At 37.2% G+C, this 71,516-nt stretch overlaps 6 protein-coding genes across 8 annotated transcripts; 3 read left to right on the top strand and 3 right to left on the bottom strand.

Moving 5' to 3' along the window:
* Positions 1-8,262: 8,262 nt before the first annotated feature.
* LOC104233841 (uncharacterized) lies at positions 8,263-9,754 on the top strand. The gene is made up of 4 exons (XM_070148863.1): positions 8,263-8,375; positions 8,469-8,551; positions 8,712-9,322; positions 9,440-9,754. The coding sequence occupies exons 1-4, from the start codon at positions 8,263-8,265 to the stop codon at positions 9,752-9,754; spliced, it is 1,122 nt and encodes a 373-aa protein (XP_070004964.1).
* A 16,947-nt stretch (positions 9,755-26,701) lies between these two features.
* LOC104233840 (uncharacterized) lies at positions 26,702-30,212 on the top strand. Of its 3 annotated transcripts, XM_009787292.2 has the most exons (3): positions 26,702-27,011; positions 27,133-27,145; positions 29,718-30,212. In XM_009787292.2, the coding sequence occupies exons 1-3, from the start codon at positions 26,757-26,759 to the stop codon at positions 29,894-29,896; spliced, it is 447 nt and encodes a 148-aa protein (XP_009785594.1). In that variant the 5' UTR covers positions 26,702-26,756; the 3' UTR covers positions 29,897-30,212. The 3 variants fall into 3 exon arrangements, 1 of the variants encoding a protein (XP_009785594.1); XR_712735.2 differs by lacking the exon at positions 29,718-30,212 and having other exon boundaries at positions 26,885-27,011; positions 27,126-27,185; XR_712734.2 differs by lacking the exon at positions 27,133-27,145 and having other exon boundaries at positions 26,917-27,011; positions 29,718-29,826.
* Positions 30,213-35,762: 5,550 nt separating this feature from the next.
* Positions 35,763-36,365, bottom strand: LOC138871014 (uncharacterized). The gene has a single exon (XM_070148861.1). The coding sequence runs from the start codon at positions 36,363-36,365 to the stop codon at positions 35,763-35,765; it is 603 nt and encodes a 200-aa protein (XP_070004962.1).
* Positions 36,366-45,112: 8,747 nt separating this feature from the next.
* On the top strand, positions 45,113-48,263 carry LOC104219641 (uncharacterized). The gene is made up of 2 exons (XM_009770344.2): positions 45,113-45,959; positions 47,384-48,263. Exons 1-2 carry the CDS (start codon positions 45,406-45,408, stop codon positions 47,604-47,606), a joined length of 777 nt encoding a protein of 258 aa, XP_009768646.1. The 5' UTR covers positions 45,113-45,405; the 3' UTR covers positions 47,607-48,263.
* Positions 48,264-49,148: 885 nt separating this feature from the next.
* Positions 49,149-53,682, bottom strand: LOC104219639 (serine/threonine-protein kinase BSK5-like). Its single transcript, XM_009770342.2, has 10 exons — positions 53,116-53,682; positions 52,809-53,032; positions 52,257-52,392; positions 51,930-52,063; positions 51,718-51,823; positions 50,771-50,856; positions 50,280-50,468; positions 50,035-50,196; positions 49,789-49,902; positions 49,149-49,481 (listed from the first exon to the last, which is right to left on the bottom strand). The coding sequence occupies exons 1-10, from the start codon at positions 53,195-53,197 to the stop codon at positions 49,239-49,241; spliced, it is 1,476 nt and encodes a 491-aa protein (XP_009768644.1). The 5' UTR covers positions 53,198-53,682; the 3' UTR covers positions 49,149-49,238.
* Positions 53,683-59,112: 5,430 nt separating this feature from the next.
* LOC104219638 (uncharacterized) lies at positions 59,113-64,268 on the bottom strand. Its single transcript, XM_009770341.2, has 5 exons — positions 64,169-64,268; positions 63,861-64,025; positions 61,562-61,937; positions 59,631-61,399; positions 59,113-59,536 (listed from the first exon to the last, which is right to left on the bottom strand). The coding sequence occupies exons 3-5, from the start codon at positions 61,905-61,907 to the stop codon at positions 59,375-59,377; spliced, it is 2,277 nt and encodes a 758-aa protein (XP_009768643.1). The 5' UTR covers positions 61,908-61,937; positions 63,861-64,025; positions 64,169-64,268; the 3' UTR covers positions 59,113-59,374.
* Positions 64,269-71,516: the final 7,248 nt, after the last annotated feature.

The following is a 71,516-nucleotide window of genomic DNA, read 5'->3' as shown; positions in this document are numbered from 1 at the left end:
CTCTTTTATTAACTTAATTAATGAAACCAATTTTAATCGAAAGTTGATAGGATGGAAAATTTTATTTGTGACGATACAAGATGATAAATATTTTTGTCTAGACGAAAGCAAATACTATCTACTCGTACAATTCTCCCCCCCCCAACCCCACCTAAGCGCATATTACTTGTGATTCTATTAAGATATAGAAAATGGGAGTTAAAAAATATGTTTATGCCTTTCGGCCAAGTATCCTTGATAGAAAATCACTTGAGAGAAATATATAAATTAGAATTGTAATTTAATGATTATTAATAAAATACGTAAAATTTAAATATATATATATATATATACAAAAAATATATAACTTTTTGTTTATTATTTTGACAGCGACTCCATTCTAGTATCATTTTCTACCTTTAACAATGACCACTTAAATCTCATCAAAAGTTTCCCATTTTCCTGCCTACTTCTCATAGTATCACACATCCCACCCTAAAGAATAAAAGAAAGAAAAAATAGAAAGTGAGAGAAGAGCTTGTGATGACCCAAAAGGATATCACTTGTTTTAAAACAAAATTCTGTGTTCTGAGGTCTTGAAAACCTCATTTAGAGTCACCTCGATTTGCGTGCACAGTCCAGACGCGTAGCCTAAAACTGAACTATGATAATCTGTGAAAAACGATAAGTTTTGATTATAAAATGAGCTAATTTGACTTCGGTCAATATTTTGGGTAAATAGACCTGTACCCGTGATTTGATGGTCCCGGAGGGTCCGTAGAAAAATATGGGACTTAGGCGTATGCCCGGAATCGAATTCCGAGGTCCCAAGCCCGAGAAATAAATTTTTTAAAGGAAATTATTTTCTGGAATTGTATAAAGAAATTTGAAATGAAATTTAATTAGAACATGATGGTATCGGGCCCGTATTTTGGTTCAGGCACCCGGTACAGGTCTTATATATGATTTAAGATATTTCTGTGGAATTTGGTGGAAAACGGATGTCATGTGATGTGATTCGGACTTAAATCGCAAAATTTATATTTAAAGAAGTTTTGGGAAAATTTCATTGATCTCGAGACATAATTTGATGTTCAGGATGTTACTTTGATGATTTGATTACACGAGTAGGTCCATATGATGTTTTTGAGTTAGTATGCACACTTGGTTTGGAGTTCCGAGGGCTCGGGAGAGTTTCGGATAGGTTCGGGATGTTTTAGACTTAAAACCAGAAGTTGCAGGTCTCTGAACCCGCCAGTGGGTCCGCACAAAACCGTGTGCGACCGCGGAAAGGGGCCAGTGCGGTCCGCAGTCGGTTTAGTGCGGTGCGCGGTGGAGGCCTGTGCGGTGCGCGGTGGAGGCCTGTGCGGCCGCAGTCCATTTCATGCGGTCCGCACAGGTCACTGGACTGCAGTAACTCAGGAAGGCCTGTGCGGCCGCAATCCATTTTGTGCGGTCCGCACAGAGGGTCTGAGAGGGGTATAAATAGACGAGATTTTCAGTTATTTTGCATTTTTCAAAAATCCCAAAAATATAAGAGGCGATTTTTCAAACAACCTTTTTTCTCCAAATCAATTGTAAGTCGTTTTTAACTAGTTTTCTTCAATCATTAACATCTTTTAACATGATTTCAACTCAAAATCAATGATTTTCATGGGGGAAATTGGGTGTTTCGGGTAGAACCTAGGTTTTTCAAAAATTGGGGATTTGGACCTCGATTTGAGGTCCGATTTCAAAACAAATCATATATTTGGATTCGTGGGGGAATGTGTAATCGGGTTTTGGTTCGAACCTCGGGTTTTGACCATGTGGGCCTGGGGGCGATTTTTGACTTTTTGGATAAAACTTTAGAAAACTCATTTTCATGCATTCAAATTGATTCATTTAGCATTTATTGATGTAATTAAGTAACTTGTAACTAGATACGAGCGTATTGGCGGTAAAATCGAGGGGTAAAGCTATAATTGAAACTTCAGTTGTGTTCGAGGCATCAAGGTAAGTGTTTGGTCTAACCTTAGCTTGAGGGATTAGGAGTTGTGTCCTATTTGCTATTTGCTTCTTGTCGAGTACGACGTATAGGCATGGTGACGAGTATCTATACGTTGGTGTCAAGCATGTCCGTGGGTCTTATATTGTGATTTTCTTAATTTCGTTGTATTATTCATGCCTTGGTGAAGATTTCTAATTGTTGTATAAAGTTTGTGGAAAGAATTGTAACCTATGAACATTGAGGAGCGTTGGCTCGAGTTGTATAGCGAAATTGTGAAAATATAAGTGACAATTGAACTTTTAGAACATTGGCTCGAGTTATGAAATGAGTTGTGAAAGTATAAGTGATAATCGAACCTCTAGAGCATTGGCTCGAGTTGTGAAGTGAAGTGAATTGTAAAGTAAAATTGAGAAAGAGAAGAGATCATTATGTTGTCACCCTTGCCGGGCTATTGTTGATTTATTTGTTGTTCCCTTGTCGGGATTTAATTATTTAATTGTTGTTCCCTTGTCGGGATTTAATTGTTAATTGTTGTTCCCTTGCCGGAATTTAATTGTTTAATTGTTGTTCCCTTGCCAGGATTTAATTGTTTAATTGTTGTTCCCTTACTGGGATTCTTATTGCGAATTTCCTTTATTTCCTTACCCTATTGTTTGTGATTATTGTTTGGGTGAGGAAGAGAGTTAAAGCACGAAGGGTGATGCCGTGCAATATTTGCTATTGTGAGGAAAGAGTGTAAAGCACGAAGGGTGATGCCGTGTCGTACGATGTACCATTCCGTACCGATTTTCATTGATTATATGGTGAGGAAAGAGAATAAAATCACGAAGGGTGGTGCCGTGCACATCTTTATTATATGATTGATTTGGTGAGGACGAAAGTAAAAGTACGAAGGGTGATGTCGTGTACATTTTTATTATAAAATTGCTTTAGAGAGGACGAGAGTAAAATCACGAAGGGTGATGTCGTGCAAATTGTTGATTTCTTATTCTATATTGATATTCGAGTTATGTGGTTTCTTTCCTTACTTGATGCTTTCTATTGGGAACTGTTGTCTTCCCACAGCATTCTTCCCCTCCCACATTGACGGGTTATTTTTTGCATTTGTTTTCCGCTGTATATACAATTGAACTGCACAGGTTTATTTGGTAGTCTGGTCTTAGCCTCGTCACTACTTCGCCGAGGTTAGGCTAGACACTTACCAGCACATGGGGTCGGTTGTGCTGATACTACACTCTACACTGTGTGCAGATCCAGGAGCAGCTTTCGGACAGTAGTTGAAGGGCTTCCTTCAGTCCACTCGGAGACCCAAGGTAGACCTGCAATCGTCCGCAGGCCCTGGCGTCTCCCTCTATCTCTATTTCCTGTTTCATTTTCTTTTGTTCAGAAACAGTGTATTGTATTTCTTCAGACCTTGTATGTAGTAACTCTTAGACAGTCTGTGACACTGTGACACCAGGTTTTGGGGTATTTGAGGTTTTAACAGTTATAATAAACGTAGCCTTAAGATATATAATTGTTGACTTCCGCTTATTTATTTAAAATTCTACTTCTATCATATTATCGACTTGTGTTTGTTAAAAGAAGCAAATATGAAAGTGTAGCAAGTAGTTAAGGTTTGGGTTGCCTAGCTCCCATTAATAGGCGCCATCACGACTCCCGAGGGTGGAAAATCCGGGTCGTGACAGAGCTCCGCCGCAAGGGCGAAGAAGCAAACTGGATTTCATCTCTCATTGTTGATTCCCTGAGGCCAGGGGCGGAGCTACAGTAGTGGATACGGGTTCATGCGAACCCAGTGAATTTTTAGGGGACCCTATATTTGCATTAAAAAATTCACTGCTTCTATATAAATAAATCACGCCGGACCCAGTAATAAAAGCATTTCGGGTTCAACGATAAGGGCTTTGGCTTTACAGGGAAGACATGTGGGTTCGAGACTCCTTTAAAGTAGTGCGGTTATTCCGTAATTTTTACCATATTTTCTTCTTTTTTTAGAAAAAAAAAAAGCACAAACTAAACAAAGAAAAAAGAAAAAGCTTACTTCCTTTATATTTATCATTTTTCCTTTTTAATAACAAAACATAAACTTTTTCCTTTCTAATTAATAAAACATAAATCAACTTTAAGAAAAATGCATCCCGCTCTAAAATAAAGTAGGCGCCCTTTTCTTCACAACTAGTATTATTATCTGCGCGAATGCGCAAACACTTACCATGTAATATGTTTGAGTTATTTGGATTATATGTAAATAACCTTAAAACTTAAACTTTCTCTATTAAATATAGATAATTATTAGATATTAATTTACTACATGAAAAAAATTAACCATTTCACAAATTTCTTATTTTCTTTTTTGATATCATTCTCGCCGATATCATTGAATCCTAAAATTAGTGGGGAAGCAAAATAATAACTCATATTTATGAAAAAATAATCAAAGGTTGAGACTATGAAGGACTCTTTGGATACGACTTGACTCTTTTACTACTACTTGAACACTTATTTTGTGTGTTGATATCTTTCAACAATTATTTCTATTTTAAAATTCAGTTTCTAAAATATTATTTTTAAATAATAATTTATTTTATAATAATGTAAGTGAAAATATTATCCTTAATTCAAAACTCATTTCAGTCGGCTATCTAAAAATTTAAAAAATTATTTAGCGTGTAAATTATTTTTCTAGTATGACTCCATTTTTATATTTTACATTAACCATATTAAATATCCGAGTTATTTGAATGATATATAAATAACCTTAAAATTTAAACCTTCTAGATAATCGTTAGATATCAATTACGAAACAGTACATGAAAAAGGACTAACATTTTCTCAAATCTCGAAATAATAATTTTATTTTTGCGTCATTCTCATTGGTGTCATTGGAACCTAAAAATAGCTAAAAAGTGAAATAACAACTCGTATTTATGTCAAAGCACAAAGGTTGACACAATATGAATGATTCTTTGGTTACGACATGGCTCTTTTACTACGACTTGAGCTCTTATTTGGTATATTATTATCTTTCAAAAAATATTTCTATTTTGACATTCCAATTTCTAAAACTTTATATATATATATAATGATGCAAGTGAAGATGTATCCTTAATTTAAAATTCACTTTAGTCGACTATCTAAGAATTTAAATGATTCTTTAGCCGGTGAAATTTTATTTCAATATGATGTCATTTTGAGTTTATCGATATCTCTAGCCACAGATTTTGAATTTGGAATACCCTATATACAGAGGTGGATCTAGGATTTATACTTTATGGATTCAATTTGTAAGGTTTTAGCATTGAACTCATTATATCTTTAGAGTTATGGGTTCATATCTACTATTTTTATAATTTTAAGAATTTTTTACATATAAAGTTTTGCTCAACGTGAAAAGTTATGGATTCAATTGAACCTGTTGTCAACACTCTACATCTGCCTCTATATATATATATATATATATATATATATACTAATTTTTTGTTTTTTGAATCATTAAATGTTAAATTAGTTGATTGTGTTAGATAACATTGCATATATTGTCTTGAAATTTCCAAATATTTTTTTCTCGACACCATACTTGGCTTAACCTCAATGCAAACTACTCAAATTACATTTATATTCAAATTCAGATATCATATCAGTTTGTTAGTAATAGTGATTTTTTAAAAAGACACACAATGTAAATTAAAACAATATTCTAAGATATCCTTGTCTTATAATCTATGTATTTGAGTTGAAAAAAATATTATGATATCAACTTTCATTCATACTTAACATAGATGAAACAGAAGAAGAAATTCGTTGTCATCTCTTATTTCTGGTTTTTAGATTTTTCGTACATTTTTTCTATATTTATTTTCTTTTATCTTATTTTTTATGTCTTTTTATTAACAAAAAAAATAATTTATTTTTCTATAAAAGGATGAGTTTAAATAGAAATTGTCTACATAAGAACTTTATTTATATTTTTAGTATTTAGTTGAAATTCTTCCATATTTTTCTTTTGGCTTTATATAATCAACCTAAATAAGTTCTCGCCTTATCACTTAAATTTAAATTTTAAGAGAATGTGTAATTTATATATAATCCATATATAATGTGTGTATAATCGTGTGTTGCAAGTACATCATCTATGGATATTAGCTATAAAAAGTAAATAATAAATCTGGCCAGATATTTATGTAAATATTCCATAAGATTTTGGTTTCTTGATTTTATCCATGATATGACTTCTATTATAATAATTTAAAAACTCTACTAAAATTCAAAAATATCTTATCCTTTTATTTTTAAAATTACATTATATTTTAAAAAACAATCTCATTTTGAAATAATTTGCTTACATTTTAAAAAAAAAATATGTTTCATGTCATACCAGTTTTCTTTTTAAAAATACACTTTGTGTTACACTTGAAAATTGCTATAGAAACTATCAATTAGAAACCAATGTCCCTCTTGTTAAATTTGAGAAAAATAACTTTTCACATAATCTAGCGATTCAAAACTGATATTCTTCAACAAAAAAAATATTAAACCCTTGCAATGCTGGCTTGACTGCAGCTAAATGAAGAGGTTTCAGCTTATATCCTCCAATTCCTAGTAGGTGATAAATTAAAATTAATGATAGCAAACAATTTATTTCATATACCATATAGGAAACTATATTACCAAATATGTTCATAGTTTGCATATTACCCGCCATGCTAATAATATTTCTACAAAATATAGACAATTCATTAAATAAGGAATCATTGTAGCTGTAGGCTTCCTTATTTAGGCGCGCTAAAATTGAAAAATTAAATATTCTTCCAGACATTCTACAACGCAAATCACGCACCTTAATAATTATCGGCTGTTTCGTTTCAAATTTAGCGACTCTATTTTGGCGATACACTGTGTTTCAACCTTTTTTCTGATTTCACAAATCAAAAATGACTAAATCTTCTACAATTCTTCTGCAACAAACGCAATTATGTCCAAAATTCCAATTATGCTAAAACTGAATGGGAATTGGGATAGCTATGGGAGATTTAGAAAATTTCAGGTCGATGGCATTGTAGTCGATGAGGATGCGAGTTATAGTCTATTGATTTCTACAATAGCACAACAATTAATGATCGATACATCCGAAAAAAGTATAGAAATCAAATACATTGTCAACGAGCATTGTCCTCCAATGGAAATTAGGAACGATATAGATGTTCGTGTATACATGGAGACGAAAAAGAAAAACAAAAACTAAGAATCATATCCGCTATGTATAATTGTTCGCTATTTCAATATAGAATTAAGTATCACCAATGAGAACATAGCTGCAGGTTTGTGCTGTTAATTTTTCTATCAAATTCTGGTTGTATGTCAATGTCCTACACTTTATCTATATTTTATCTACAAATAAACTACATGTCAGAGTAAATATCTATATCAGTATGGATTTTCATAATATCTGCAAAATTTCTACATTTATTCTACAATAAAACTACATATCATTTGAAAAATTAATATGAAATATAGAATTTTAATGTTTCTACAAATTATCTACAAAATTTCTACAAACTATTCATAACAGTATTTATCTTTTTTTTCATGCAGGTTCGTCTGGAACACTAAAGTTACTTGATATGCCAACATCTCTCATTATAGAGGAATATGAAAGTATAATAATAACAGATAGTACACCAAGTTTTATTGAAGTAGGACAAGTATACCAAGACAAGCAAACAATTGCAACTGCAATGAAGCATTATTCTATCATGCACAAGTTCCAATTCAGGGTTAAAATGTCTAGTGCTAGAAGGTATGAATATATGAATGGTCAAAGATCATTATTTTTTTAATTTTGTAGTTTATTTGTAATTTTTTACTTCTTCAGTTTTTTCTTGTGATAATGTTTATCAGTATTCTAGATGAATTGTAGTTATGTTGTATATAAATTGTATAATGTGATCGTTTAGGCTAAAACAGTCTTTTTTCTTTTAAAATCTACATTTTAAACCAGTTTTTAAATTGTATTTATTTTGTAGCTACTGGCTGATATGTGTTGGTGAAAACTGTACATGGCACTTCAAGGCAAGTAGCATAAATGATTCTACAATGTTCAAGGTCAGAAATTTCAACAGCCAACACACATGCTCTTTAATGGACAATACATTCATACAACGCAAACCTACTGCCATGGTAGTTTGTAGCATAGTTATTCCAAAATATTTTCATCCTAAGATAATTTACACACCAAAAGACATACAAACTGACATGTTGTCTGAACATGGCGTGAATCTAACCTACATGCAACTATGCAAGCTTGGAGAGCAAAGGAAAATGCTTTACAGTTTTTGAGAGGTCATCTTGCTGACTCCTACAACAAATTGCCTAGTTATTTGTATATTCTGGAGAAGACTTATCCGAGGTATGTAGTTAAATTAAAGAAGACGGACGATGACTGCTTCTTGTATGTATTTGTTGCGATTTGTACGTCAATCAGTGGTTGGAAATATTGTAGGCCAGTTGTAGTAGTTGATGGGACCTTTTTAAAGTCAGCATACAGGGGAATAATGCTAACAGCTAGTACAATGGATGCAGCAGGTATTGAAGTTTTATTGTAGAAATATTGTAGCTTGTATGTTTTTTGTAGTACTTGTAGATTTATTGTAGATATATTGTAAAAAAGTTGTAGTTTATATGTATATGTCTTTTTTGGCATTTTTCCTGCAGCCAATTAATTGCTTTTTATCACATAATGTAGGTACCATATTACCATTGGCATATGTTGTTGTTGATTCAGAAAATGACGCATCATGGAAGTGGTTTTTTAAGCAATTCAAATATGCATATGGTGAAAGACCAAATATGTGTGTTGTTTCGGATCGGAATAAGAGTATCTTGAAGGCAACATCTATTGTTTATCCCGGCATGCCACATTATTCTTGCATGTGGCATATTTGGACAAATATACGGGCAAAGTTCAAGAAGGGACATCTAAAGTTAAGTGAATTGTACTTTGTCACGGCACGGTCATACACGCTTGATGAATTTAATGAAAGGATGTCAAAGATTGAAGAGATTGACCCGCGTGTTAAAGCATACTTATACGATATTGGCTATCATAGATGGTCTCGAGTACATGCTACGGTGAACAGAACTTGGACTATGACATCAAACATTACAGAGACGCTGAATGCTGTAACAAAATATGTAAGAGAGCTGCCGATAGTAGAACTATTAGAGTATATGAGGACCCTTCTTGAACGTTGGACGAAGGAAAAGTTATTGAAAGCAAAGGGTACATTCACATACCTTGGGTTTAAATTCAACAAAGAGTTGGATGACAACATAACATTGTCGCACAAGCTTAGAGTAAGATCTGATCATTTATTGAATCAAATTAATTTATACAGGACAATGTAGATAATTTGTAGATATTTTGAGTTTAACCGTATATGAATTATTTTTTTGTTTGTAATGTAATCGTAGGTGAGGGCTTCAACAGACTACATCCATACAGTACTAGATGGTGTGAGGCGCTATATTGTTTGTCTTGAAAACAAGAGATGTAGTTGTGGGCAATTTCAGCTTGATGAACATCCTTGTCCACATGCGTTGGCTGCGTTAAGACACAGGGATGAGTCTTTTGAACAATATTGTTCTCCTTATTACACAAGGGAGAACCTTTTGCGTACTTATGAAATACCAGTAAATCCCCTGCCTGATGAAACCAAATGGTATGTGCCACAACATATATCTGAAGAAGTAGTAAATCCACCTACAGGAGGGAAAAGGCAGCCATGAAGACCTCAAAAAGAAAGATACATAACATATGATGAAATAAATTCAAAGAAGTACAAGGTTTCACGTGGCAACTGCGGAAGAGAAGGGCATAACAAAAGATCTTGCATAAATGCACCCAAAAAGAAATAAAATTTTATGTAGTTAACAGAATATTTCATAAAAATTGTTGGTGAGTTCAGGATAACAGAATTTGGTGTTTAATTGTTGAGGTTTTTTAAGATCATAATGTAGTTAGTTAGGATTTTTCTGTATTGAGATAATACGTTCATAGAGTGATTTGTTTATGAATGGTTTCTATATATATAATCTACCACTTTTTTACTATCTCTAGCATCCTTAACATATTTGTTAATATTTTTTTGCAATTTATCTACAATACAACTACAAAAAATTACATTAACTAGAATTTACAGAGTAACTACATTATAAATCAGTAGGAAAAGAGTTATATACTAAAATATTGTTGATTAAGTACTGTTTACATTCAACAAATTAATATAAAAGAAAAAAAATATATTATTAAATATTTTCTACAAATTATCTACGAATACAACTACAAAAAACTACAATAGTTGGAGTTGACATAATAACTAGATTATAATTCGGCTAAAAAGAAGTTATATGCTAAAAATAATGTAGATCAGGTATTTTTTACATTCAACAAATTGAATGTAAAAGCAACAAAATGTTTAGTTACTGGTTTTTACACTTTATCTACAAAAAAAAAACAAAATAACTACATATTTTTGCGTTGACAGAATAACTGTATAAAAATTCAGTTGGAAAGGATTTATATGCTAAAATAATAAAGATCAAGTACTATAAAGATTCAACAAGTGAATATAAAACCAACAGAATGTTTCCATTTAAACTACTATACTGGATAAGAAAAAAAAAGTCTACTATAATTGTAGCGCAAGTCTGCTACAATTAAAATACAACAATATTGTTCAAAAACTTGTCTACCATCTTTCGTCTAAACTAGCATCAACTAAACAATTGTACTACATGTTCCATACAAAACATTACAACTACTTCTTCTTCCTATGGACTCTTGTTTTCTCATTCAAAGCTGGTGCACCTTTTCTCCTTGCCAATTTGCCTGTCACCTCACTTTCACTAATTGCCCCATGCTCCTGCTTCTTTCTAGCATAGTCCCAAAGTAGCACTCCATAGTGTCTACGGTGTTGGTCAATATCAGAAAGGTCTTCCACTGGAATTGATAACTCTCCAAGACTAACATACTCTGCAAAGGCAGCAACAAATACACCACAATCGCTGCAAAGATAAAAAAAATGTCAATATTTACCAAACGATTAGAAAAAAAAGGGTTAAATGTATAGAAAGAAAGAAGATTTTTTTTACATTGATCCTTCTTTTTGTTATGGTATCTCTCTGACGATCCACTAAATGTTAAGAGGGTCGGTAACAGCTTTCTTAATGTATGCCTTTGTATTCTTGAAGTTGATGTCTTTACGCTTCCCATAAAAACCGGTGCATGAAAAATACAAAGGGATAATAACAGAAAACTTGTCGACATAAGATTCAACAATAGGGTGATTGCATGAAGAGAATCATAGGCATAAAGTTGCATGTCTGCAATGTCAAAAACAACCAACACCCAGTAGAATGTTTCTACAATGTTGACGGGCATGATGACATAATCAACTTCATCCCATGCAACATTTGCGAGTAGTCTATACCTCAATATATATTCTGCTACAACGACCTGGGGTTTGACAACAGAAAACTTCTAGTCTTGAGGAGAATTTTGGAACTTTTCATAAATTTGATCAATCCTAGTCTTGAAAAAACAATATGTTGTACTAAACTTGGTCTTGTTGTTGGGGCCATACTTGCCTCTTTTCCTCAAGTAATACATTATAACATTAATGTGCTGCAACAAAAATATATTGCATTTATACTACAAGTTATCTTCAAATAATCTACACAAAACTACAAAATAAATACAATTCATCTACAATCAGAATACAAAGCTTTTACAATCAGAGTACAAATTTTATACAAATTATCTACAAAATATCTACAAATCAAATACATTGAATCTTACCGAGCCATTGAGGACTTGTCCGGGGTGTGCCAGGGAAAAGAACCACTCCTTCTTGTCAACCTTTTTCACTCCAAGATTGTAACGACCCGACCCGTCGTTTTGATCTTTTGCACCTTGCTCATCAGTTCTTGGGCATGACTTACCCCTTGTGATGGATTATGACTTATGAAAATTGTTGGTTTTGGTTTTCAGGGTAATCGGAATGAATTTGGAAGAACAGTTCTCAGTTTGAAGCTTGAAATTTGAAAGGTTTGGCCAAGATTTGACTTGTTGGTATATGATCTCGGATCAAAAATTTTATGATTTGGTTAGCTCCGTTAGGTGATTTGGGACTTAAGAGCATGATCGGAATGCATTTTGGAAGTCCGTGGAAGGTTTAGACTTGAATTGGCGAAATTGAGATTTTTGGCGTTTTTCGGTTGATAGGTGAGATTTTGATATAGGGGTCAGAATGGAATTTTGGAAGTTGCAGTAGCTCTGTTGTATCATTTGTGACGTGTGTGCAAAATTTTAGGTCATTCGGACGTGGTTTGGTTGGGTTTTTTATCAAAAGCGAAATTTCGAAGTTCTTGAAATTCTTAGGCTTGAATCCGATGTAATTTTGGTGTTTTAAGATTGTTTTGAGCATTTTGAAAGTTGGAACAAGTTTGAATGAGGTTATGGGATATGTTGGCATGTTTGGTTGAGCTCCCGAGGGCCTGGGGTGAGTTTCAGATGGTTAAACAGATCAATTTTTGACTTTGGACTTGGTAGTTTTTGCTGGTTTTGTGTTGCAGACAAATTGTTCTTCGCGTTCGCGGTCAGGGACTCGCGTCCGTGAAGGGTGTTCTTATATGTTGATATTTTTGTTCTATGCATTCGCGATGAAGGGGACGCGAATGTGAAGGTGGAGGCTTCAAGTGCATCTCGGATGCGAGACTGGGGTCGCGTTCGTGAAGAGGAGTAAGGTCGTTGGGCACCCCAGGCCTATGCGTTATGTGTTCGCGAGAGTTGGACCGCGTTCGCGAAAGCCTGGTAAGGTGAAGTATCGCATTCGCGTGTAAATTGTCTGCGTTCGCGAAGGGAAAAATGAAGAGGCAGTGAATTTGGTCTATGCGAACGCGAGAGATCGGTCGCGTTCGCGAAGAAGGTAATTTTACCTGGGGCAGAATGTTTAAAAGTGAGTTTCGCGAGCTTAAGTCTATTTTCTCCATTGTTAAATGATTTTTGGAGCTTTGGAGAAAGATTGAAGAGGGAATTGAAGGGTAACACTTGGAGGTAAGATTTTTGAACTCTGTACTCTATCCTATGTTTATTCTTACTTGTTTAATCCTGAAATATGTTGAAATTAAAGCCTAAAATTGGGGAATTAGGGCTTGGATTTGGAGAGTGTAAATTGGGAATTTGAAGGGGCAACTGAGGTCCGATTTTGATGTTCTTGGTATGTATAGACTCGTGAGAGGATGAGGATTCCACTTATGTGACTTTTATTGAATTTCGAAATGTGGGCCCGGGCGGCCGGTTTTGAGCAATTTCGGGATTTTTTTATGTAAATTGGATATTTTCGAGTGAGTTTTGTTCCCTTAGCATATTTTAATAGTTATGTATTGATTGTGGCTAGATTTGGAGCATCTGGAGGTTGACTTGTGAGTGCAAAGGCATCGCGAGCTAGAGTTTGGACTGGATCGAGGTAAGTAATGATTGTAAATGCTGTCCTGAGGGTTTGAAACCCCGGATTTCACATCATTGTGCTACTTGAGGTGACACACACGCTAGATGACGAGTGTGGAGTCGTGCACCATTTTGGATTGAGACTTGGTCCGTCCCGTACGACTGTTAAGTCGCGTATTTGATTTGAAATCTTATGATATTCCATATTTTAGAGATTGATATTATATTTTGGGTTGTATGCCATGTTTGGGGCCTTGTGCCGACCTGTTGAGACCCTTAGGGGCATTTTTACTATTTTTCCTCACTCTATTTGTTTTGAAAGCATATCCTCAGTCATGATTTACCTGTTTATTGTTTAAATCTGGTTTTATCACTAAATTCTTAAAATGTGAAAACTGTTTGGGCCGAGTTCCCTATTTTACTGATGGTCCGAGTGATCGTGAGGTTGATAATAGAGGTAGACCGAGGGTCTGATTGTGAGGTTAGTGACTGAGAGAGGCTGAGGGCCTGGTTGTGAGGATTATATGCACGCCGCAACAATATATGTATATATATATATATATATGTATATGGACTGGGTTGCACGCCGCAGCGATATGTACATGGATCGGGCTGCACACCGCAGCGATATGTTTGATCGGGTTGCATGCCGAAGCAATATAGCGGTTGGGTTGTAGGAGCTCCTCCGGAGTTTGCACACCCCCAGTGAGCGCAGTCGACTATATATATATGGATCGGGCTGTACGCCGCAGCGATATATGGATCGGGCTGCACGCCGCAGCGGTTACTATATGGTACTTATTGAGTGTGAGTGCTGAGTGTGAGCGCTGATTGATGAGAGTTGAGTCTCGAGTGACTGAGAGGCTTGCCCGAGAGGCTGTATACATATATGAGTGATGCTTTGCCCGAGGGGCTTGTTTTGATATAATTGTTGTTTCCACCCTCTTTATACTGAGCCTCTATTCAATAATGTTGAACAAATGCTTTTAAACAACTTTCATTTAAGCTGGAGTTTTTATGAGATGTTTGGAATTTAATCACTGATTTGGCTTTGTTATTTTCACTGAGATTTTTATGATATGAGGTGTTTATGATTCCTGTTTTGCCCGAGGGGCTGTGTACGAACTATGTTTTGCTCGATGAGCCGATTATGATTTTCATCTCTTTAATTATAAATTGTATTGAATCCCTACCGAAACTATTGGAAAGCATTTTCAAATGATTTTTACCAAAATCTGGATTTTAAATAAGACGATTGACTCGTATTCTGATTTGAAAGACTGTTGTGCTTATTGAGTTTATCATAAATGTGGATTCATCATTTCCTACTACTCAGTCTTTATTTACTCTTATTACTTACTGGGTTGGAGTACTCACATTACTCTCTGCACCTCGTGTGTAGATTCAGGTATTTCGGAACCCGGTAGCGGGTGTTGATTGCTCATACGCGGAGCCATCAGAGTTAGCAAGGTGGCTGCACGACGTTCGCAGCACTGCTTCCTTCCTTTCATTTTTATTATTATACTTAGTACATTTTTGACTTTTTTTGTTGTATTCAGACCTTGGTAGATGCTCATAACTAGTGACACCCCGATGTCGGGCTTGTATGTAATTTCTGTACTGTTCATTCAAACTTATATTATGAAACATTTGTTAAATTAAAGGCTTAAAAATAACTCTTAATGATTAAATGGTTAAAATAGGTGTTGTGTCGGCTGGCCTTGTCTTCACGAGAGGTGTCATCATGACCAGGTCTGAGTTTTGGGTCGTGACAAGTTGGGATCAGAGCCTAGGTTACATAGGTCTCACGAGTCATAAGCAGGTTTAGTAGAGTCTCACCGATCGATACGGAGACGTCTATATTTATCCTCGGGAGGCTGCAGAACCTTTAGGAAAACCTTCACATTCTTGAATTCTTATCGTGCGTCCTTGATTCAGCTTGAAAATTAACTCTTTGAATTCCTTCCACGTGTTCGTATGCGCGCATGAACGCTCGGTATTAGATGTGCATCAATTGCTTGTGATTCCCTAATCAAGGGACGAGGTATGATCTCTGTGTGTTGATATCAGCTAGTCTGGAGGACTCGAGGCCGAATTTTTTGCCTATAGCTCGAGCCCTGAGCTGTTGATTTTGTGAACGCATGCTTCTGGATCTATATGTTCTGTTGTGTCCCTATTAAGGGGAGTAATGACTGGATAGCTACGTGATGAGTATGTTATGACTGTGAGGTGTATTCATATGATTTGGAAACGACGAGAAGGATCTGCTGGAGGATAAAAGAACTATTAGGTGCTTGATTTCCATCTTGATTCGAAGTATAGCCCCGAGTTATGGGTGTGTGAAGAATCTTTTCATGTTTCCTAGTTGGGAGTGAAGTAAATTTCATATTGCGGTATGAGTTCAAACTCAGGAAGACTAAGTGACTACGTAATGTTTATGATGGTGGAAGGTATACAAAAATGTTAGTTGGAGGCAAAGAAGGTGGGTTATCTACTGCGGAGTATTCTGAGGTTGTGTGATCCTTATGTTGTCTGTTAGGAGATCTTATTTACAAGTGTAATATATGTGTTGCAATTTAAATTTGGGTCGCTTAAGAGAGTGGGGTTCAACTGTTATGAGAGTGAATGCGAGATTTGCATAAGATTTAAAGTACTAGGTGGTCCGTGTTTCACGAGAGTATGAAGGGTTGAGTTTAATCTCACTATGGTATTATGGAAGTAATAAAGTATATGCGTTATGAGTTATTGAGTGTGTTTTGATCTATGGCTTTGAGCCAAGTGGGAGAGTCTCCTATTGATTAGTTGATTGCACGGTTATGTGCTATGTTGGTTCCAGTTTGAGGCATACTGGTGAATCAGTTATGGCCTATGGAGATTGAGACCGAGGATGGCTCAAGTAAAGGAATTTTTTTTTACAAAGGTTGCAGTATGCTTCATAGGTGTGTGAGAATCATGGAATGTCTTGAGTTGTTGTTGGTAAAGGATGCTCGGTGCATAGAGCAGGAAGTTGCTTGGTTGTATTGGGATGAGGTTGCATTTTGTAGTGTCTGAAGTGTTAATGAGGCATGAGTTGTTTTGGTTCTTTTGATCGGGCTACTTGCGGTTTGAGTAGAGTGGATAACTCTCGAGAATGGTTCTAATGTGTTCAAGATTTTACATGTAACAATTGGGTATTTTCAAGTTGTATGTGTGGCTAGAAACTGAGTTTTCATTGGAAGATGTCAAGATTTGTGGCATTTCTATATCAATTATGGGATTATATGTATCAGTATCAGGAAGGTAAAGGTAACGGATTTAGATTCACAGGAAGTCTCTTCAGAGTAAAGTATTTTGAATGTGATGCTTTTGGGAATATTTAAGAGAGTATTCAGCGGCTTATGAGTCTTAGACGGTGTGGTTTTGTTCTTGGGTCTCGTGTGAAAAGTCTGGGTTGAGGAATTGTGGTGTTGTAGTAAGAAGAAGTGTCAAACTGACGGTAGATCAAAAGGAAACTCGGATAGATGTGATAGCTTGGTAGTAGGCCGGATCGGTGTGGTAAGGATATGATTAGTTCTTTGGATACTTATGAGGTAATGAGTTTATACAGGTGTTTCGCGACAATGCTCTTGGGTTTTAGTGGCCTGCGTAGCTTGGTTGAGTTAGAAGGATTCAGTCTTGATGGTTTAGTTTTGTGCAAATGAAATTTGGAGAGTTCTTGATGGCTTTCTGCCACAGTTTGGAGGTGTACGTTTTCTACTAGCATGAGGAGCATGGGAGGTGTAGTGATTTTCTTCTAGATGGGTTCAATGGAAAGTTCTTGGCTAATTGAGTACGTAGCTTCTTGTGGCCTGGAAGGGATATGAAGTTCTCGTGGTTATCCTAGGATGGTACGGTTTATGCAGTATGTTGTGTAGGATTGAGATTTGTATATGTAAGGACACGGTTCAGATTCGAAAGGAGGGTCAAAAATTCTTAGATATCATGGGCAGCTTCAGGTGACTAGATAAATGAGATCACTGATTGGTGTGGCTTGATGAGGGTATAACATTTCAGAAAGGGCGATATGTTTGAGTTACAGATGCTTTATTGGTATTGCGGCACTATCTTGTTTGATCGACGAATGATATTTGAGTTTGCTTGGTGGCTCAGAAGAATTATAGGTGTACCTCTCATGAGATGATTGAGTACTAGAGGTATGTTATATATGCAAGTGGCGAAATTGGGATCAGATATGGTAATTCGTGTGCTTTATGGACTTGGAGAGTAGAAGTCCTCATATACAGGTTAGCTCGTGGTTGTGGACGGCAAAGATGTGGGTAAGTTAGTCAGTTGATAGTGTGTTCTATGATTCAGTCATTGTGAACCTTCGAAGGGTTATTTATCTGTTGTGTGTGACTAGAGTTGATGTATGGTTCATTGGTAGACCTATATGAATATGTGTTTTGCATCGAGACGGCTTTGTTGACTTCGAGTTGCTATTGGTGAGAGATGTATTGATTCGGTTGTTATTGATCTATTAGTAATCAGGGGGGATCTATGAGTTACCCTTCCATGTTGCGAGCCGTTAGGATTTGTTGGTTATAGGCACATGTGGTGCTGCTTTATTAAGGCCTCTCTATGGAATTCGAGCGAGAAGAGTACTGGGTATTGCTTGGTGGATGGCGTATCGGTTATGTCCTTTCGAGTTGTATGGTGTTATGTAATTGCTTCGCGGTGGTTACGATGATCGCTTCTGCTTTAGACATCATATTGCGCGCGGTTGTCGATTTTGAGCATTGTGACTTAAGGTGTTTCATGCGGACCAGTATTTGGATGAGGTCGCGCATTGGAGCGAAGATATGTGGAGGTATGATCCTGCGGGTTAGATTCATGTGTTCTGTTTCTACAATGTGTGGCGGGTTCTCAGTCTTGTGGTGGTGGTACTAGTGAGCTTACGGTACAGCTCTTTCATTTGAGTCATTTTCATGATTAGAGTAAGTTCGGATTGTGGCTTATTGGTGCGCGGGTTGCACAAGTTGTGGCTTTAGCCTGTATTGATGTGTCATGTCACCAGAGTAATAGTGTAGGGTTAGATGAGATCGTTCGGGTCTTTAATGAATACAAACGGATTCGATTTCAGCATGATAGAAGATTAACATCGAGGTTCAGCGCAGAAATTTGATATGGTCTTTGCCAAAGGAGAAGTGGCTTCATGAATGGTTGATCTGATAAAAACAATTATGGCTTATTGCGTGTTTTATTTATCAATGGCAGTATATGAGAGTATTGGAATGAGACTTTAGTTTATAAGAGGTTCTCTATCGATATTCAGTTGTTGCGTGCAGCTGCTATGACTAGAAGTTATCGCTACAAGTGTTTTAGTTATGTAGTATGTCATGTAATTGCACCTAAGGTTGCAGGTATATGTTATTACAACTTGTTTGGGCCTATTCAGAGTATAAATGCAAGATTTTGATCTTGTGGATGATTTCAGAAGTGGAAATGTGGTTCTAAGGCTTATGGGCTAGGTTGGATGGTGAAATTTCAGTTACATTGTGTTATCGGACCTATATGAGATAGGGTGATGTGGGATCACCCCCGGGTATGTTCATGGTAAGGTTATTCAACGATTGCTTGAATTTTGGAGCAACTCTGGGCACGTTCGAGGACGAACGTATGTTTAAGTAGGGGAGGATGTAACGACCCGACCAGTTCTTTTGAGCTTTTGCACCTTGCTCGTCAGTTCTCGGGCATGACTTGCCCCGTGTGATCGAATATGACTTATGTAAAACGTTGGTTTTGGTTTTCAGGGTAATCGAAATGAATTTGGAAGAACAGTTCTCAGTTTGAAATTTGAAAAGCTTGACCAAGATTTGATTTGTTGATATATGATATCAGATTGGAATTTTTATGATTTGGTTAGCTTTGTTAGGTGATTTGGGACTTAGGAGCGTAATCGGAATGCATTTTGGAAGTCCGGGGAAGGTTTAGGCTTGAATTGGCGAAATTGAGATTTTGGCATTTTCCGGTTGATAGGTGAGATTTTGATATAGGGCTCAGAATGGAATTCTGGAAGTTGCAGTAGCTCCATTGTGTCAATTGTGATGTATGTGCAAAATTTCAGGTCATTCGAACGTGGTTTGGTTGGGTTTTTGATCAAAAGCAGAATTTGGAAGTTCTTTAAATTCTTAGGCTTGAATCCGATGTGATTTTGGTGTTTTAATATTATTTTGAGCATTTCGAAGGTTGGAACAAGTTTGAATGAGGTTATGGGATATGTTGGCATGTTTGATTGAGGTCCCGAGGGCCTCGGGTGAGTTTCGAATGGTTAAACGGATCAATTTTGGACTTTGGAATTGGCAGTTTTTGCTGGTTTTGTGTTGCAGACAAATTGTTCTTCGCGTTCGCTGTTAGGGACTCGCGTTCGCAAAGGGTGTTTTTATATGTTGATATTTTTGTTCTACGCATTGGTGAGGAAGGGGACGCGAACGCGAATGTGGAGGCTTCATGTGCATCGCAGACGTGAGACCGGGGTCGCGTTCGCAAAGAGGAGTAAGGTCGTTGGGCACCCCAGGCCCATGTGCTATGCGTTCACGAGAGTTGGACCGCGTTCGCGAAAGCCTGGTAAGGCGAAGTATCGCGTTCGCATGGAAATTGTCCGCGTTTGCGAAGGGAAAAATGGAGAGGCAGTGAATTTGGTCTACGCAAATGCGAGAGACCGGTCGCGTTCGCGAAGAAAGTAATTTTACCTGGGGCAGAATGTTTAAAAGTGAGTTTCGCGAGCTTTGGTCTATTTTCTCCATTGTTGAACGATTTTTGGAGCTTTTGAGAAAGATTGAAGAGGGAATCGAAGGGTAACACTTGGAGATAAGATTTTTGAACTCTATACTCGATCCTTTGTTGATTCTTACTTGTTTAATCATGAAATATGTGGAAATTAAAGCCTAAAATTGGGGAATTAGGGCTTGGATTTGGAGAGTGTAAATTGGGAATTTGAAGGGGCAATTGAGGTCCAATTTTGATGTTCTTGGTATGTATAGACTCGTGAGAGGATGAGGATTCTACTGATGTGACTTTTATCGAATTCCGAGATGTGGGCCCAGGGTGCCGAGTTTGAGCAATTTCAGGATTTTTGATGTAAATTGGATATATTCGAGTGCGCTTTGTTCCCTTAGCATATTTTAATAGTTATGTACTGATTGTGGCTAGATTTGGAGCATCCGAAGGTCGATTCGTGAGGGCAAAGGATTTGTGGGCTAGAGTTTGGATCGGATCGAGGTAAGTAATGATTGTAAATGTTGTCCTGAGAGTTTGAAACCCCGGATTTTACATCGTTGTGCTATTTAAGGTAACACACACGCTAGATGATGAGCGTAGAGTCATGCACCATTGGGGATTGAGACTTGGTCCGTCCCGTACGACTGTTAAGTCGCGTATTTGATTTGAAATCTTATGATATTCCATATTTTAGAGATTGATGTTATATTTTGGGTTGTATGCCATATTTGGGGCCTTGTGCCGACCTGTTGAGACCCTTAGGGGCATTTTTACTATTTTTCCTCACTCTATTTGTTTTGAAAGCATATCCTCAGTCATGATCTACCTGTTTATTGTTTAAACCTAGTTTTATCACTAAATTCTTAAAATGTGAAAACTATTTGGACCGAGTTCCTTGTTTTACTGATGGTCCGAGTGATCGTAAGGTTGATGACTGAGATAGACCGAGGATCTAATTGTGAGGTTGATGACTGAGATAGACCGAGGGTCTGATTGTGAGGTTAATGACTGATAGAGGCCGAAGGCCTGGTTGTGGGGATTATATATCTATGGATCGGGCTGCACGCCGCAATAATATATATATATATATATATATATATATATATATATATATATATACATATACATACATATAACTAAATTCTTAAAATGTGAAAACTATTTGGACCGAGTTCCCTGTTTTACTGATGGTCCGAGTGATCGTAAGGTTGATGACTGAGATAGACCGAGGATCTAATTGTGAGGTTGATGACTGAGATAGACCGAGGGTCTGATTGTGAGGTTAATGACTGATAGAGGTCGAGGGCCTGGTTGTGGGGATTATATATCTATGGATCGGGCTGCACGCCGCAATAATATATATATATATATATATATATATATATATATGGATCGGGTTGCACGCCACAACGATATGTACATAGATCTGGCTGCACACCGCAGCGATATAGCGCTTGGGCTGTAGGAGTCCCTCCGGAGTCTGCACAACCCCAGTGAGCGCAGTTGACTATATATATATGGATCGGGCTGCACGCCGCAACGATATATGGATAGGGCTACACGCCGCAACGATTACTATATTGTACTTATTGAGTGTGAGTGTTGAGTGTGAGCGCTGATTGATGAGAGTTGAGTCTTGAGTGACTGAGAGGCTTGCCCTAAGGACTGTATATATATATATATATATAAGTGATGTTTTGCTCGAGGGGCTTGTTTTGATGTAATTGTTATTTCCACTCCTCTTTATACTGAGCCTCTGTTCAAAAATGTTGAACAAATGCTTTTAAACAACATTCATTTAAGCTGGAACTTTTATGAGATGTTCGGAATATAATCACTGATTTGGCTTTGTTATTTCCACTGAGATTTTTATGATATGAGGTGTTTATGATTCCTATTTTACCCGAAGGGCTGTGTATGAACTACGATTTGCCCGAGGGGTCGATTATGAATTTCATCTCTTTAATTATAAATTGTATTGAACCCCTACTGAAACTGTTGAAAAGCATTTTCAAATGATTTTTACCAAAAGCTAGATTCTAAATGAGACGATTGACTCGTATTCTGATTTGAAAGCCTGTTGTGCTTATTGAGTTTATCATAAATGTGGATTCATCATTTCCTACTACTCAGTCTTTATTTACTCTTATTACTTACTGAGTTGGAGTACTCACATTACTCCCTGCACCTCGTGTATAGATTCAGGTATTTTAGAACTCGGTAGCGGGTATTAATTGCTCAAACGCAGAGCTATCAGAGTTAGCAAGGTGGTTGCACGACGTTCGCAACACTGTTTCCTTCCTCTCATTTTTATTACTGTACTTGTTACATTTTTGACTGTTTTTGTTGTATTCAGACCTTGGTAGATACTCATGACTAGTGACACTTTGCACTGTTTATTCAGACTTATATTATGAAACATTTGTTAAATTAAAGGCTTAAAATGACTCTTAATGATTAAAGGGTTAAAATGGGTGTTGTGTCGGCTGGCCTTGTCTTCACGAGAGGCGTCATCACGACCAGGTCTGAGTTTTGGGTCGTGACAAAGATCTAACCATGGCTTAATTTGGTTGTCCTTTATAGAATACGGATCCTTCCTCCTATATAAACGAATAAAAATTAAAATAAAATTGTTGAATGAAGTGGATGTGTAAAAGATGAATACTGGAATAAAAATAACAAATTGTGCAAACTAACCTCTTTGTACCTGTATTGGTACCGTGGTATAACCACTTGTGGAATTGATCCAACAACTCAGGATCTACATTTTGACCAATAACACTCGTAAATAGGTGCTTGAGGTGAAAAATTTGAGGTCCAACCAAGGTGCTACCACCAAAACTGTATAAAGGGAGAAATGGTGATCGGGCATGCTTTCCCGGCTGCCTTGTTCTACCTTGATGCACAGGTGTTGTTTCATCTTGTATAGGCTCGCCGAACTTAACCAACTGGGAGAAGTTATCAGACAGCTCGAAATCATCAAGTGTAACCTCCTTCTTCTCACCTCCGGAGTCTTCTGAATTACCTACATTCACATACTCTGCCTCTTCACCTACATTGTCATCTTCCTCATTCTACTGTTCTCTTTGAGCTGCTATTGTCACTCCGTGAATTGGAGATTGTGCATGCATATCTTCCCTCTCTGTAACACCATATATATCTAACTTAATAGAATGGTAAAAATATTGAAACATAAAGCAAATATCTCTGAATATAATTTCATACCTGTGTTCTCTTCATCAACTGCCCCTTCAAAATGTGTATATAAATAAACACGTGTTGGATGATTTTCTTCACCAAGTGCACCTTCAACATGTTCTGTTTTGTTCATTAAAAATGTTAAATTATACTGGATAGTAGTGACTTGACAGTTTAAGAAGATATGTAGGTGTGTTATAAGATCTACATAAATCTGTAGAGTTGTGCCAATATGCTGTATTTATTTTTATATATTTTGTATATATAATGTAGATAAATTATAGTTATGGTGTAGATAACTTGAAGATATTTTGTAGATAATTGTAGATAAAGTGGAGTTATTTTGTAGATACCTATTTTGCTGGTATTGGCCTGCACTGGCTCCACTAGTAAACTGAAATTACTGATTGTTCTTGTCTTTTGGTTGGTCAATATTTTTGGTTGACCTCCCAGCAAACTGAAAGTTTTATATTAGTTAGGATATATATTTTAGAGGTGACATAAATAGTTTTGTTAATATGAATAAAATTCAAACGTTGCCTTTGGATTAACTTGATCAATTGGACTGTTTATCACCTACAAAACAGTCTTGACTAACTCATTTATTAGCACTCGAAGGCTACCTAGTTCTTCAAAGACATCTTTCCTAAAATCTTCAAGCTTTTCATCGACCTACATATTAAAAAAATAAATTCATAGTTCACTTCAGAATATATCTTAACATACATTAAAGAATAGATGCACTATTATGTATACATCACAATGTTGTTTAGGAATACACGTTACCTTCTCAAGACCTCTTTTTAACTTTCTTATTTTACGAAGAATAGACTCCTTGTCCTCTTTTCCAATTGATTCTTTGGGTTAATGGAGGAGCATCAACTTTGGGATCCTCAGAAACATGTTCAATCTCTTCAATTATGTACTCAACTTTATCAGGAAAAGACATCACTGAAAGCTCTTCAGGTAATTCATTTATGTTGGTGAACTAAATGAGGGGAAGAAACAAATTAGATTGATTAAGGCAGAATATGTATACAAATTGTTGATATTTTATAGATAAATTGTATAATCATAAATAAAAAACATTAACCTTCATCCATTCAGGCTTGATCATTCTGTCTTCAATTGCAGCTAACCAAATCTGACCCTTACTAGTTGACCAGTTAAGTATGTGAGGGATTGAATTAGAAATCCTTGTAGCTATATTAGTATTGACGAAGGAGCAACACTCATACAACCATACTTGCATGGCTAGTGGGAATCCTCGAATGAGATAAGAATGAACGAAAGGATTTAGTCTGTGCCTAACTGGTTCAATCAATTGTCTGTAAGACTGAATACCCCATGAAAATGTCTCGTACTGACCGAGTTCCACCAAATAAAACCTAAAATGATCTACCAACCCAATATGGCCTCTCTCTGAAGGACAAATGAAGAATTCTATGAGATATAGAATACATAACTTTACTGCATCCTCATTGCTTACCCAGCTTTTGTTGGTTACAATCTGTTTTAGGTATGTCTTCTCCACTTTTACCTTGTTTGGAAAGTAATTGCTCATTATCTTACTGACATAATTAGGAGTGTAACCAAAGTCTGCCACCTCGGACATCTAAGACCAGTTATTAATACAAACTCTCTCAATCTAAAATTTAACCTCTCACCTTTTAACTCAGCTGAAAAATATGAAGCATCAGATGAATTCAATTCATACTTCATAAGAAGATGAATAGCTTGATTTTGCATGCATAAATTGGGAAATGACAATAAATAACCAAAGCATGTCTTCTCGAATAGCTTCAAACCATTTGGAGACAAAAGCTCTTTAATTTGGCTAGGAATGCTAGGGTCACATAATGTCTGGAATCTAAGCACCCCATAATCAATATTATGGGATGCAAAATAATGTCCATTCTGGATAAAATATAAATAATCTCACATTAATACAGTGCTTAAAAAACATAGATACATTTGCAATTTATCTACAAAATAACTTCAAAAAAATATACAACATATCAATAATTTTAAACAAATAAATAAAACTACAATTAATCTTCAAAATGAAGACAACTAATCTCACATTAATTCAGTGCTTAAAAAACATAGATACATTTGCAATTTATATACAAAAAATCTACAAAGGAGAAAGAACACAGATTATGTAGATTTTTAACAACTAAAATAAATTAAACGAAATAACTAGTGAAGAAATTACTAAATTCTTACCTTCACCAATGACTGTTTCCGAACATTATTAGGAGATTTAACACTAGGGTTTTTTTTGAATTTTTCTTCTCTTTGGAAGTTTTTGAACTGGGAGACACCTTCGCTTTCTTTCTAGGTTTACAGATAGGCACATCTTCTACAAAATGATCATCGAACACTATCTCTTTTCGTTTCTTTTCCGCTTGTTTGATTGGCCTCGAAGATTCTCCAGCATCGAAATCATATTTTTGTTTAGTTCTAGCTTCATCCCTGATTTGACGCGGAGAAAGACTATGCTTCTTATCTACAATTGCATGTACAGATTTCCCTTGCTTTTTGGGTGAATGTGGTGATAATACACCCAAATCGAAAGAAGATATATCAGCTTCTCTAGTTTTTTTAGGACTGTGCTTTGAAGGTTTGTTCTTCTTCATAGAGAAAATTTGAAGCTGAAGGTAAATGTGTGTATGAACTTTGAAGATTTGACTTCAATTTTGACTGGTTGTAGAAGAAAAAACTTGAAATTGGACGTTAATGGTGGGGATTTGGAGGAATATACGGTACCATTAAATTAGGAGGGATGTACGATACAATTAATGTACCGTTAAAACATATAATGGTATATAATTGGTAATAGGTATACTAAATGTAATTATATCAAATCTTAAACATAGTCAAATATAGAATAAAGTTACCATATACTATTTGCATTTATTAGCTTGTCACTTGGCTTAACCACAATACAATTATATATGGTAACTTTCTTGCTTTAATATATACTCCATATATATTTCCAAATAAAAAAAAGTTAGGGTTCTGCCGTTCAGTGCTGCCACCATCTGCCGAATGCCGTAAACTTTCCGGTGTGTATACTCTTTCTTGCTTATAAGTTAAACCCTTCTTCCTTCTTAAGTTCTTCTTTTCTGATTTTTTTCATGTTTTTCTCTTATATTTCCTATTTGACAATTTATATAAAATTTGATTTTTAATCTTTGATTTTAGGTCAAAGATTCTAGGTCACGATCCTTTTTAAAATTTATAATCCATACCCTTAAAATTCTAGTTGTGCCTCTGACTGAGGCGTAGCCTATTTGAATATGAGAGACCGGGATAGATAGTTTTGGAGCAGATTATCTGAAAATGGTGAACGCTCTTGTAAATAGAGCAGCCACGGTGAATCAGGCCACGACCTACCTTAGAAATCTGAGCACTGCGACCCCTACTAACAACCCTCCAACGACGTCGTCAGCCGATGGACCTAAGAAGCCCAAGCGGGAGAAGAAGAATCTTTTTGAGGTTGCTCAGTTTCTGCCTAATTGGGGTATCAGTTATCACATGTCCAAGACTCATTGGACCAGTGTCTCCTATGAAATTACAAAAATCAATCTTTATAAGGTAACTCTCCTTTCTCTGGAGAAGTAATAGTTGTAATACATTGGCGTGCATTTGGGTTTACTTTCTAGGGTTTAAGGGTTTATGTGTAATTTTTTAATTGGGTTTCATTTTAAGTTTGCAGGATGGTAGACATGGTAATGCTTGGGGACTCGCTTATAAAGATGGCGAGTCATGGATATACTGTTTCTTAAGCATTATAGATTGAGAATTGCATTCTTTCGGCTTTTAATTAATAATTAGAAGTGTTGAGCTCTGAATTCCTCATTTGGATGATCTCAAGTGTCAAACTTTTTCGGGCATTTTCTATACCTTGAACTAATTTTACGTTAAACGATGATGATCAACAAACTGTAGGCAATACCAAGTGTAATTGTTATTAAGCAACTTACCCTTGTAGGAATAAGTGGGAGACCTAGATAATACCTATTTGCCTTAAGAACATATTATGTAGTAATGGAATGAAATACATCTAAATAAAGCAGAATGGATATAGAGGATTCATATAGCAACTGATTTGGGAACGAGGTGTAGTATTTTCTTATTGATGACCTGTAAAATTATGATCTTTAATGCAAACATCTAGCTCGTTCTTAGGGTTTAGTTTCTACATTTGTTTTACTTGGAGTAGCCGGTAATAAGCATATATAGTTGATAACTTTAGCGTATTGTTAATAGCTTCACTTATATCTTCAACTCTTCCTGTCTGGAATTCTATCAAAAATCGCCTCCCTCAAACAGGAATCATCTTGGTTTGTTATATATTTTAGCTATGTAATTAGATGTTGTTCTCTGCTATTTATCAACAGACTAGATTTCTTTCTTGTTTTTCATACATCAGTTGTAGCATCTTATTGGCGCTTTTTGAATGCAAAAACTGACTAGTATATTCTTCTTTTTCTGTCTTCTAATCTGGTAGTCATGCTGTTGAGAGTGAGTGACATTGAGCTTGTATCACACAAAAATTCTTGTATTAGCCTTTTTGTTCTGAGAGTATGATGCTTTATCTATATTTTACAATTATCTAGTCGATGACAAGTACTCTTTCTATCCCAAAAAGGATGATACTTTTTGAGTTTCGAGAGTTAAACTTCGTAACTTTGACCATAAATTCTTACATAGAATTTTTAAGTTTTTTAAATAAAATTTATTTATTTTCAAAACTACATAAAAAGTACTATAAGTTACAATAATTAACAATTTAAAATCTTTAAAAGATATATGAAAAAGTCATGGTCAAAGAACAACGCGTTCAACTCTCGAAATCTTAAAAGTATCATCCTTTTTGGGACGGAGGGAGTGTGAGTTTTCTGGAGTTTAGTAAATGAAGATTATCAAAGTTGGAGTTTAGTAAATAAAAAACGGGGATCTATTTTAATCTGGATTTTTGAATTTCATGTGAGTTTTGCCAAAAACTTAAGAGCTTATTAGGAAGTGGACGATAAAGGAACACAGAGGACCAAATATGGCGAATGTGAATGCCTTGAGCTGTATTAGATCTTATCAAAAGAAACATTGGATGTATATCACCTCTTATTGCTTGATATATTGAGATAGAAATGAAAAAAAATCTTTGCCGTATCTTGGTTCTTCTTTTACATTATTTAAAAAAAAGAAAAGAAATAAGGCTCTCTTCCTTAAGCATAGGCCAGCTCCAATTAGTAGAGCAATTTTGTGAATAGCTGATTCTTTATCTGTGGTGAAAAGAAAAATATTTACGTACATAGTTTTGCATATTTTTTCAGAAGATATGTGGATGCTTCTTACATGAACCCTTGGGTGGATTGTGGTATACTGACGTTTGTTAATGCGGAGTCTGACAATACTCAATTAGAATTCTTAAAACTAAATACGATGTCTAAACACTGTATGACTCCACCATACGTAGCACAACTCGTCTAAAGGTTAGAAGGTTAACTTTCAGATATTAAAAATTGTATACAATTGTTTGCTCAGAGAGAGGTATATTATTCGTGGAGTGATGATAAAATTGTTGATGTGAAATGGGCTTACACTGAACGCTTTTTATTGTCTGGGCTTAGTGGGAGAGAAGGAGGTCACAGTAATTAGTAAGGAAGTACCTGTAAAAGCTGTGGTAAAAAACAAAACTGTTCTCTAGATTCTTTCTGATGAAGTTTTTTATTTTATATTTTGGGTTGGGGGTTGGGGAGATCTTTAATTGGAAGTATTAGAGGTAACAGAAAAAGTTTTGGGGGTTCAGTTGCAAAAGAAGATTTGCACCCATCTCAAGTAATAGCTTCTTGTTAGATAAATTATGGTGATCTTAAGTATGAGTCATGGGTTGGTTTTGGATTTGTTTCCCTGGATGCATCTCTTCGGTTTCTGGCACAGGAGTTTTTTAGAATAAGGTTGGAAAGAAAGAAAGAAAGAAAGAGGAACTCCTGTTATGTTCTTATTGCAGGACTGCTAGTTGATTGCCTGTTTTACTATTATATGCAGTCTAACAACTCAATGGTGCTTCTTCATCCAGCTTTACCAGTAAACTATGGGACAAAGGATTAAGAGGAACTTAGTCCCAAAAGGGCTATTTAAATTCCATTACGCAACAGACTACTAATTTTTTATCTGACTATCTCACTTCCAATTGATGATTTTTCTTTAGGTCGTTTTCACAGATATTTGTATGAACTTTAAATCATTCCTATTTACTTGCTACTAATATTTCTATTTTTAATATTCGTCTTCTAGAAGTAACTAAAACAGTCTTCCGTTCAAGTTTACCAATTGCTGATGCACACAAGAAAATGAGTGGTGTACATAAGAGGTGCTGGAAGTACATTGCAAATTTCAAGAAAGCTGAAGGAAGTCTTGATCAAATAAAGAAAGCTGAAGAAAATACCCCAAATTCAGATGTTGAAGCTGCTTGAGGCAGTTTCCTTGATCTCATTAACTGCTCTAGCATTGGAATCTTCATTGCAACTTCTTTTTGTTTGTGGTGGCATCGTGTCAATGAGGTAGTATTCAGTGAAGCTTTAGTCTGTTGCCTTCTGTCATGAAGTTATAGCACCTAGTCTGCCTTATTTTAGAAAGAAGTGATGGAAATGTGGACTCATTTCAGAAACTAGCTCATTTTAGTTTTTAATAATAGATATTTTTATTTACTGCACCCTAATGGTTCACTCCTTTGAAGCCCCAGCTTCATGAGAGAAAAAGAAAAGAAAGATTTGCTCTAGTTCCCCAAGCTTTTCCGATCGTTCTTTTTCATCTCTTCCTTCTTTTTTTTTGTACTATCCCTCATAGTGTATTTTGTGTAACATCAAGGGGAAGGATCATAATATCTTGACTAGTGTCGTCTTCTAAAAAATATACAGAGTTCTTTTTTACTTTCAGAATATTATATTACTGCTTGGTGGGGTAGTCAGGGACAACTTGGGTAAAGCTTTGATGGCATATGCTTTACCTTTGGGACCATGTACATGTACTAGTAACGTGGCTGAGGCTAAGGCACTTCTATTTTGACTGAAGTGGTGCATTAGCATGGGTCATGACTTGATTATTGGAGCAACTGACTTTCTGCATCTGTATAAATGCATCCTGGTCTATTCCATGGAGGATTAAAGAAATTGTGGCTGAGATTAGACATTTGGTGGCCAGTCATAGTTTATTCATTAAACATTGCTTCAGGGAAGCTGATAACGCCCAACTATGCCTTTTAAAGGACAAAGTGGCCGCTGCAAATATAATCCAATTTTAAGTCCGGAATCGAATCCTCAGGGAACTAACCTATCTATTACACTTTTCGGCAATGTTATTATCAACTCAATCAATCTCTAGATGCAAGATTTTTGCTCAATTAAGATTGGATTTTTGTTTAATTACTTCAAATACTATGAAAACAACAGTAAGCTAAAACAAAGATAATTCAATGGTAAAAAGGTCTAGGGCAGTGATTTCCCCAATTGCTAGTTTAGGTCTTGACTCTTCCGCTACAATCTCGATGTAATACTCTATAAGGATTAAGAGTTATGGTTTATCGTAATTATCTCTCGATCAACTACAATAATTTACTAGAGCATTCTCTCGAACTACTCTAGGTGACAATATGTGTGCAACTCTAAATTATCCCACCAAAGTTCCGTTATCTTTAAACCCACTTTTAAGTTCAAGTAATGAATCTCTTCAATTACCCAAAAGTGGTGTTGTTCAACAGCTATCTAACTTAATACTCTTTCTCAAGAAATATAAGGTAATTAGACACGATTAATCAAGGGCCCATTCAATTAATCACCATACAAAACGTAGTTGAACAATCATATCATAAATTCGGCTCGATTATAATAACTTGAGTCAAAACTTCAACCAACAATTGGTTCCATCAACCCTAGATAAGTGTTTAGCTGCTCATAATAAAATAAGAGAAAACTACTAAATTGTTCATAATGTAAAATTGCAAGAATTAAAAGGAGATAGAAAAACTCTAATGTTTTGTTAATCTTCTCACACTTCTTCTTGCCTCCAAATATAGTTTTTTTTTAAAAAACTTGGAATAATCTTGGGCGAGTTTCTAAAGCTTATAAGGGTTTACAAAAGTTTTCCCGAAATTACACTTTGGTCATCAAACTTCCAGCAGTGTGAACAGTGCACCGCGGTCGCGGTCACGGTCGCGGCCAAACGCGGTCGACCACGGTGAGAGCTAACCTTTCTTCCTTACGATTTTAATCTATCGCGGTTCACCGTGGTCGCGGTGGACTTCTTGCCCAGGCCATTTTCTGTTTCTTAGTGCTCAGGTACTTCTCGAGTGGGCGTTTTCTTCACATTATCGCCTCCTAAACACTCCATGTTGCTTCCTCTCATATAATATTCCCTGCGAAACAAAAGAACACTATTCAGAGCATTTTGTTGGCAATTTATCTATAAAACAATAATAAAGTATGGTCATATTAAGGTGTAAATATCAACTATATAGCCTACTATCAACACCCCACACTTAAATTATTACTAGTCCTCGAGCAATCCACCACACTCCATCAAAATTCCTTCCCTAAGATTTTCCATTAACGACTAACACCATGAACATTTTACAAAAGTTGCACCTAGTAGTGAACAACCTTTACCTCAAGAGTCAAACCTTTTGTACCATGCAACATTTGCACTTACTCAAACTACTCTATACAAGAGTCAAGACTTATCTTTCCTTTGTGAATCACATGCCCTCACATCACACAAGAGAGTAGTTCCACATATAATGATAATTAGAACAAGCAGGAACTAAGATAGACAAAATTCGCTCACTCTCAAAAAGAACATTCACATGCCACAAAGATGCACCATAGGCTTGCCCGTAGTGTAATACTTTACTAATTGAGCCCACTCAGTCTAAGATCAATAGGACTTTACTTGGTTGTAATATAGGCTAAGGGACGGGTAGGATATATTTAGATATAGTGACTAACCTCCCTAAGCACTTTTAATACAATTACATTAAACTTAAAGATCATAGTTGTGCCAACCAAACACTCCACCTTATTTGTTTAAAATAACCTCATCCATTAGGTGCAATTTGTACACGCCACCACTTATCAACCACTATAATTATTTATAACCCATATTTTTTTTCGTGGTGCTTTTTCTTTTATGCTTCAAAATTTCACACCTTTTCTCTATCTCAATGGTTCCACTCAAAAACCAAATCACCACCCCATACTTTTGTTTTTGAATATTTCCACTACCATTCAAGTGCTTCTTGGGAGGTAAAAGGGTTCAAACGACAAGCTATTCAAACAATTGGGTAAGGTTCGCAATGTGGTTGCCAAAGAAATAGGCTTATAGGCTCGATGAGGTTAACTAAGATGTATTGCATTCAGGTGGGTTTACTTTATTATGTCTGGCTCAACAAAGAAATGCCTATATCACTTTTAAAAATGAAAGAAACTACTATTTCGCTTTGCAAACACACAGGGCAAGTTCTAGGCATCAAATATGAAACATGGAACACAATAAAACTCACACACACATGGCACATGACTCACTCCGGATTGGTTTATCAAGACATTCTCTTTTGAGTGTTCAAGTTAGATACAAACGTACAATTTTAAGGAACTCTAACAGGATTCAACCAATGAAGCTAGGCGTTATACTCTTGTGTCTATTGTGTTCAGGTGTATCAACACTAAGGGTTTTCCTTCGAATTTAGCTCGTAGCCCATTAGTCCTAATTTAAAAACTAAAAAGAACAAAATTAAACAAAAACTACCTATACCCGGTTCAAGCTAAACCCTTGGAAAAGAACCGTGGCCAAAAGAAAACCCAAGGGGGAGTTACTACACTACCTAAAAATAAAAAAAATAAAAAATCTTTTTGGTCTTTTCTCTAGACTAACTTCCCTCAAGAAAATTGTCTAAAGGATCCGTCATTAGGAAGTGTCTCTATATTCCAGTTTTTTTTTCTTCGACTTAGTCCTTCAAGAACCCCGCCGAAAGAGATCCGTCGTCGGGACAAGTCACATACTATTTTAGCTTTCCTAATGAACTATTACTCTACATTAAAACAATCAAAGCAATACAAAACAAGCAAAATCAAATAGTCAATTATTACAATTACAAACATACAATGAAGTATCCTCCACCCCACACTTAAAATGAAGACATGTCCCCATGGCTTAAAAATTTGAAGAACATTGAGGTTAAGGAACTTCCCTGAAGGCTCACTCCTGATCGGAAATAGTGTCTGGGTTCACGTTGCATGCACATCCCAGCGCTCTCAACCAGCCCAAGAATTTCTTCTCCGACTTTACTTGCCTTTTAGCCACCGCATCAACACGGGTACCCAAATCAGTGACTGAGGTACGCAACCCAGCCATATCCTACTCCAAAGCTGTCATACGGGTGCTCCGGCGTGGCTGTGATAGGCCTGCCACATCAACTCTGGAGGAGGGGGAACCGTAGTTACCTCAGCATCATCATCATCAGCTAAATCATCATCAAAGTCATCAACATTCACCACCGGCTCTCGTCCAATTCCAATTTGTTTCGCCCAGAACGGGGCTTTTAGTGGCAATCTCCTATCAACCCGAGGGTCTTCAGGGACTCTAGCCATACGACACAGCCGGGTGATCAGCGAAGGGAAGTAGTGGCCCTTGGTTAGCTCAGGTAATCTAATGAACATCTCTTCATGGATGAGCCGGGCCACATCAAAATCACTGTGGGACATGAAACAGTAGATTGCGGATGCCCGTGGTAGATTAACATCTGTCGTGTTTCTGGATGGCAACAATCGACTATTGACAATGGTGAGCCAACACTTAGCCTCCCAATTCAGACAGTGAGAGTTGAGAGTAATCCTGTGCTTGATCCATAGGTGTTGTCCGTCCGGCACACAGATAGTATCAAGAAGAGTTCCCCACAAGGCCCGTGTACCGCTAAAAGTACGATAAGGATCAAATTCACCCCTAAACACTGGCAGCCTGTATACCCTGCGGATGGTGTCGAAGGATGCATTTACCAGGGTATTATGCACTGTCACAACCCCATTCTCATGTTCTGGCAAGTTCGGATATAACTCCCTTACTAGTTGAACATTAGCCTCCTCCGGTACCTCGAAGAAGATGTCCAGCTGACACCGCCTCAGCTCATTAAATATATTGGGGCATTCCACCTCCAAAGTCGTTCGATCAATGTGCAACTCATGTTGTAACTTCTTAGCTTCTTTCTGGTTGTACCTATTCTCCGCTGCTTTGGATACAAACCGAGTGCTATCGAACTGAGGTGCACTGGCTTGGCTCCTAGCTCGTGAGGAGCCTCCCGGTCCACTAGTAGAGGGCCTGGTGTTTCGTCTCTTTCTAGCTGAACTCATTGCACCTGTCAAACAATGAAACGCCTATTAGTAAGTGCGCAAAATATGTGACTTTGGATGGTTACTCATACTTTACCACAACCATGTCACAATAGCTCCTTATATCTCCATTGGGGCAATTTCCCAAACACCTTGTGGGCTGGGCATTATCCAAACACATTTAGCCCTCATGAGTCTATCAAAACTCCTCCCAAATCAAGTATGCAACTACACCAACACACCCCACACTTGTGTCATTCAATCTCCCACCAACAAACACCATTCTAAACATTAATTACACGGCCCCATTCACCCAACATTCTAAAAAACGAAATTAAAATAGAAAACAAAAACAAGGAGAAGAAACTACAAAAAAAAAAATCTACTACAATTACAACACCATATCAACCTCAAACTATCATGAACAACAACAAAATACAAAAAGAAAAGAGAAGGGAGGGTTAGAATAATACCTTAAGGGAGAAAAGAGGAGAGGAATGGAGAGGGGGGGTAGTGTGAGTGAAGAAGAAGTAGAAGGAGAAGAAGAGAGTATTTGGGGGGGGGGGTTAGGGTTTAGAGAGAGAGAGATTGAGAATTTGGAGGAAAGGGATCGGGTATTGTAATTTTATGAGAGGGGGTTGGGTTTTAAAATTAAAAGAAGAAGAAAAGAGAAAAGAGAAAAAAATGGAAAAAATAAAAAAGAAATTCAAAATAACTGGTACCCCCGCGGTCGACCGTGGCCGCGGTGAGTTTAAAAATTTGAGGCAGAATGTTCACGCCTCACCGCGGTCGTGGTGGGATGAAAAATCTGAGGCAGAATGTTTGCCTTCCACCGCGGTTTACCGTGGTCGCGGTGCTGGCGTTGTTTTTTTTAAGTTACATGAACACACTAACAACACACTCGTAGGTTGCCTCCCACGCAGTGCCTGATTTAACGTCGCGACACGACGCAAACATTTGATCATCACTCCTCATTCGCGTACTGGGGCTCTTCCAAATTAATTACCAATCTATCCCTTTTTTCTTCTGCCATTCCAAGGTAATGTTTCAACCTTTGCCCATTTACTGTGAACTTGTTTGTCCCATCTTCTGATTCAATCTCTACAGCTCCACTTAAGAACATTTGCACTACTCTGAAGGGTCCTGACCATCGGGACTTTAACTTACCCGGAAACAATCTCAATCTCGAGTTGTATAACAACACTAGATCTCCGGGTTTAAAGTTTCGATCCAAGATGTGCTTATCATGCATTAATTTCATCCTTTCTTTGTATAATCTAGCATTCTCAAAGGCCTGGAACCTGAATTCCTCGAGCTCATGTAACCCAGTGATTCTGTTAGAACCTGTTGTCTCCATGTCTAAGTTTAACTGCCGCAATGCCCAAAGTGCTTTATGCTTTAGCTCAACTGGGAGGTGGCATGCCTTGCCAAACACCAACTTGTACAGTGACATACCAATTGGGGTTTGGAAGGCTGTGCGGTACGCCCACAATGCATCATCCAATTTCTTTGCCAAGTCAGTCCTTGTTGCATTCACTGTTTTTGTGAGGACACTTTTAATCTCCATGTTGGACACTTCAACTTGCCTGCTCGATTGTGGGTGGTACGGGGTGGTCACTTTATGACGAACTCCATATTTTTCCAACAGCCGTGCGAATGCTCTATTGCAGAAATGGGTTCCGCCATCACTGAATATAGCTCTTGGGATACCAAAACGTGTGAAAATGTTCTTCTTTAGAAAGCCTAGTACCCTTTAGCATCATTGGTCGGGATAGCCACTGCTTCGACCCACTTGGAGACATAGTCAACTGCTACCAATATGTACTTGTTACCATACGAGCTGATGAATGGCCCCATGAAGTCAATCCCCCACATGTCAAAAATCTCCACCACTTGAATTGTGGTCATTGGCATCTAGTGTACGAGATATGTTACTAGTCCTTTGGCAATCATCGCAGCTTTTAACCCAAGTATGGGCATCCTTGAACAGAGTAGGCCAGTACAAGCCTGACTCCAACACCTTAGCTGCTGTCCGAATTCTTCCAAACTGTCCACCATATGGTGAAGCATGGCAAGCCTGCAAAACAGAATATTGATCTTTCTCGGGGATACACCGCCGGATCATGTTATCTACACATATTTTAAACAATAGAGGTTCATCCCAATAATAATACCAACAATCACGAAAGAACTTTTTCTTTTGAATTGAGGAGAGTTCATATGGTACAATACCACTTGCTAAATAATTAGCAATATCAGCATACCAAGGTGTCTCCTCCATTGTCATTGCCAGTAATTGTTCATCCGGGAATGTCTCTGTTATATCCTCAACCTCTACCTTCTTTTCAGCTCCTTCCAACCTTGAGAGGTGATCAGCTACTTGGTTCTCTATCCCTTTTCTTTCACGTATTTCCAGATCGAATTCTTGTAACAGAAGAACCCAGCGAATAAAGCGTGGCTTTGACTCTTTCTTTTCTATCAGATACCTAATTGTTGCATGGTTAGTGTAAACAATAACTTTTGAGCCAATCAAGTATGACCTGAATTTGTCGAATGCAAAAACAACAGCCAACATCTCCTTTTCCGTCACAGTGTAATGGAGTTGTGCACCGCTTAACATTCTGCTTGCATAATAAATTGGATGCATCAGTTTATCCTTTCGCTGCCCCAAGACTGCTCCTATGGCATAGTCACTTGCGTCGCACATGAGCTCAAATGGTTGCTCCCAGTTAGGTGTAACAATGATGGGTGCAGTCACCAATCTCTTCTTCATCTCCTCAAATGCCAACCTACAATCATTAGAAAACAAAAAAGGGTGATCCTTTTTAAGGAGTTTTCATAATGGGTTAGCAATTTTGGAGAAATCTTTTATGAATCGCCTGTAGAACCCGACGTACCCAAGGAAACTTCTCACCGCCTTGACTGAAGTGGGCGGTGGTAGTTTTTCAATCACGTCAACCTTAGCATGGTCGACCTCAATTCCTTTACTGGACACTCGATGCCCCAGGACTATCCCTTCCTGTACCATAAAATGGCATTTCTCCCAATTCAACACTAAATTTGTCTCCACACATCTTTTGAGCACTCTTCTTAAGTTGTGAAGACAGTCCTCGAATGAATCTCCCACCACGGAGAAATCATCCATAAAGACCTCCATAATATCCTCCACCATGTCTGTGAAAATGGCTAACATGCATCGTTGAAATGTCGTCGGTGCATTGCAAAGCCCAAAGGCATTCTCCAAAAGGCGAAGATGCCATACAGACAAGTGAAGGATGTTTTCTCTCTATCTTCGGGGGCTATGATATCTGATTGTACCCCGAATATCCATCCAAGAAATAGAAGTGCGATTGCCCGGCTAGCCTGTCCAACATTTGGTCAATGAAAGGCAAGGGAAAGTGGTCCTTCCGGGTGGCTGTGTTCAATTTCAGTAATCCATGCAAATCCACCATCCCGTGACTGTACGAGTTGAGATCAACTAATTGTTCTCATTTTGCACAGCAGTCATTCCCCCATTTTTCGGCACACATTGGACAGGGCTGACCCAATTGCTATCAGAGATGGGGAAGATGATTCCCGCATCTAACCATTTGATCACTTCCTTTTTACTACCTCTTTCATGTTCGGGTTCAGCCTTCGTTGATGTTCTCTGGAAGGTTTGTGCCCTTCTTCCAAGAGAATCTTGTGCATACAGAAGGCTGGGCTGATACCCTTTATGTCTGTCATGGTCCAGCCAATGGCAGTCTTACTTTCCTGCAATACCTGTAAGAGCTGTTCTACCTGTACATCTAGCAAACCGGATGATATAATAACAGGAAAAGTAGAATTGGGGCCTAAGAAAATGTACCTGAGGTGAGCTGGGAGCGGCTTCAGCTCCAACTTGGGTGGTTCCTCTACTGATGGCTTTGCTAGAGGTGTAGCCCTTTTTCTAACTCAAGGGACTCGAACTGAGGTTCCCTTTTCCAGAATCCTTGGCCTTCAAGTGCCATGACCCACTCAGCTAACCATTCACCATCCATCTCTTCTAAATTTGTCAGACATACCTCCAATGGATCTTTAGCAGTCAGGGTCACATCATCTTCTTACAGGATCACATCCACTGCCTCCACTAGAGAGCAATTAGCATATTCACTGGGTCTCCTCATAGATTGCTGAACATTGAATATGACTTCTTTATCGTTCAGTCTCATTTTTAATTCCCCAGTCTCACAATCGATCAGTGCTCTCCCAGTGGCCAAAAATGGCCTACCTAAAATGATAGGTATCTCCTCATCTACCTGACAGTCCAGAATAACAAAGTCTGTAGGGAACATGAACTTCCCCACTTGCACCAAACACATCATCAAGAATCCTAGTAGGCCTTTTTACCGTGCGGTCAGCCAGCTGCAGTAGCATCGAAGTCGGTCTAGCTCTGCCAATGCCTAGTTTGGTGTGTATAGCCAGAGGCATCAAATTTATGTTGGCTCCCCAAATCACATAATGCCTTTGCAAAGGCATAACTCCCAATCGTGCATGGAATAGTGAAGCTACCTGGGTCGGACATCTTTTGAGCCATTGGTTTGGTCACTACTGCGCTGCAGGTCTACGTTAGAGTCATTGTGGATAGGTCCTGAAAATCAAAATTCCGTGACATTAGGTCTTTCATCATCTTCGCATAACCTGGCATCTCCCTCAAGGCATCTATCAAAGGAATATTCAACTGAATTTGACGCAGCATCTCCATGAATTTCTTGTATTGATCTTCCTTCTTTTGTTTTACCAGTCTCTGAGGGAATGGTGCAGGTATCACCCTTTGTGCACTTCTTGCTAGCTTCTTTCTGTTAGGGTTCTATGGTACAAGAGGCACCACTTGTTCTGCAACTTGTTCATTTACATTAGCCTTACCCTTTTCATCTTGACCCGGTTCAACCACCACTTCAGTCAGATTTGTTGGTTCATCTACCTCTAGTGGAGTTTGAGTGGCTGGCGTAGTCTCTTTGCTGGCTTGTGCAACCTCCTGCTCTTTGTCTAAATCTCTCCCATTCTGGAAACTTACTGCCATCAGCTGATTCGGGTTTTGCTCCTTGGGGTTAATATTTGTATCCGCTGGCAATGTTCCCTGGGGGCGGTTATTTAAAGCCATAGACAACTGCCCCAACTGAGTTTCAATGTTCTTTATAATTGAATCATGTACTGCCAACTTTTCTTGCATCTTACCATTTGTCCCAATGAGTTGCTAGAGCATCCCCCTGATCTCTACCATGTTGTTATCTTGCTGTTGAGTAAGTGGATGATATGTCAACTGTTGCTGGTTCTACTGTGGGTAGCCATGTTGTCTATGGTGGTATGGCGCCATTTGGCCTTGAGCTTGCATGCCCCCAGGCTGAGGCATGTTGGGTCTGTATTGCTGATTTGGTGTCGGTCTCCACTTCTGTCCTCCTTGTCTCTGACCTCCAAAGTTGTTAACATAATTCATATCTTCCCTTGCCCCTTGATTTTCACCTTCTCCGCTCCATGAACACACATAAGACTGATTAACACAGGGTGTACACAATCCTCCATTTGTTGTGTCAACAATATGCACTTGTTTGGTACACATCTCATCTATCTTCTTTGTCAAAATACTCATCTGAGTCATGAGTGTGGCCATATTTTCTGCATGCAAATTATTTGGGTCAAGAGGAACTGAATGCACTATGGATGCCAGTGTTGTACCTCTAGTTATCCACCCCGAATTCTGGGACATCTTGTCAAGAAGGATTTTGCACTCGGTGAATGTCTTACTCAAAAATGCACCTCCAGCTGAAGCATCCACATTGGCCTTTAGATTGTCAGCTAACCCCATGTAGAACCTCTGGCCAAGCATCTAGTTTGGAATGCCATAGTGAGGACACTTCACTAACATCCCTTTAAATCTTTCCCAAGTTTCTTGCAAAGTCTCAGTCGGTTGCTGCTTGTACTGCAATATTTCATCAATCTGCCTTGCAGTCTTGTTGGGCGGGTAGAACTTATTCAGGAACTGCTTTACTAATTCCTCCCAGGTGACACTGGAAATTATTGGGAGCGAATTCAGCCAAGTCTGAGCTTCCCCAGTCACAGAGAATGGGAACAGTAATAGCTTGATAGCTTCTGGGGTCACATTTGGCTGTCTTTGAGTCACACAAATTGACAGAAAATTTTTCAAATGTTGCTGAGGGTCTTCAATGTGTGACCCGGAGAACAATCCCTTATTCTGCAGCAGATGCAGCATGTTGTTAGTGATCTGGAATGTCTCCGCTTGAATTGCGGGCACAGCTATGGCAGTTGCCAGGTTGTCAGTTGTGGGTTGAGCCCAATCATAAAGTGTAGCTTCTGGCACAAGAGGTGCCACCACTCTAACGTTTGGGTCAGCTGGCTCATCCCTGATGTTGACGTTGACGTTCTCTATGCCACCCATGTCAATTTCAAGCTGGTGTGGTTGTTGTGATTGTTGGATCCTCTTGTTGGCACAGTTCAATGCCCTGAATGTTTTCTCGGGGTCTGAAAGTCCTTCAAGCAGTTCTCCAGTCCTCGAAGAATTTCTAGGCATACACCTGAATTCCACAAGAGTTCAAATGTTAGAATTTCAATGAAAATTGTTTAACACCTTTGGAAATTGATTTGAACTAATAATTTTAACACTAATCCAAAGTTGTAATAAATAACACCGTTAGTTCCCCGGCAACGGCGCCAAAATTTGATAACGCCCAACTATGCCTTTTAAAGGACAAAGCGGTCGCTGCAAATATAATCTGGTTTTAAGTCCGGAATCGAATCCTCACGGAACTAACCTATCTATAACACTCTTCGACAATGTTATTATCAACTCAATCAATCTCTAGATGCAAGATTTTTGCTCAATTAAGATTGGGTTTTTGTTTAACTACTTCAAATACTATGAAAAAATAACAGTAAGCTAAAACAAAGATAATTCAATGGTAAAAAGGTCTTGGGCAGTGATTTCCCCAATTGCTAGTTTAGGTCTTGACTCTTCCGCTATAATCTCGCCGTAATACTCTATGAGGATTAAGAGTTATGGGTTATCGTAATTATCTCTCGATCAACTAAAATAATTTACTAGAGCATTCTCTCGAACTACTCTAGCTGACAATATGTGTGCAATTCTAAATTATCCTACCAAAGTTCTGTTATCTCTAAACCCACTTTTAAGTTCAAGTAATGAATCTCTTCAATTACCCAAAAGTGGTATTGTTCAACAGCTGTCTAACCTAATACTCTTTATCAAGCAATATAAGGTAATTAGACACGATTAATCAAGGGCTCATTCAATTAATCACCATACAAAACGTAGTTGAACAATCATATCATAAATCCGGCTCGATTATAACAACTTGAGTCAAAACTTCAACCAACAATTGGTTCCATCAACCCTAGATAAATGTTTAGCTACTCATAACAAAATAAGAGGAAACTACTAAATTGTTCATAATGTAAAATTGCAAGAATTAAAAGGAGATAGAAAAACTCTAATGTTTTGTTAATCTTCTCACACTTCTTCTTGCCTCCAAATATAGTTTTTTTTAAAAAAACTTGGAATAATCTTGGGCGAGTTTCTAAAGTTTATAAGGGTTTACAAAAGTTTCCCCGAAATTACACTTTGATCCTCAAACTTCCAGCAGCATGAACAGTGCACGGCGGTCGCGATCGACCGCGGTGAGAGCTGACCTTTCTGCCTCACGATTTTAATCTATCGCGGTTCACCGCGGTTCTACCGCGGTCGCGGTGGACTTCTTGCCCAGTCCATTTTCTGCTTCTTAGTGCTCGGGTACTTCTCGAGTGGGCGTTTTCTTCACATTATCGCCTCCAAAACACTTCATGTTGCTTCCTCTCATATAATATTCCGTGCGAAACAAAAGAACACTATTCAGAGCATTTTGTGGGTAATTTATCTATAAAACAACAATAAAGTATGGTCATATTAAGGTGTAAATATCAACTATATAGCCTACTATCAGAAGCCAATCAAGTTGCAGATAAAATGGCTTCTTTGAGCTGCTAGTTAGATGAAATATATATATTTACACATAATTTGACACAATACTTAGGTAAATCATAGAATTATTGAATACTGATAGATGACTACTTCCTTCCTTCAAAGTCAAGACCAAATGTGGTGATTTTTGAGCCACCCTGATCTTTATTACCACATTAGATTACATTTGATTAGCTTCAGTTATCGTGTACATGAGGCATATTTTTTTTTTTGGTCATTATCATATATAATGGAAGGTCAGGCTCAAAGTGTATTTTTGCTCATGTGGTAATAACATCGTGACTTTGACTTTGTAACGAAGGTGCTTGTTTCATTTAAAAACAAAAAGGAGTTTCTTTATCCTTCAACACATGATAATTTTTTCTAGGGATTTTTACCTACCTATACCATATATCAAACCTTATTACCCTCAATGCTTAAGATTTGTGTTTATTATATTTAAGCATACCAAATTACCATTTCTATACCATAATTCAAATTAGGAATATAATTAAGGGTTCGTTTATATTAGGCATAATTATAGGATTGTATCTTCCCACTTTCTCTTTCCTTTCATCTCAACTGTTCACAACACACACAGCTCACGATGCTCCTATGCTTCCTCTCATTGATCATCCCCAACTGCCCACCACCGTCGAAGAATATCATATTTTCAGATTCACAAGAAAATTTTAAATTCTTTGATCGAACCGCTTGAATTCCCACTGAAAATAATAATGGCAGAGAGTTCGAAATTCTTTGACCTCTTTTTTTTTGGCAGTGGTTGAAGTGGTTGAAGGTGAAGAAGAAGAAGAAGAAGAAGAAGAAGAAGAAGAAGAAGAAGAAGAAGACATATTTCCAGAATTTGTAGATATTTTGTAGTCAAATTGTAGTCAAATTAGAAAAATTGTAGATAAATTGTAGACTGTTTTTTGCAGAAGATTTTGTAGAAGCTTTAGTCGTTTTGGATTTGTGAAAACAGAAAATAATGCATCTACAATCAGAATACAAATAATCTACAATTTATCTACAAGATATCTACAAAATAGATACATTGAATTTTAATATCCAAATTCTCATTTCAATTGTAGCATAATTGGCATTTTCGACATAATTGTAGAAGATTTGTAGAAGTTTTAGTCTTCCCAATCTACAATTCATCTACAATTTATCTATAATTTATCTACAATATATCTACAATTCTACAATTTAACTACAATTTCTTCTTCTTCTTCTTCTTCTTCTTCTTCTTCTTCTTCTTCTTCTTCTTCTTCTTCTTCTTCTTCTTCTTCTTCGAGTTTCAATCTAAAATTCAGTCAAAACCAAGTCTAATCTTCACCAAAACCCCTCAAAATTGAGATATAAACTCCTAAACATATTCCGAATTATTTACAACAACACCCAATCCAAACAAATAATGATTTTTGAAAACCCAAATTTGAATTCAAAGCTTTCAAGCTTTTTAATGGCTATCAATGGTGGAAAATATATGGAAGAACAGATGAAGATGAAGATGAAGAACAGAAAACAGAAATCTCCTTTCCGTTTGATTACTAAAGCTTCAGTAGCTTGCGTTTTTTGAGAATTGTAGTTGAGTGAGAGAAGAGAGATCTCTTTCCGTTGAGGAAGGAGAGAATTACGCAGCAATTCGAATTTAATGTTGACAGAATCACACGCAGATCTGGTGCCTTCATTTTAGCGCATTTTTATGGCAAAATCTACCTATTTTTGGATTGGTATATAATTTGTAGTAAAAGTGTGGACTACACGGGTAAATAATAAATTATGAATATTTTTGGTAATAAGGTTTGATATATGGTATAGATAGGTAAAAATCTTTTTTTTCTAATTGCTTCATCGGTTAAGTCGGACACATTACTCTTACCGCAAAAGTCATTCTTACACTAACCTCGATGGTAGCATCTTCGATTCTTTCCATTTTCTCAAGATAATAAGAATGGAATAGCCTATAAATGATGTCAATCATAACGTATTATTCACCATCTTTTTATTAATTCCACAATGACTAAATTGTACTGAGAATGCACGTGGAATTCATGTATTTCTAAATCAAGTTTTTGTGAATATCCAATTAATTCCTTCATATCTTAGTACGTGAATCTCAAATCTATTCACATCCTACTCCTACATTCATTTATCATTCACAAAAACTGTAATGTTAGAAACTAAAAGGGCTGGAACTTTAATTTGAATAAACTAGAGAAAAAAGAAAAGGAAAATCAGAATACAGACGAAATTAAATTACTGTTGATAGAAAAAAATTGAGAATGTGGAGGGTGTCCCTCCTCTTTCATTATTGTGTCGTTTCTGCACCACAGGAAATAAACAACTGTACATAAGTCTTTCCCCCTTTGCGTCTGCTTCCAACTGACACTCCTACATACACACATTGCAATTAACAGTTACATTTGGAAAAAAGAAGAAAGCAAGAAGAAAAGGAAAAGAAAGAACTGAAAGAGCACCAAAAAGTAGTCCCATTAAGTCTTTTTGCTTCAAATCTTGAACTTTTGTTGAATCCCTTTTAAATGCTTTCAAGTAATTTTCTTCTTTTGCTCAATCTATAAGTTAAAAAAGACAGTTTTTAGGGTACTAAAAAATGTCAACTTTTGACACTGCTATCACTGACATAGAGGCAAATGGCAGTGGTGACAATGCTAATCTTCGCCGTCATCACCGCCGTCAACGGCGCCGGCGCCGGATACGGAGACCATCTATGGCAGGGAGCAGCGAGACGACTACTGATGGCAGCTTCCGGTTCTCTGATTCTGATTCCGACCAGTCTTGGCACTCCCCTTTAGGCTCTGTGGCAGGTCGGTCCTACCGTTTCGAGGAATGTGGGTCCTCTATGAGGACTGAGGGCAATTTGGTCAATTGTGAGCAGAGCAAGAGATCAGGGGCTTGTGGTTTAGTGGCTGATGAAGAGATTGATTTGGAGAGTGGTGAATTGGAGTTGAAGGTGCATAATAAAGAAGAGAAAAGTTGTAGAATTTGTCATTTGAGTTTGTTGAAATGTGGTGGCATTGGTGATGATGACCAACTCTTAGAACCCTCTGGAGGAATGGCAATTGAATTGGGCTGTTCTTGCAAAGGTGATTTGGCTGGTGCTCACAAGCACTGTGCTGAAACTTGGTTCAAAATCAAGGGAAACACGTAAGTTCCCCCTAGTTTAATGCCTCTGTATTCCCTTGTTCTAGTTCCGGTTTTTATTAGCTTGTCTTGTATAAGTTAATAACAATGTGATCTTTACGCTGCTTTTTGCCAAATAAAATTTGATGTAGGAAGTATAGTTCTTATGTGTTTTTCATGATTATAGTATGTTTCTATGAATGCAGAAATGCTATAGGCTACTTTTGTCTCATTAGAATTGCGAAATGAATCATGTGGAAGATTAACTTCTACCCTTTGGAATTGCTAGAGTACCCTTTTCTTGATACTCTTTTCTTAGGTGATGTCTGAAGACAATTCTCTCTTCTAGTTTAGAGCTCTTTCCACAGTTAGTTCCTTTGTCCAGGGTGTATTTACAGAATTTCCTATGGCATCATTGTACAACAATGTACAATTTTGAGATGGTCTGTGGCACAGTTTGCCTACTTTAAGGTTAAATTTGGAGTACGTGAAGTAAAGTCATCTAGTGGTTCGGTTGTTCTGTGGTTTACTCCTCTTTGTTTGAGACAACCAAGATTCCGTTTTTGTTTATGTTCTTTGAGGTACTTAGTGATAGATGCACTCAGGTTTCTTACTTTGTTTATTGAGCCTCCAAGGAACATTGTTTTGGCTTTCCTGAGCAGGTTGAAAATTATTGTTCTCCTTGCATGCTGGGTATCAAACATATTGGTTCTTCAAAGCACTAAATTTTGATTGATACTGTGGTATTATCAACTGTGGTACATATTTGTTGAAGGGACAGAAGTTCTCATAATTTATAGTATCTCACTGCTCCTAATTTAGTATCTTCAGACTCCAGCACATCTTAAACTAGATCCTAATCTTTTTGCCTGTGGTTGATAAATGTCATGGAAGACTGGATATAGAAAATAAATGATCTTGAAAAGTATATCCTGCATTCTATGGCCTGGTTTGATTATAAAGCACATATTTACAAGAAAAAACTGATTTGAGCTATTAGTTTTGTCATTTCCTCTTATGCATCATCCAAAAGTGTTGAAGTCTTTGCATGTTCTTTTCACATAAAATGTTTCACCTGTCTCTGCACCTATAGTTCTGTTTTATCGTCATGTTTCATTACCTGCCTTTTGAGCTACATTTGCTTCCGATGAGGTATCTGTGCCGTGTTGCTTATTTTCCATTAAACACATTGGAAAGCCAAGGTCGTTATATGGTTTCATTTAGGAGGGGTGGCATCAATGTATATGCAGTGGCATGTTGGTCAGGAAGGATAGGCGCTGAGGCCAGAGAGTACCTTTTCTGCTATGTCATCTCTCTTCTGAGACTTTAGCTTCGATTTTAGTATGTAGTAATTGGTTTATAAGCCAAATGAAACATCTGCAATCACAAAGCAAAGTGTATGTAGTCCCTCCCTATGTAACTTGACTTATCTTCTTACTATGATCCAGCATTTGTGAAATCTGTGGTGCGACAGCACTGAACGTTACCGGAGGGCAGGCAAATGAAGCCAACAATGCTACAATAACCACCATGGGAGTATCAAATGCACCTGTAGTCCTTTCTGAAACCCGAAGATTCTGGCATGGGCGACGCGTCATAAATTTCCTGCTTGCATGCATGATTTTTGCCTTTGTCGTTTCATGGCTTTTTCACTTCAAAATATTCCCCTGAAGTTTGTTTGAGATCATCCTGGCAGTACTTGTTTTGATTGACATCACTAACAACTCAACCCCGGGGGATTTATGATGTAGAGGTATATTTGGCTGAGGAATTTTCAGCTGTTATTTGAGTTGCGGAGTTATATCCAAGGGTAGGGGTAAGGCTGCGTACATCTCACCCTCCCCAGATCCCAAAATACACAGTCGTTATTGTTGTTGTTGTTGTAGTTATATCCAAGGCAATGGAGGATTTTGATAAATGTCATGTGCTTCTCAAGAGCGTTCCTTCACGATAATTATTTGAGAAAATGACTTGTAACTGGGAATGGAAGATGACAAAGAGGAACAGTGACTTATTTGTTCGTCAAACCCTTCACAAGGAAAGAATTCTTACCAGCTAGGAGCGAACTCCATATCCATGTTGAAATCTCATCTGTATCCATGTTCCAAATTAAGCTGTGGTGATGATGCAGCGTATCTGTTATATTTCAATATTGCACTTTCTGTACAAATATTTCATGGTGCTTACTTGTGTGTTCATGTTTTCCTGTTCCAAGTGTGTTCCAATCAATGAACCTTGCACTGCAAATCGTTTGTGGAGGGTTCTTTTATATTTGATCATACTGTAAAACGATATTGTGGATTTCAGTTGACTTTTGAAAGTTCTGAACTTCTGATCCTTTATATTCTTTATATTCAATTGGTTTCATATTTCCCCCATAAGTGTAATTAGCTTGCCATACCAGGAGTCTAGAAGCACTGGCAAAGCATGTGTTTGGAGAAGCAGTTCTCAAGCAACTGGAACAATATTATGGTGTTTGTTTGAGTTTTGAGAAACTGAGTTTGCACCATACTGAGGTGTTGAGACTTGAGACCATGGAACTAACTTCTAGAATTTCTCGGATTTCATTACAGACTTCTCTATAAGTTTATTACAGTTGTGGAGATGATACTAGTTCAAAAACAAGTTTGATGCTTGCTAGTACAGATTACTCTGTGTTTTAGAGTAGCATATATGTACTTCTTCAAGTTGACATATTGTTGTCTCCGTGCAGCTTGGGCATTGTGAAGTGGATAGAGTTTGTGTCAATGTGTAACTTTGCTGGTACCATAGCATATGTTATAATATCTCACATTGGTTGAGGGTATGCGATGTTGTCTCCTTATATGGTTTTAGGTAATCACCACCTCATAAGTTTGTGATTGAATTAGGTTCAATATACATTTTCTTTTACAGTTTACAGGTTGGATCAGGGAACACTTTAGGCTGTTTACCTATAACTGAGGTGCTGACATTAATATCTTGTAGTGCATAAATCTTGGTTGCAGTTGCAATAGTCACCACAATTACATGGGCAAATGATCAAATTGCCATCCTTCCTTTCGGAGGAGTTAAAAGAAATACTATGATGGTTCCGTTGCTTTATATGTTTAATTTTTCCTTTTTATTTTTTTTTCTCTGAAACTCGTACAATAACTACCAAAGGTAGAGATGCACCAGCTCTCCCAAATAGAAGCAGCAGAATGAGAAATTAATCACACGTGCTCTAATGGATGTTATGAAGAAAACTTGTGTGCTGATATTGATGATTCATGAAAGGTGATATGTACAATGACTTTTTTGTGTAGAAGTTATATTCAACATTTACTGTTTCATTCTTCTGAAATCTAAGGAGGAGCCATCTTTGAGTGTTTCCCGGGCATCTGAGTCCATTCCGAGGGTGAACAGTGCAGCTGCTTGAAGATAGAAAGCAGTTGGCCAATTGGAAAATTGTACTTGTGCTTGCATTGCATCTGCAAGAGCTTCTTGTGGCTTGTCACTCATTAGATAACATAACGAGCGCCTTGCCAGCACAGTTGGGGACTTAACATTTCCACCCTCAAGAAACTGCAGTGCAAACAAAAAGAAGCTGTTTGATCAATACTCAATTTTAGATGGCAGCTATATACACATCAATCCCAAACAAGTCGGGATTGGCTATATTAATCCTCACTGACCGACCATGTAGCTCTATTTAAGCTCATCTTAGACCAATAAGTTCTCTATATTTTCTACTGGGATACAAGACTAAAAGATCCCTAGAAAAGATGGGACCTAAAATAAACGTACTAACATGATCCCTAGCTAATAGGTCATATGACAGTTTTTAAGTTAGAAACAGGAGAGGTGCATGCCTTATGCGTTTCTAAATTACCTCTGTGTAACATTTGATTGCAGTAGTAAAATTTTTATCTCGAAAAGCAGAATCGCCAGACTTCCTAGAGTTGAGGGTTTCTTGTATTTGATTAGCCCACATCTGAAATGAAAGCTGCAAAAGGAAAAAGAGTTTCACCACAGTAATGGCATTCTAATTTGCTAGACATGAGAGAATGACATGTTCACTTTTAGTTTCATTACAGCAAGTTAAACATGGACAAAAAGGAAAACTGCCTTTCCTGACCTCATTAGCGATGCCCTCGTCCTCTTTGTATCCAGCCTTTTCTAAAATATCATGTATGGCAGTTAAGTCTAATCTCGAACAAGCCTCACCAAGAGGTGTTAAAGGTACTTGGGAGGGTGAGGTGGTTTCACGAGCAATACTCATGAGAACGTGTGATGGAGCCTGCAGAGTCAAATAACATGTCAGTTTTCTCCCATGTAATTAATTACATTACAACATACGAAAGGACTAATTATTATACATACATCTTTTTCTTTCTGAAGAGATGTTAGAGAGGTGAGAAGAGATTTCACATTTGGCCTGTCATGAGGTTCGTGTTGCAAACAACGCGAAGCAAGTTGCACTAACTCACTCCCATCGTCATTTGAGAAGTGACCTTCCAAGCAAGAATCGATAAGCATCAGAAAATTCTTTCCCCGTATGAGGTCAAGTGCCTGCATATCAATTTTGAAACTATTTAGGATTGAGGGAATGATTGAATAAACATAAACAGTGCATGTTTAAGAGAAGTAACTGAAATCGAAGAATAACACACACACACACACACATATATATATATAGTTTCGTGAAAATTATAACTTCAAACCAGCTCTAAAACTGAAGAAAACTCAACTCCACGCTACTAACATCTGAGTGTTTATCATCATATATATCCTATTGTGCATAGGAAGCAGTTATCAAGCACAATATCCTTTTCTGTTTTTAAAATTTTGGAACAGGTCAAACAAGCACTTACGTGGCTAGGAGGAATATGCTTCCCGCTAAGAAGATCAAGCAACAGGGCGCCAAAACTGTAAACTACACTCTCTGGGGTCACCTTACCTGCCATTACAATCACGTTAAAACATTGAATCAAATAACTGCATTGAAAAAGATGGATTATCTTCAATTGCTTTGATAAACACATGTTGAGTTTAGTCACTTATACGACTAGTATTAAACTTCTTCATGTTATAAATAGAAACCAGCCAATGCTCACACTCCCTTCTGTCACCAGCAACATGCAACACCCCTTCCCAACTCTTGGGAACCTTTTGTTATCTATCTTCAACTTAGCTTTCCTTGTAATAGATGTCAAAGCAAGGCTGAAGATAGCATCTCCCAGCATCACAAGTTTTTTGTCATTCTCCTTAGGGACTTTCTACACTTTATCTAGATGTAGAATTGTTTGTATATGGAAGACAATCTTCCAACTCAATAACTTGGTAGAATTAGGTTTACATGTGCATTTTTGTATAGTTGACCTAGTACTACTTCACTCTGATTTTGTACACCCAATTGACTATCATAGTTTGATAGTCAATTGGATCACCAGCACAGGTCTAACTCACCACAGCGTTCAGGTTTTACCTAGTCATTATGTATATATGACCAGGTGCCTCTGTACCATATATTGGAGGTCAGGTTTATGTCCCCCTCCGTAACTGTACTTTTATTTAGGATATATGAAAATCAGCCCTAGGCACAATGCCTAGAGGATTCAGTTAAAAAAAAAAAAAAAAAAAAAAAAGGAGGAAAGAGAGATTTCTATTTCATTATGAGAGCTATTTGACAATGACCAAAATTTAAGTTGTTTCACAATTTTGGTGGTGACTTTCAAACATATTGATATAGAGCCCTTGAATTCCAAGGAACCTAGAATTTAACAGGTGACACTTAAAAACTTGATAGCAGCTGAGATACCTGTCTTTAAATACTCCGGCGGAGTGAAGGCCAAGTTTGTACTATAACTCTTGCCATCCCTACTGTTTTTCATTAAGCCAAAACATGATAGCCTTGGATCACAATCCTGTCATGTGCTGACTCGTAGTAAGAACAATGAAGTACAGAAGATAGCTTGAACATTTAACGGAGCACAGATATACATGTAGGGTAAAGATTAAAAGAAAATTTACTTGATCGAACAAAACTCTGTAAGAGTTTAGGTCATGATATAGTTCTCTCCCTTTACTACTGCAGTAGTCTAATGCTTGTGCTAAATACAAAGCAACTCTCAACCTCATCGCCCATTTCAATGGTTGGTTATCCCCTAAATCAATTGAACCAACATAAACTACAGTTTGGTAAATATATCTAAGGAAAATCTTGTTATAGAATGATACTGCGAGTTTTAAGCCCCATTACTAAGGGGTTGGATTAGACAAAAAAACTAGTTTACAGAGAAATTGCTTAAGTTGTACATGTCAACATGACTCCAGAAAAACGAAATGAGCAAAACTTACAATGGAATAAATGCTTGGATAATGTTTCATGAGGCATAAATTCAGCCACTAGTAATCTCTCATCTCCTTCACAGCAACACCCTAACAAGTTAGCCAACCGCTTACTCCTTAGCTGCCCCACTGCTTTCGCTTCATCCTTAACAATGAATAGGCAATTTCCAAAAATAATATGATACACATCACATTCTTGTTGTTGAAGACATAATTACGTAAATAAAAGCGTATCCTTTCTAACAGCTTAAACTTTTAGATGAGTTGGTTCCACATTTCAATATGGTATAGGACAGAAAAAGATTACTACAGGTTCAAGTCTCACACTTACCTTTATCAAAAAGGACTTTCACGTGATTGGCTTACGAAAAAAGAATCAGCCCGGCAGGTAAGGGACATGTTGAAGACATAATTAAGTAAATTAAACTGTACCCCCTCTAACAGCTTGAGATGGTTACATAATTTAGCATTATTTACCCAAAGCCATAACATGACCAAACAATTACCCAAATGCTTTACAACTTGAATGAAACAAGATACGAAAAGAGAATTAATACTGACTAGGAATTGGCGAGAATCAGGCCATGCAGACGAGTGGAAGCGCTTGATAGCAATCCAACGGCCATTACCATCAAGCTGACCTTTAAACACAACGTTAGGGGCTTTCTCTCCATGTTCTGAAACTATATTATTAACGGAGAAAGTTGAGGTGGCAGCCTTCAGCTCCTCCAAACCATATTCTCTAAAAGCTGGCAAATTCAGCTGCTCATTCTCCGCCCATTTTTCTGAATCACACAAACAATGCCAACAACAAAATTAAGATTGATTCTTCAAAGTCCCACATTATCAAAAGAAAGAAAAAACTTACCGATATCAGATGTATACAGAACATGGGACTTGATGTTTGAAGGCCATAAACAGAAACACAAATTGGAACAACGTGCACCCATTGTATAAATTTTTCAAGAATTCAGATATATTAAATTTAAGAGAAAAAAAAAAGACCTTTAGAGAGATAAAGGGGTCACAAATATGTGTAATCGGTGACAACTTTTCTCCTCTAAAAGTCCCTTTTCTCACCTATAACAAACGAATATGGGAAAATTTTGGGAGAAAAAAAAAAGGAAGAAGAGAGATTATAATGGTGTGTTTCAAAAGACAATATTCAAATAAATGCTCTTAAAATGTGAGCAAGCGAATAAGAGAAATGCAATGCAAGGGGCGTTAATGGTGTTTCTTTTTTGCTACTGGGAACAGAGAGGCTCTGTCATTCTTAGCAATGATCAAGAATCTAAACTGCTACAGCCTACATTATATTTATTTATCCCAAAGGAAAGAGGAGAGGGAGTTTTCTGTTTATTTCGGTTGGGACAGGGGAGAGGAGAAGAAGCAGAGAAACATGGAAGAAACAAAAGACCGTTTTTTGACCCCAAGAGCTACCTTTTCTATTCTTTCGGAATAAATTAACGTTGTCGCTCTTATCCCTTTGAGAACACTTTCTTTATCCATATACGATCAAACAAAAATACTCCTCCCGTTTCAAGTTACGTGAATTCATTTGACTAGGCACAAAATTTAAGAAAAGAGAAAAGAATTTTAAATTTGTGGCGTAAAATGAGACACATATATTTTGTGCGGTAATAAATCATGGCATAAGGATAAATTGTTTCCAAATAAGAAAATGTGTCATTCTTTTTGGCACGAACTAAAAAGGAAATAAGTTCACATAAATTGAAACAGATTGAGTATTTATTAGTATCTAATATTTATGTGTGATGACCGGATAGGTCATTTTTAGCTTTAGCCTTCATTTATGTGTTCTGAGACCTTGAATAGCTTCGTTTATCCTTTCTCGATTTGCGTGCACAGTCCGCATTTTTTTCTGAAAATTTTTTATGTAAAAAAATTGAAGAAAATGTGAATTTTAACCTTAAAAATTATTTGAGTTGACTATGGTCAATATTTTGTGTAAATGAACACAGATCAATGTTTTGACAGTCCTAGTGGGTCCGTGTCGTAATTCGGGACTTGGGCGTATGCACAAAATCAAATTCGGAAGTCTCTAACTCGATTTAACGTGATTTGTTAAAAATTAGTAATTTGAAGGTTTAAATAATTCCTAAGTTTGACCGTGGGCTGACTTTATTGCTACCGGGTTCGGATTTCGGTTCCGGAACTTGGTATAGGTCCATTATTTATGGCTTGTCTGTAAAATTTAGTGTAAAACGGGATTGATTTGACGTGATTCAGACGTCCAATTGTAAATTTCCATGTTCTTGAGTTTCTTTGAAAATTTCATTAATTTTGATGTTCGATTCGTAGTTCTAGGTGTTATTTTAGTGTTTTGATCGCGCGAGCAAGTTTGTATGATATTATTACACTTGTATGGATGTTTGGTTTGGAGCCCGAGGGGCTCGAGTGAGTTTCGGATAAGCTAAATAGTGATTTTTGAACTTAGAAGAATGCTGGTGCACTGCTATTTCTAGTGCTGGATTGCATATCTCGCATTTGCGAGGTCTGGCTCGCAAATACGAGCCTCGCAATTGCGAACAAGGCTTCGCATTTGCGAGCATGGGCTAGAGGGGGGAGTCTCGCATTTGTGAGAGAAAAGATCGCATTTGCGAATGAGCAACTGCCGCTTTTGCGAAGGCAGAGTCGCATTTGCGAAGGATTGGTTCGCAATTGCGAAGGATGGGGTTTCGCATTTGCGAACCAAAATGTCGCCTTTGCGATGACTGATTTTTTGAGAAGGGTTCGCATTTGCGACCTCTTTCTCGCATTTGCGATCTATGCAATTGCAAGCAAGATATCGCAATTGCAACATCCACAACTGGGTAAAAGAAGGGAAAACGAGACTTAGCTCATTTCTCACATTTTCTCAATTCTAAACACCCTAGAGACGATTTTGCAAGAGATTTTTCTTCCTAAATTCATTGGTAAATGAGTTTAATCTATTTCTCTTCAAGTACCCATTACATTTCATGAGATTTCAACATCAAATTTAGGAATTTCAGGGTAAAAATTAAGGATTTGGGTAGAATTAGGTATTTTTGTAAAATTGAGATTTAGACCTCGAATTGAGGTCGGATTTCGAAATAAATTACATAATCGAGCTCGAGGGTGAATGAGTAATCGGATTTTGGTCCGAATCTTGGTTTTGACCAAGCAGGCCCAGAGTTGACTTTTGTTGACTTCTTCAAAAAAAACCTAAGTTGAACCTCTTTCATTCGTGGGTAGTTTCTAAAGCTTATTTTGAATCATTTGGTCAATAATTTGCTAGATTTGGTTTGTTGAAAGGCTTGTTCAAAAGGTAAGACCGTGGTAGAGCTTTGAGTTTGTTACAACCCATGTTTTTGTACTTGAAAGTACGTCGTGAGTCAATTGATGTAAGCTCAAAAAGGATGAAATCCTTCTACAAGGATAAGAAAGGTTTGTCGAAGTGTTAAGCAAGTTAAGATGAATATGAGACTTGTTAATCATGATTTAAATGAGTTTAAAGCCATGATATGACTATATATGATGTTTGGATATGAAGTATAAAGTTTGAGAAAATCGGATTTAAGTTGCGGAAAAACCGACTAAGGATTTGTCTTGTAATAGAGCTTTTTGAGTAATAAATTTCGTGTACTATATGAGATTTTTTTGGGACATATTATATACCAAATTGAATGTCTTGGAATGTAGTTTTCAACGTTATTAACCATTCGTTCATACGATATCTGGATAAAAAAATATAAGTGTTTGAAAAAGGGCCAATGAGATGGTGCCAAGTAGCACCTTTTGACTTTTCAACCAAAATGAATATTTATCTTCCTATCTCGTCTCTTTCTTCATAATTCCAGAGAGCTCGAACAAATAAGACCCCTAAACTCACCCTTAAGCTGTCCACAAGGTTATCCAACAAGATTATCGTCCAAGGCACGAAATCACGAAGCAATAACACTAGAATGATCCCTACGACGTAAGTATCACTATATTACCTCTCTTTTTCTTTGTAGTTTGAGTTTTGGAAGGTATTTAATAGTTAAGAAAATGCTTTATTTCTGTATTTAAGCTTTGAAATATGAAGGAAGGTTGATAAATTCATTTCCTAATAGCTAGAACTCACGGGATGGTGATCGGAAGCCGTGAGTTCGAATTATTCGACTTGTTGTGGGCTGTTTCGTGTTGCTTTTGGGTTGTATATTTTGCTGCTATTTAATGGAGTTTTTGGAGGAGAAATGGTGGATTAGTCATTCTTTGTAACATTTTCGACGTGTTTGACACTACTATAGTTGTCGTTTTGGGTATGAAGTGATTGGGGTGTATTGGGCTATTGTAAGCTAAATGTAACATGGATTTCAACTTGAATCAACTGTAGGAGGTAATTATATTGTGTTCTTGATTCTTCTTAAGATTATCTTGACATTGATTAAGTTAAACGGATGGACTAGACATGAACTAGTGAATAAAGTTGCTAATTAAGAATAATTGGAGTTGTGGATCATTTTCTTTGTTATGGATATATGGTATGAGGCTGGAATTATTGACGAATGACTTCATTATGATGTTAATGATACTATTAAGTTAAAGTAAAAAGTCTATAAGGGATGATATGGGGTATACGAATTCCAATTGAAGCTTGTCGCTCGTCGTAAAATAGTTATGACTTGTTGTTATTTTATGGTGTCTTGTTATTGATAATTATGTATTGTTGGATTTCTCTGGTAATTGTTGTTGGTATATGGCATTGGAGGAGGCTCTTGTTACAGGGGAGATGCTGCCCGGATTTATATAAACGAGCTACAAGTTTAAGTTGCAGACTTAGCCTTTATTCAACACTGATTTAGAATCTCCTTATGCAATGGTAGATTGAGTTGAGTTGTTTGAAGAGTTTCTAGGGAGGTATTAAGGACTCACCATGGTTAAGGTATGCTAAGGCACTTTCTTCTTTCTTTTGGCATGATCTAAATTGAAATGAACATAAACGATACACTATTTCATAATGAATCTACTCCTAGCAACTAAGGTTGTACATGTTGTTATTTCCGTACAAAGTTATTCTAAGAAAGTATGTATGATCCTTGAGTCCTAGTGAAGTTCATATTGATGATATGATGTCCATAATGCTAATCGAAGGTGAAACGACCTTACGTCACTCCGAAAGGTTTAGAACGTGATTCCATGAGTCGAGCATGCATTATATATATGTATCTATTTTGCTCTACCGAGCTGCGCTATAGTCGGCCGGGTACGACACCTATTGTGCAACCACTGATCAGTTGGGTTTACCGAGCTCCATGTGGCCGGGTATGATTCTACTGAGCCTTATGATGGCAGAGTACATTTTTACCGAGTCCTCTTTGAGGCCGGGTGCGATATGATGATGATGATGATGCCCACAGAGGCATATGTTTTTAAAAAAGTTTATGTATATATGTATTATGCATTTCATGTAAGTAGCCCCCAGAGGCACTCAAATGTTGCAGGTTGTATTTTCTCTATCTCTCTTTACATTACTGTTCTTATTTATGTTTTCCTACCTTACATACTCGGTACTTTATCCGTACTGACGTCCATTTTTGCCTGGAGACGCTGCGTTTCATGCCCGCAGGTCCCAATTGATAGGTTGACATTTCTCCTGGTAGGATATCAGCTCAGCGGAGGTGTTGGTGCACTCCACTTGCTCCGGAGTTGCCTATTTGGTCAGCATGCTTTGGATATGTATTGATTGGTATGGCGGGCCCCTGTCCCGACCTTTATGATTTTATGTACCCTTAGAGGTTTGTAGACAGATGTCAGGTTTATGGATACTTGTATGGCCTTGTTGGCCTATGTGTTGAGTTTACAAATGGTCATGTCGGCCTTATAGGCCCGTATGTCACATGTATAAGTTTGTATATCATGTTGGGTCGTCATATGTCGAGTATTCCCTTATGTTTCATTCTTGTTATATCATGACGGTTTTTCCGGCCCGTTTACCCATGATGGTATGATAAGAAAGATATGTTACGTTGGTACTCGGTTGAGTAAGTCACCGGGTGCCCGTCGCGGCCCTCCGATTCGGCTCGTGACAGAGTTGATTGCGGAATGAGGTAAGTGTTGGGTCTAACCTTGATTTCAGGGAATTAGGAACCCTCGAACTTTATGTGATGTGAATTTTGTGTATAACGGCGTATATGCGACGTGACGAGTGTATATACGTCGTCAAAATAATTGTTTCCATGCTTTCTCATAATTCATGAATTATCTTATTCCATATATTAACTGTTACATGTTCTAAATTCCTTTCTATGCCGTAACTTGTTACTTGTCATTAATTATTTTTGTATTGAAATATCTGTTCCTTCCATGACTCCATAATTAATTGCTACCTGCCTTAATTGCACTGCTACATACTTAGCCTGTTTTGTTGCTCTGGTATTAATTGTAGCTTCCCTTTGATTAGTACGTGGTTCTTTCAATGTTTTGCTTTCATATTCTAAGCAAAAAGAATTAAGTTCTTTTAACTACGTGTGTTTTGCTATGAATTTTAGAACAGAGGATGGTAAATTGTCCAACTACCTAAAACATTTGTGGGTAGGATGTGGTAAAGAAAAAAAATTAATGGTATATAGTTTTTACAGCAAATAAAAGAACAAATGACATGTATTTTACGTACACCTTTATAACTAAACCATTCATACACTCCTATTTAACCGTAATTAATTAATGTGGTCTAAGTATAAACATCCCTTGTTGCCTTTGGATGCTATAACTAAGGCTATCAAGAAGTAGTGGAATATTGAAAAATCTTCTGTATATTCATATGCTGATACACCTTAGTAATACTTATTCCTCTACACTTGCAACACCAAATTACAATTGCTTCATTCAGTCATGAGCCTTATTCAACTTCATGGCAATTCACTTTATCAATCATTGACTGATATTTAATCTGTTCATCGTTACTTTTTACAAGCTTAGCTATAGTTAAAACAAAAACTGTAGAGCCTTTGGTTTGATGTTTCACCATGCTTGATAAAGCAAGTCACTTACACCTTTCCAGCAGGGGAAAGAGAAGGAATTGAGACAAATTTGGCAGATAATTCCACTTGGGCTCCCTCTGAATCTGGCAACATGATTACTTCAGAAGAAATTTTCAGCAATCAAGTTTGCATTCGGAAGAGTTCTTGATTTCTACCATTTAAAACTGCTATACAAATGGAGAATGCTTGAAGAAGCTTCAATGATGAACTGAATTCAACAGAAAAGATCCCATCCTTGAACGGAGATAAGCTAAAAATGGGCTTACTGTCCCGTGCTTCTCCCTGCCAAACAAGAACAAAAAGATTTCACAATGGTGTATTAGACATTGGAAAATTACTGTAAAAATTGATAATCTATATTTATGTAGATCATAACCTGGGATAAAAGTTCAAATCTTGCAGCATTAAGTTTGGGTTTGGAACAACTGGATATCCTTTGATGATTAGTGTGATTCACAAGTAGTCTTAATTTGCAGCCCAAATCCCAGCCACCACAATCACACGATCCACCTGACTTCCATCGGTTAATCAGTGAAGAAGGCTCGCCTTTACTTGGTACGCTATGTGCACCACCAGGAAGGATAACTGTCATGTTAAGATCTTCAAAAGGATTTGTTAAACCTGAAGTTGAAATATTATTGCAGTTGCTATTCTGATGGTCACTTCCATTAGGACAAGTGGTGATCCTATTGGGTAATTTGACAACAATAGCTGCAAGCTCATCGTTTGCCTCAAGGTCAGATGGTTTCTGATCTGTAGCAAACAAAACGAACTCCCTCTTCCTAAACTGTGAGTCAAGTTTCTGCCTGTTCAATTCGGAGAATGGAACATCAGAAACCTTCATCTTTCCAACGATATTAGGCATAATTCCATGACTTCTGTCTTTTTCTACTTCATTTAACCAATTTCCACTCTTTTTCTTTGTTTCACGAACGGTGAAGAAAGTATAAATCCAGCAACTGTAATCCTTCAAATTCGGATTAAGTTTCTTCATTGTGGCTGCTAAAATGTCAACTTCATTGTCAACTGCAAATGTGAATAGAGGAAGACCATTTTTCACAGCTACTTGGAGGAGAGCTTGCAATCTTGATGGCACAAATGTGCCATTAGAACGTGGATTGTCGATATCAATTGTTTTACAGCCCTTTAAATCCAATTTCACTTTCAATGAGCGTTTCGTAGGAGATTCACCACGTCTTGTTGAAGATTTAACGTGATCAGAGTTGCCTGTCTTTGGCTTCAGCAGTGGATCTAGCAACCTTCTCAAAGGACTAGTCCTGGCTCGGCCAGTGGTGTCTGATTTATCACAGCCTGTATCAAGTGAGGACGAACTTTGAGTTTTATTTGGACTAGATTGTTCTGCAGGCCATTTGACACCTTGTGATCCAGTGATCATATCTTTTATACCTGAAATCTGGCCAATCCTTCCCATTGCCAAGCTAAATCGACGAGTTGGAGAGGAATTTCTGACTTTTGTAGATTCTGCGGAATTAAGTGTAGTTGGATTGTTAAGCATTGCAGTTGATTTCTTCTCTTGTTTGGAATTGGTTCCAGGTGGGCTGGACAATTTTTTTCCTGAATATGCTGAAGGCTGAATTGTCTTAGATGAAGGGCAACTATCCTTTGCATCTATTGGACTCACTTGTCCCATCTTCGACTCATCAGCATCATGAGGAAGGGTGCTGGAACTAGAGATATCTGAAGAGGACTGTCCATGGTAGAACGCAGAAATAAATCCACAAGAAAAGCTCCGTCTGCTTGATTTCACAGCGCTCTGGTCTCTCACTACTGAATCAGGTGGGCAGAAAGTTGTGCAGCTGTTAGTTTCTTGGCCAGGTTCTGGTACTTGAAGGAAATCTGATTTATGTTTCTCTATGCAATCAAAATCATCAAAATCTCCTTTCGATAAACATTCTCTATCTTGGATCTTCATCTTTCCCTTGGAACGTGATGTTTTCGTCTCAGTCTCTCCATCAAGTGATCTCCTAACATGAGGAGTCCTCCGCGGGTGTAGAGCATTGCCGAGTTCTTGCATATTTCTTTGTGGATACTCATCAAAATACTGATATGTCTTGCCGACAAGTTGCTCAATCTCCCGGGATTTAACTACGCCAGGTTTTCGGTTTTGCAACTGTACATAACTTCCTGCAAAGAATTTGACATCAAGACTGTTAAGAAATTGGAACTTGAGCATAACTCAACCCCAAAAGCTAGCTCATGAGATGAGGATTGTCCAAACTCATTAAGGAAAGGAGACAACAACCCATTCCCTTAATCAATGTGAGACAATCTAACAAAGACAACTACCTCTAGGTGGTGATGAATAATAAGATTGTGATGTAGGACGATGAATCCTCCGACGAGCAGGAGAGCAGCTTCTGGCTCTGCTAGAATTGGATGAAGATCCCTCCATTGAGGAAATTGACAAGGTATTGCTGGTGGATGGTGAGCAACCCCTAGTTCTACAAGGTTCTTTTACATGTTCGTGTCGCCATTTTTCAAGAAAATGCCAATCTAGGACGCCAACACTGAAAGCTTTCTCCTGTAGATTTCCCCCCTTTTCCAGGTAACTAGGCAAACTTGACATGTATTTGACAAGCTCTTTATTCTCAATTGTCTTTCTTTCACCACTCTGCTTTGGCCGTCTTTCCATTGGCTACACCTTGCATGAATTCTCTAGCCTCTAGCAGAGGTTAAAAAACAATGAGATTATTAACATTTTTAGCCCCTTCTGATGAAAATTTGTTGCAGTAGATTATAGTAAACTCAGAATTGTTTAGTAAAAAGCCAGAAAAAATTACACATGCTGAGTTTAAAAGATAGGTAAGACAAGTCTTACGACATAATAGATGGTGAAATGTTTTTCAAATCTAAAGCGATATCTAGAAGACGAAAACACTGCATGAACAGGAGGAGGAAGAAGTGAAAACCGAAAGCGGTAAAAACAATGTAAAATTGTTGTTCGTCAATATTTGTTTAACTGTAAGGATAATCACATTAGAGTTCCAGATTGCCTGAGTTTCCAGTAGTTTATCATATGCAAAAAACATGCAGTGTTCCCCTTTATAGACTTGTTTCGGTAATAAGAATTACTCCATTAGATGTCAGTAGCCAGGAATTAGGTGTTATACAATGAACATAGCACTTACTTTTCCTCTCTTTTCAAACATAAAAAGCTGAAATATATGGACATAAAAGTTAATTCATGAACTATTTGTCGTTGGTATCTCTTAACACGGGCTGTCTTTCATATCTGGGTGCAGGGGAATATTAGAAAATGGGAAAGTGATGTTATTTTTTTTTTTTTTTGTATTCCTTCATTGCTTATTGTAATTTGGCCAATTATGAATACATGATCCAGACAGCTAAACAAAATCAGAAAGCTCAACACACTATCTTTACAAGCAGGACCCATTTGATTGGAGTACTTTATTCCTTTAACTTTTACCTATTTCCATCACACACTTTCGAACTACAGTAACATTTTTATTTCGTTGGTATAAAGGCAAGGGGATTCGATGGGTGTGCTTCATCGATAAGAGTATTACTTTTACCCGGTGACATTTTTGAAAGATTTGAGTGACATTCCTTTTACCTGATGGATGTGTTTCAACAAACATTTTGGAGTTTGATCGCTAGTCTAATTAATATAGATTGCAAATTTGCTATTGTAGTTTTATATTCAAATTAAAAAAGATGTAAAAGGAAAATGATTTAGTTCACTGATAGTCTGTAATAAACTTTTTCTATAAAAGATATTACTTGCCATATATTTTTAAGTTATTAATTCTACCTTTTATAGGTACTTCTTAGGGATTCAAATAGTAATATGCACTACTACTACTAGTGAGATTTTATTTTTACATAAGTATGCTTCAACATATTATAATAGGTTAGTTACCATTTTTATTACGTAATCAATTAGTGTTTATCATAAGATTTACTAGTCTTACCACATAAGTGATCTGATAACATTACAACGTTAGTTCATAGTATAATTCTAAACTCGTTTGTTAGTGTGTTTTACTCGAAAGAAAAACTGAAAAAGATAGAAAAAGAAGGTCGGCGGTTGGGTTTGCTTTGCCATAAACAACCCCCTTCTTCACCCTTCCTCTTGTCTTTTGCAATGGTGTTGAGACCCAAAAATTAATGCAACAATATTTCCAATTACGACATACCAAGATATGCAATTATTGTTATTTTTATCATGCATCAGCATCATGAATGAGAGATTGCAGAAATTATGGTATTAAAAGTGAGCTGATCACAAGACAAGAATTAACGGAAAAGCCCCCAACCTCTTCTCTCTCCAAAAAAAAAAACAGACGCTGTCCAGGCGAGGGCGGAACTAGTTCTTCGGTTATCCGTCCGACCAAACCCAATGTTTTTATCTTAAAAAAATGTACAAATTATTAATTTAGAACTCATTACTAGAATTCTAAACTCATAAGCTTCAAATGCGGCCTCTGTTTGCCGGCAGTCGACCAAAATGATCAGAGTAGTGAGAGAATCTACGATTTTTCATGGTCTTTCAATATGCAGCACATAAAACCAGTAGAATATAGAGTATATTTAAGAAGAAGAAGAAGAAGAGAAGAGTACATACCTAACTGAACTCAACAACCGCGAAAGTAGGGAAGTGGAGGTGTAAATAAGTGTCGGCGGTGAAACCAAGATGAGTAGGAGTAACTAAAAAAGCTGAGGAACGAATTGCAGTGAGAGCATAATTCAGAGAAAGCAAGGACACCATAGACGACCTGTGGCCTCCTCTCTGTAATAGCAAATTATTAAACACCTTTAATTTCTAGATAATTATTTATTCACTCCCCTAACATAAAGAGTAAGGCAGAGAGGAAATTAAAGAGCAACAAAACATAAAATAGTAAGGGTGAACTTTTGGCTGGAGCTGCATACCTTTTTGCTTTCTGGAGGGAGAGGAGGAATACTACGTAGCGTAGCGTAGGTGGGTCACGGGTAATTGGTAATGACGCTCTTTTGGACTCCACATACTTAATGACTGCTTATTTTATTTATTGGGATGCTGCAAATCTTGAAGCGACTTCATTCCCATTTATTGTTTTCCATTTGAATTTTGTATTTTTATGTCAAAATCATCTAATTTTTTTTTTTTGTTATACTCCATCCATTGAACTTATTTTTTTAGTCCGTGAAAAAAGAATAATTTATAGTCACACAATATATATGTGTCTCGTTAAGTTCAAAAGTCTTCTTTTCAAATAGGTTTACGTAAATTAAAACGAAGGAGCTATAAAATATTCGCTACAAAAATACATAACATCATGAATATATAGAAATATTCTTTGATATCCTTTTCTAGTCCTGGTAGAATATTAGAAATAGAAACTGAAACCCCACCTCAACCAACCCCCTTTCAGAAAGGCCAAATGCCACCTCTGCCAGCCTAGTTTGCCAACAAACGGATTAGGGAAAATAGAAAACGTAAAAGTGGGAATTAATGTAGAATTAACAATGGGTGGACTGGGCTTTAAGCATAAGTTGATTGTCTGATTGTCTGAATTGTTAGAGTAAAGTAAAGAGTAGCACCCCAATTGCTTTTAATGTCAGATTTGTCCCACACTATCTATAATAATTTTCGGTGAATAAAGAGATAAAGCATTTCAAAGTTATTCAAAAAAAAATTCATAGTAATATTGTTACGTTTCAGAAAAAAATTCCTGTTTCGAAATATTTCTTTTTCAGTACATGTCTCAAATCTCAATGCTATTTTAAAAAGACTAAAAATTTTCCTTTCTTTCTAAAACTGTTCAAATAAGCACCACTTATACTTAATTTTGATTAAAGCAACCTGCAATTTCACGTGTCATTCATGGTGAAACAGTTTATTGCTACGATTATCAACAGGCCGCAATTTGCCAATTTGTTTCTTCCGTGTTCTGATTATATAATCAACGAACCTAATCTTAAAGTAAACAAGGTTAATCATGCAGATTGCGTTAATACACACTTGGTCAACGAATACATGATTGAAGATATAATGAAAAGGTTTTGCACAATACATTGTTGTAAGTGATATTTTTTTGTCCGATTAGATCAGAGCACTGAATCTCACAGGATTTGCTGTAATCTGCTTCTCAAATTTACCTCCTCCATCCCAGCCTCTAATTCGGTGTTAATTTTTTGTGCTTTTAGCCTGTTAGGCAATTGCTTGATGACTAGTGTGATCATTTTCCATCCCCTATAATTATGTCCATTGCGTTTGGGGGGTACTATTATTATAGTCTCATCCACAAGAATGAGTCCATGGCTCATTCCATCTATATCTCAATTATATTGGGGCATTTGTATCTATACCCGCTTTTTGGGTCATGTCTTAATTTGTGCCCGCTTTGTAAAAAAAATTACAAGCGTATCCACTTTTTCGCGTAACTTCAGTATACGAGGCTTAAGTAGCAAAGACAATCACGCAAAACTTCAGCATTCTAGTAGACGGGACTGAAGTAGCAGGTGTGTTGAACAAAGTGTGCTGAAGTTTTTGTTTTTGTAACTGGCGAAGTTTTTGTTTTTGTAACTGGCGAACTTCAGCTCTAGAGCTGAAGTTTTTGTTTTGTAACTGGCGACTTCAGCTCTAGAGCTGAAATTTTTGTTTGTAACTGGCGAATTTCAGCTCTAGAGCTGAAGTTTTTGTTTTGTAACTGGCAAACTTCAGCTCTAGAGCTGAAGTTTTTGTTTGTAACTGGCGAACTTCAGCTCTAGAGCTGAAGTTTTGTTTGTAACTGGCGAGCTTCAGCTCTAGAGTCTTCTTCCCTTCATAATGATGCTGTCACGTAAACATAAAAATAGCTGCTTTACTGTCACATAAAGCATTCAATAGCAATGATACTTCATCTTATAACTCTCTAATTGGACCAATTATTTAGATGATTAGTTCAACAACTAAACCATCCAAAGGAACTGTTTGTTTAACCAAAAAATGAATTTTTAGTCAAAGCTAGAATTTAGAAGAACACGGGTTATTGATAATCAAAAGAATGTATAAAAGGAAGTAATTTAAGTAGCAAGAGAGTAATCAAGAGAAAAACAAGTAAACCAAAGTTTTATATCAATAGCATTTCGTGTCCTTACAATTGATCAGATGTCTCCCTTTTATAGATATCTTGGAGATATACGTTTTGTCCAAAACATAATGAGGCTATTATGAGTAATTAAAGACATTTAATGCTACGTTGCATAATCATTATATTCAATACAAATTCTCTAACGTATTCCACATTTAATGCCTATTAAATGCCATATCTACACTCTTTTCTAACGTCAGATTCATTCCTTTTGTTCTCGGACATAAATGACTTAAATAGGTACGATGCTGGGTTATTTGTATTCCTGCCTATGCCTCTTCCTCTGCTATTTGCTCGTATCTGTTGCAACTCGTGCCTCTTGGCTAGTTGTAATTCTTTGACCATTTGACCAGTCTACGTGTTTCGACACGTATTCGTCACGTCACCTTTATATTTAAATACAATTTTTTCCAATACAGATAGTCCCCCCACTTTCCATTTATTCATCAATTGAATATTTGGGAAGTGGATTTCATTAAAAGAGAATTTTTGTCACCATTAATGCTATGACAACATTGACACTTCAATTGTCGCTTCCATTTAATGCTCCGTACACGTGGATTTTTTCATTAGTTCTGCAGTTTTGCAGCCCTTTTTCAAGGCTTTTTACGGCTCCACTATTCACGAAGTTCCAGTTATCATTATTATGGTCCTTCCATCACTGCACTTTTACCTTTGGCGGTGGCATATTAATATAAATATAACTTCTCTCCTTGTCTTTTACCACATAAAGCTTATTGAACACTTATTTCCTCACATTCTTCTTCTTCGCCATGTCTTCACCAAATCCTAACCCTAGGAGAGTTCCCATTGTTGATACCTTCCCTAATGGCCCCATTAGACATAGAAGGGGAGGTAGACTTCGTAGCTTAGGGCCTACTCGCGGTGGTAGTTCGTCTATACCTTCACCTAGTTCTGGTCCTTCTTTCAGAACCAGATGTTCCCTTTCTCATAGATCTTCTTCTAGGGATAAAGAACCTTTTGAACCATTACGTGAACCTTTAGTAGAGGAAATAGTCCCTACAGAATTATCTTTTTACCATGATAGGGAATCTCTTAGAAATCAGGTTTCCGCCTTAGATCGTGCTAACGCTTACCCCACTCAAATTACAGAAGTTTTAACTCCTGTAGTTCGCAAAGACTGCCATTGGAGTAATGATTTTCCCATTATTATCCCTAATCCAAATAAGAGAATTACTTCTTACTTGACTGAGTTCTCGTTTGTTTATACATACCCTTTCACTTTAGGGTTCAAACCAGCTATTGACCTAGTTATTCTTAAATTTTGTCGTTTCTTTAATGTCTGTTTGGGTCAAATTGGCCCAATCATATGGAGGGATGTTGCCTGTTTGAGGCATCTAACCAATTTGGCTGACGTTTCCTTTACTTTCCCTCACCTGATTCATCTTTACTCCCCTAGACTTTTCCGTAATGGCGTTTTACCCTAGTGGCCAGGAGTAAGAGGGTTTTAGTGAGCCCTGAAGATGACAAAGACCGTGGCTGGCACGCTGATTTGTTGCTTCCCCCACTGTTGGTTTAGTGGGTGAGAATAACGTTCCCTTCCCTGAGAAGTGGAATTTTGCACGTAAGTCTTTTATCCATCTCGTACCTTTTTCCTTCAAGTTTATCAACTTATCTAATTTTTGCTCCTCCTTTTTTTAGCAACCATGGGAGTGGTGGAAAATATTCCCAATTTTTGTGGTTAGGTAGATAAATTGCTGAAGGCCGCACCAATAGATGGTAGGTCTTGGAAAACACTTTCTAAACGTTACGGTTGGAAAGTAAAGACTCATGGTAAGAGTTTTTATTTCATATTTCACGCATGTATATATTTTTCTTTATGGTTCTAACTTCCATCCTTCTCTTTATCAGGATTTGCTATTCGAGGAGTTACTGCTGAAGCAGTTGCGGCCTTTCGTCTCTTCGGGAACCCGTATCTCTTTAGAAAGAGCCCGAGAAATAATCTTGGGATCTTCTTCTGCAAAAAGGAAAACTGTTGAAGAAGGATACTCTGAAGAAGAGGAAGATGAGGGTTCCTTGGTGACGAGGCCACGAGCTAGGAGACGCATCGTCTCTAATGATGAAGTTAAAGTTTCCCCTCGTCTTTCTGTTCCTCTTACCGAACCTGTTGAAACCCCAGTAGTAATTCCTGACGATGAGGTCACTCCCCATGATACCCATGAATCTATTGATCAACTTTTCTTTAGTGGTTTTGGCAGTGGAAGTTTAGGGCCTGTTTTAGATGAAATACCATTATCTTCTTTCTCAACTTCTGTGCCTATGATTCCTTCCTTACCAGCCCCAGTTGTTTCTGTTCATTCTTCTACTGTTTTCACTTCCTCTACCGCTCCTCCTTCAACAACTCCCCCTCCTATTGTTCACCATACGGAAGCAGGCTCTTCAAGTAGAAGTGCCGTTATGAGGAGGGTAACCATTGAAGTTCCTGCTGATAGCAGCCTTTTGAGGAAGTCAGGTCAGGCAGACGTATGGCTGGAACCTTTAATCGGTCCAATTGAAAAAGCAAAGCTGGAGAGCCATAGTTTCCTGACTCTAATGAATGATATCGTGCATGCCACTTTGAAGGTACTTTCCTTCTCTCCCTTCTTTACCTTATAAAAAAAATTATCTTTGGGATTCTTATATTCTTATTTCCTTTCCTTTTTTAGGCCAATCTTATCGGCACAGAAATGATGAGCAGAATCCCTCTCTTGGAGAAGGTAGCACGTGATTCTCAATTGGAGGCGATCAATTGGAAGGAACAATTTGAGAGTGCACAAATTGATATGGAAGATTTACAAGAAGGCAAGAGTACCCTAGAACAGCAGGTGCGGGATTTAACTTCAGAGTTAGCGGTTGCAAAGGCTTCCTCAAGCCAAGAAGAAAAAGACAAAAAACTTCTCGAATCTTCCTTCTTAGAGCAACTATCTAAAGCCAGCGAAGAGAACAGAGAGATGAAGGCTCTTTTGAGTCAAAAAGAAGTTTACGTTGGGGAGCTCGTGCAAAGCTTAACTCTAGCACAAGAAGACCTTCGAGTCTCGGCTGTCAAGGTTTGTGCTTTAAAGAGCTCACATGCCTCTCTTCAAGTTTCTTATAACTCCGCCTTGGCTGAAAACGAAGAGCTAAAGAATGAGATTGCTGATTGGGAAACGGATTATGAGACCCTTGAAGAAAAATCTGTTGTTGAGGTAAGTTGGGCATTTTTGAATTCTCGTCGAGATACCCTAATTGAAGCTGGCCAAGAAAACTTCAACCTGGAGTTGGAGTTAGCTAAGATCAATGAAACCATTGAAAAAGCTCAGCAAACTCAGGACTTCCCTTCTCCCGTGGTTGAAGCTCCCTTAAATGTTGAAGCTGATACGGGTATCCCAACTCTTTCAAGCACAATCGAGCATGTTGTTGCAAGCCAAGTTGAAACCGCATCTGTTGATGCACCTGCCCAAATTGAGCCCACTACTATTGATGCTCCTACTTTAGTTTGGCAAACTTCTTAGTGACCAGTTTTAATCATTTGAATGATTTTGTTTTTTGTTTTTATTTTGGAAAATTGTAATCAAACCCTTAGCTTCATTTGAGGGTTGGATTTGGAAACGCAAGTCCCCAAGTCTTTTATGGGGCAATTTGTATAAACAATTTCATAGCTTTATGACTAAGTTCGTACTTAGTCTTCAGTTTTTAGATATTAAGAAGTTTTTCATGTTAAACTTCTGTCTGCTTTATTTTTAAGGACTTATAGAATAATTCGCTTTTTGTTCTTCGAAAATGCTTCTGTTAATATCATGACTAACTAATTAAACATGAGTTTTATAAAATAGGACCCTTTTATATTTCGACACTTAATGAAGAAGATGTCTCAATTTCATAATGGTGTTACCATACGATAAAAGAAATAGGAACACACATGTTTCTTTGAAATAACTTTGACAAGTTTTGAATAATACTTTACATGTATTTGAATTATATCTATAACTTTCTTGTAACTGTTTTTCTTGTAACAGATTTTTTCAAAAGAAGAATAATAGACACTGGGTTTTTTCTTATAACCCATTTTAGTACATAGCCTTTACCCTAACTATAGTGAGGTTTTTCTTTGGCCTTAGCTCGTGGCTTCATCTCGTGACCTTGTGACTTTTACTCTGCACTTGACTCTTTTAGGCTTGATTTTTCTTAATCTTCTTTACCTTCTTTATACACATATCTGTGTATATTATGTAGTCCTTCAAGTGTTTGAGTGTTGAAGTATGAAGCCTCGAGCACTTGATAGATTCTCTCGTTTGGTCCTTTTCTTGAAAAAGAAAAACATACGAGACTTGGAGATGCGATTTTAGATGAAGACTGCTTAACCCGTATAAATTTCTATCAGAATAATTGTAATCCTAGGCCAGGAATTTTAGGTTATTCTGTGTGCCTTACAGGTCGTGGCTCATCATTTAGTATGGGTTAGCTTTTTGCCTATCATCTAAAATTATTAGTAAAATTTTAACAATTCAAAAATTAAATTTGAAATAGTGATACCTGACCGTGGGTATTTCTTAGAAATAGTATCTCTTCAAATGAACATCATTCCAATGTGAAGGTAGTATCTTACCATCAATTCTCGCCAGCTCATATGCTCCCTTGACTGCAATATCACGAACTCTATAGGGTCTTTCTCATGTTGGACTTAATTTACCCGCGTTAGCTGCCTTTGTGGATTGAAAAACCTTTTTATGAACGAAGTCCTCCACTTTGAAAAATCTGAGGCGTGCTTTTCGGTTGTAATATCGTTCTATGACTTGCTTTTGTGCTATCATTCTTATCAATGCAGCTTCTCTCCTCCCCTCGAGTAAATCTAGATTGACCCGCATTTCCTCATCATTAGATTCTTGTGTCGCCTATGTGAACCGCGTACTTGGTTCCCCTATCTCAATTGGAATTAAAGCCTCAGCTCCATAAACCAATGAAAATAGTGTTTCTCCTGTACTTGTTTTTGCAGTTGTGCGATATGCCCATAAAACTCCAGGTAACACTTCGGGCCAGTTACCTTTTGATTCCTCTAATTGTTTCTTTAAATTATTGATAATAACCTTTTTCGTTGATTCTGCTTGCCCATTACCCTCCGGATGATAAGGTGTTGACGTAATCCTTTTATTTTGCCAACTTTGAAAGAATTCTGTGATTTGTGCTCC

Source organism: Nicotiana sylvestris, chromosome 6, assembly GCF_000393655.2.
Source record: "Nicotiana sylvestris chromosome 6, ASM39365v2, whole genome shotgun sequence".
Taxonomy (NCBI): domain Eukaryota; kingdom Viridiplantae; phylum Streptophyta; class Magnoliopsida; order Solanales; family Solanaceae; genus Nicotiana; species Nicotiana sylvestris.
The sequence above is the reverse complement of the archived record's forward strand: the minus strand, read 5'-3'. Positions and strand labels throughout refer to the sequence as shown.

Bases quoted from the DNA above. Each gene is read 5' to 3' on its own strand.
- LOC138871014 (XM_070148861.1), bottom strand. From the start codon at position 36,365: ATGGAGATTAAAAGTGTCCTCACAAAAACAGTGAATGCAACAAGGACT.
- LOC104219638 (XM_009770341.2), bottom strand. From the start codon at position 61,907: ATGGAAAGACGGCCAAAGCAGAGTGGTGAAAGAAAGACAATTGAGAAT. The intron at 61,400-61,561 runs GTAGTTGTCTTT...AATTCTTTGCAG, and splicing joins TTATTCATCACCACCTAGAG to GAAGTTATGTACAGTTGCAA. The intron at 59,537-59,630 runs GTTATGATCTAC...CTTGTTTGGCAG, and splicing joins GATTTGAACTTTTATCCCAG to GGAGAAGCACGGGACAGTAA.
- LOC104219641 (XM_009770344.2), top strand. From the start codon at position 45,406: ATGTCAACTTTTGACACTGCTATCACTGACATAGAGGCAAATGGCAGT. The intron at 45,960-47,383 runs GTAAGTTCCCCC...ACTATGATCCAG, and splicing joins TTCAAAATCAAGGGAAACAC to CATTTGTGAAATCTGTGGTG.
- LOC104233841 (XM_070148863.1), top strand. From the start codon at position 8,263: ATGCAAGCTTGGAGAGCAAAGGAAAATGCTTTACAGTTTTTGAGAGGT. The intron at 8,552-8,711 runs GTATTGAAGTTT...CACATAATGTAG, and splicing joins TAGTACAATGGATGCAGCAG to GTACCATATTACCATTGGCA. The intron at 9,323-9,439 runs GTAAGATCTGAT...ATGTAATCGTAG, and splicing joins CATTGTCGCACAAGCTTAGA to GTGAGGGCTTCAACAGACTA.
- LOC104233840 (XM_009787292.2), top strand. From the start codon at position 26,757: ATGGTGAACGCTCTTGTAAATAGAGCAGCCACGGTGAATCAGGCCACG.
- LOC104219639 (XM_009770342.2), bottom strand. From the start codon at position 53,197: ATGGGTGCACGTTGTTCCAATTTGTGTTTCTGTTTATGGCCTTCAAAC. The intron at 51,824-51,929 runs GTAAATTTTCTT...AGCACATGACAG, and splicing joins ACAGAGTTTTGTTCGATCAA to GATTGTGATCCAAGGCTATC. The intron at 49,903-50,034 runs GTCAGGAAAGGC...TTCCTTTTGCAG, and splicing joins ACGAGGGCATCGCTAATGAG to CTTTCATTTCAGATGTGGGC.